Here is a 60,948-nt window from a genome sequence, read left to right as displayed (position 1 = left end):
TAGCAAAATGTTTCTAAGGCATAATCACACATTTAGGGGGGAAAAAAAAACCTGACAGCAAAATGACTGTTAGCTAGCCAACTCAGCCCAGGGTAGAAATCGCTGAGACGCTGGGGAACAGACCGGATCCTTCCGCAGACACCCCAATTCCTGGGCCAAGGGGGTCTGAGCCCCCTCCCCGTTCAGCCAATATCCCAGGCCTTTTATTGGCCTTGCTTTTAGTGAGTCATTCTGGGCATCCAGTAGGTTTAACTCCGATGGCCACCAACGTTAGGGATCTAACTGCAACCCCGTTCATCTGCCGCCTCCATCCCCTGCCCCCACCGCTTTCCTGAATGGGGCCCGCCCCGCTCCCAGGCGCAGCTTTCGCCTTTTACTCCATATGGCTGTATCCATACACAATATAGAGTGTGGTTTTGCATGTTTTTAAACCTTTATGTTAATGGCAGAGTGCCCTACGGAGCCTTCTGCAACATGTCTTTTTTTTTTTTTTTTTCTTCCCTTGTTAGCGTTATGTTCGTGAGTCTCATCCACCGGGGAAAGTTTGCTGAAGTCATCTGAAGCCAGTCCTGGGCTTTCCTGAGGATCCCAGCCCGCCTGTCGCGGTGAGGGGCTGGTCTTGATTCCTGGGGATCTTGTGTGATGAGAGCAAGGGCTCCGAGCATCAGGAACATCACGACGGTAATGAGGTTCCGTGAGTTCCTACCAAATCCTTTAACGAACCACCTGCGGCCCAGATCTTTCCCAAGATTTTTCCAGAAAGCGACCCTGACCTGAAGGCCTGAATGTTTGAGCCGAGATGTGGAGAAATGAGCGGGAAGCAGATGTGGAAGTGGGAACTGTACAGCTTGGACGGGGACCGTTCACCCACAAGCCGGAGGGAGCAGGAGCTCACGCCTCCTACCTGGGGCGGTCAGATAAACTCTACATGCAGATTTAACCGTGATTGGGTGGGGGAGCGAGGAACGGCGGGCGTCGCCGATATTTATTAATGACCCTAAGCCCAGACTGATTTTGTTCCACGCATGCAACATTAAAAAAAAAAAAAAAAGCCCTCATAGGAGAAATGAGGACTCTAGATTTCCCCAGACCTCTTCACCATTTTTTGGATTTTCCTCATTCGGATTTTTTTTTTTTTTGTGGGGGGGGATGCACCCCGCCCTCTTCAGCTTCTTTAGAGGGTCTACACAAGCCTCCCAGGGCTGTATGTGTATACGTGTGTTGGGGGGGGGGCGTCCAAGCTTAGAGCATTCACGAATTCCCTGGGGAGTTTATTTTAAAAGCTGCTCCTGGGAGGGAAAGGCCGCTAAGGCCGGTTTCTCTAATACCCAGGACAATCCGCCCGGCGCAAACAAGATGCTGGAGTTAGGGCGGCCTTGGGGGCGGGGCTTTGGTCTTTAAATGAAAGGATCCTCTGGATGGCGGTTCTCTATCCTGATGCTGGAAACACCCGGGGAGCTTTAAAAACTACTGATGCCCAAGCCCCACCCCCAGGGGTTCCGGCTGGATCGGCCCGGGTGAGGCCCGGCTTCCGGGCTTTTGAAAGCTCCCCGGGGCAGTCTAAAGTGCCATGGGGGCTGGGAACCGTGGCTCCGCCCGGATTCCAGGGGAAAGGGGTGGTCTCTACGCGCGGTTCTCAAACTCGGCTGTGTGTTGGAATCATCCGGCGAACTTCAATAAACACTGGTGCCCTGGTCCCAACCCCAGAGACTGTGTGTGGCCGGGACTTTGGAAGTTCTAAGGGTCCCAGGTGATGGCAATGGGCAGGCGAGTTTGAGAAGCTTTGCTTTACCAGGTGGTGCGAGGGCCGGGCGCAGTGAGCACCGCGCGCCACTGGGTGGCGCTGCCCACTCGGCCCGGCGCTCGGGGAGGCGCGTGGGGGCCGAGGCCCGGTGCGCACCTGCCCCGCCTCCTCCAGGCGGGCCACGGGGCATGCAGCCGGTCGGGGGCGGGGCTCCGAGGCCGGGACACGGCCACCGGCTCCCCCGCAGCCTCCTCCAGCTGGACCCCTTCGCGCTCCTGATGCTGCTGGTGGACGCCGACCCGCCGGAGCCCGTGCGCAGCGGGGCGCGCGAGCTCGCGCTCTTCCTGACCCCCGAGCCCGGGGCCGAGGTAGGGGACAGGGGATGGCGGTGGGGGAGGCGCGTCTCGGGGTTGAGGGTCTGGGCTCTTGCACGCCGCGGCAGGAAAGGGTGGGTGCGGCCTCCGGAGCGCCGGGACCCGAACCCTTGGTGTCCCCGCCGCATCCTCTCACAGCCGGCACAGGGGCCGGAGGCGCCGCCCAGAGATACGCGGCAGGTCGCACCGCTCCCTCCTCCAGCGGATAAAGGCCCCCGGGGTCGCAGACTCGCGTCGCTTCCCGGTCAGGGCTCCCAGCATCGGCGGGGACTGTGGAGCAAGGCGCGCAGGCAGCCGCTGCCCTTTGCCAGGCGGGGCCCTGGGGAGGCCGCCCCCGGGTCCTGCCCCCCGCCGGGCGCTCAGCCCAGTTCGCTGCGAGCCAGGGGCCCCGGGCCTGGAGGAGGCGGGCGGGCTGCGTCTGTGCGGGGAAGCCCTGGGCCTTGGTCCTGCTGTTGCTAAGAGGGAAAATACCTCGTCTCTATCTGTACTTTCTATTTTAAAAGCACAGAATAAAAAGTAGATCTGAAACTAGGCCCTTCATCTTCCAGCTGAAGCCAGTCTGTTAACAGTGCCGTGAAAAAGTTATTTATCCAAGTCGGCCAGGAGTTATTTAAGGCTTGAATTCAACTCATTCTCTTTTTAAATCTCAAAAGCAGGACAGAACTATAGCAAATAAAGGGTGAGCACCCTCTCCTTTTTCTCTGGGTCCCTAACTCCAGTCCCCAGAGATAACCATCACCAACAGTGTGGTGTGCCTCATTCCAGATGCTTAAAAAATGCATTTTCAAATGTGGGTATGCATACATATTAGTAATGCTACGTGTTAGTTTTTATAAAACCTTACTTGATACTGTAATGCTGTTCTGCAGGTTGCTTTTTTCCACTCAAAATCGCATGAACAAATAGGGAGTGACTGCTAATGATAAGGGACAGGGCTTTTCAGGCTGATGAAAATGTTCTGGAATTAGTAGTGATGGTTGCGCAACTTCGTGAATACACTGAAAACCACAGAATTGTACACTTTTAAGGGGTGAGTTTTATGGTATGTGAATCACATCTCAATTTCACAAAATAGCATGGACATATTTTCATGTCAGAATGTATCCATAAGAGCTGTCCAATAGAAATATAATCTGAGCCACGAATATGAGCCATTCATGTAATTTGAAATGTTCTGGGAGCCACATAAAAAAGGAAAAAGAAACAGGTGAAATTAGCCCCATTACACTTAAAATAACAGTGCCTCCAAAATGTCAATCATTTTAATATGTAATCAATGTAAAACAATTTAAATGAGATTTTTACTTTTTTATGTGCTAGGTTTTCAAAATCAGGCTTTTTATTTTTTTTTTATTTTTGAGAGAGGGGGAGAGAGGGGGGTGGGGGGAGGGGAAGGGCAGAGGGCCAGGGAGAGAGAATCTTAAGCAGAATCTTCTCCCAGCCTGGAGCCGGTCCTGGGGTTTCGATCTCATGATCCCAAGATCATGACCTAAGCCGAGATCAAGAGTTAACCAACTGAGCCACCCAGGCGCTCCTAAATCAGGCTTTCCTACTGAACTTACAACATATCTCCATTTGGACTAGCCGTATTCTAAGTGTTTAATAGTTATATGAGGCTGGTGGCTTCCGTGTTGGAGAGCACAGGTGCCAACATTCTTTGGCTTCCTAGTATCCCACAATGAAGTAATAATTACTCCCGTTTCCTGGGCACATACTATGTGCTAGCTGTGTGCTATGCCTTGTTCCCACCGACCCAGTGGCCAGGAGGTTTTTGGGTGGCTTGTATGGCTGAGAAAATAGAGGCCCTCGCAAAATCAGCACCGCCCATTGGAGGGGCCGTAATTTATGACCTCTGCCCCCAGGGATGGGCTTTTGGGGTGTCTACAGTTTTTCACTGGTTTAAGGAACGTGAGCGTGTTTCTCGTTCCTTCTCTGCCTTGCTCTCAGCAGAGAGATGTCATTGTGCCCAGCGGCTAAACCTCAGCTTCATTTTGTCTCTATTAGGGACAGTCTTCAAGACAAACTGTGTGTGTTAACTTCATTTTCTCACTCAGGGCTCTCTTTAACTCAGACACGGGCTGGCTCCCCCTCGTTTGTGAGGGACGTAATGAAGAGCCCTGCTCCCTGCAGCTCGGGGCGGCGATAAACCCACTTAGAGCGCTGGCTGAAGTTTATTTACCAGAAGCAGCAGAAACTGCGGGAGCAGAGTCCGTTGTAACCTCTACTTAAAGCTTAATTCATTAGCGGGTCCGCATGCTGAGGCTGTTTGCAGATGGGTCAGTGAGCTGGAAAAGGGAGATCTGGGCTGGGAACAGGCCTGGACAGCTGGGCCCTTCTCCTGGGGCCACTTTCGGCTTTTAAATGGGTCCCAGACCAGCCAGCTTCAGTCCTAGGGGTGTCCTGGGGTTCCTAGTGAAGTGGGCCCTGCTGTGTTCAACACCTTGAACCTCTGGTCTGTGCCAGGAGCTGGGGACAGCAGTGAAACACGCAGGGGCCCTGCTCTCAGGACACCATCAGACCATAGACACGTCACACACAAAAGCTCTAGATGTGTGTGTGGGGGGGTGCTGGGTGGCTCAGTAGGTTAAAGCCTCTGCCTTCGTCTCCGGTCATGATCTCAGGGTCCTGGAATCGAGCCCTGCATGAGGCTCTTTGCTTTGCGGGGAGCCTGCTTCCCCTCTCTCTCTGCCTGTCTCTCTGCCTGCTTGTGATCTCTCTCTCTCTCTCTCTCTGTGTCAAGTAAATAAATTAAAAAAAAAAAGTAAAAAAAAAAGCTCTAGATGGGGGACAGCGGCCCTGGGAGCAAACATGTGGTGGTGTGTTAGAGGGTATCTGTGTGAGTCAGCAAGACAGGGGGCAGGCAAGGTCTCTCCAGGGATGCGGAGACCTGAGTGGTACCCACTGAGGAATGTGTAAGAAAGAAGCAGCCCAGGGACCTGACTTGGTTGGGGTGCAGTCAGGGAGGGCTGCCTTGAGGCGGCAGCATTTTAGATTGAGCCCTAAAGTGTGAATGAGAGCTGGCCAGGCTACGAGGAGAAAAATCACCCAGGCAGAGGGACCAAAACCTGCAAAGGCCCTGGGGTGGAAGGAAGCAGGATGCCCTTCGGGAAGGGAGAGCAGCCGGTGGGAGGGGCAGCCGTGGGAGGTGTGGTCAGCCAGGAGGGCAGAAGGGCTGAGGCTGCAGCATGGCTGGCTGACATTGGCGGGCAGGTGAGTGTTTTACTGTTTTGGGTGCCTTTGGGGTATTCTGTTCAACCAGTTTTTTGTGTGTTTTACTTTCTCTCTTTTTCTGGTTTGAACTTCCTCTTTTGTGGGGGAGTTTCAGGCCAGTCTCGAGAAGCTGCTTCAAGATGGCAGAGAGAGAGACGTTTGCCTCTCGGGTGTGCTCTGATTTACGAGGACAGGTCGCTCAGGGCCCTCCCGAATGGCGGAGCGTCGGTACCCACGCATGGGTGAATCCTTGGCCAGGCTCTTTCAGAGTCCTCTTTGGTTCCTGTGCTGGGACACAGGACAGGCTTGTGAGGTTCGTGGCCCGGGTGGAAGGACATCAGGCCAGCACTTTCCGAGGCCCAGGGTCTCTGCTTGAGTGAGCAGAGGCTGAAGGCGGAGAAAACACCTGGTTCTGTTAACCGCACGTGGACTAGAGTGGGGGTTGCGAACTCCTGGCTCCAGTTCTGAGTCCCGCAGTCTGAAGTAACTGGATCTGGCAACATAGGGCTTCTTAAATGGAGCACTCCCGTGAAAAACTCCAAGTTTCTGGTTTATTTAAAATATTAGGCTCTGTTGTTGTGTTTTGTTTTGTTCTGAAGGAAGCTCTATGCCTAGTGGGGGGCTTGAACTCACAACCCTGAGATTAACAGTCACATGCTCCACGAGCCCAGCCAGCCCGGAGCAGGTGACCCTTGATCTCAGGGTCAGGAGTTCAAGCCCCACATGGAGCATAAAGCCTACTTACAAAAATGAAGTAAAATAAAACATTAGTTGTTCTGGTAGGTCTGGGTCCCTGTTTGCCACAGTCCCCACTCCTCCCTATTGTCTTCCCCGTACTGAAGCTTCCCCGTAGCATCAGTTACCATTTACCCTTGACCTTGAACTTTTGATTTTTCTGTCATCACATAGACATCCACATAGAAAGTGGAATGACTTTTCCAAACCATGTGTTTAGACTAAAGTAGGAAAACCTAAACTAGCCAAAGATGCTCTGGAGTTTCATGAAAAAAAGAAAAAAAAATCAAAGAGAGTATGTCCAACCTGCGAACACCATGTGCTTATGCCCCCCCTCCCCCGGTCATGTGTCCTTGTGACCTGCTGGTCCTCTTTTGGTGTTCAGGTGAGGGGATGTTCCGATGCCTCGTCTCAAAGTGCAGTTCCGTGTTCCTTTATTCCTCAGATCTTTATGGTGAGTCCCGTGTGCCAGGCTCTGTGCTGGGCAGGGGACCAGGGAGAGGCCCGCAAGGCCAAGGGGGTTTCTGGCCTGAAGGACTGGCACTGCGGAGAGGGAGATGAGCGCACTGGTCACGATCGAGCAGAACTAAATGGTGCCCAGTGCCGTGAAGGAGACAGCAGAGGGACGATGACGGACATGCAGGGAGGGTTGGAAGGAACCATCTGACAAAGCTCCAGCAGTATGTGCATGGCCCAAGGGGCAAACATGAGGCACAGGGTGTGGGGGGACCTCGGCAGCCAAGGGCAAGAGTGGGCGGGGTGAGACCAGGGCACAGGGCCATGGGGAGGGATCTGGATTCGATCCTAGGGTGCTGGCCGTGAGCAGGGGTGCACTGGCCATCGGCAGGGGAAAGCCATGATCAGGTTCCTGGCCTCACGGCTGCAGTTCTCGAATGTGTTGCAGGGGCTGGAGCGGGAGCAGGGGGACCACAGACGTGGCCATCTGAGGGGATGTGGCCTGAGCTGGCCATGTTCCCTGAATCAGAACCTTTAGGATGTGAGGGGCCAAGGTGGGTGCTTGAAGGGGGCAGCCTCTCTCAGAAGGAAGTTCCTGTCTTTCTGCCCCGTGTTAGGAGCCACACCTGGGTCTGAACGACCTCTTCTCATAGGACGTCCCTGCTTTGTGGGAGGGTCAGGCTGGCTGACTGTCAGGACCGACTGAGAAGCTTTAAAACAGAGGTTCCGAAAGATCGGAAGGACGTCAGTGCCCGGCAGCCAGGCCAGTTAACAGCAATGCATCCACACAGTGGACAGTTGACGGCTGCAGGGGGAGTCAGCTCTGGGTGGCCCTTCATGGCCTGCGGCGCCCAGCTCCAGGGCAGAAGGACAAGGGGCACGGAGATGTGTGCGGTGTATACAGCAACTTACACGGCAGAAAACCCCACACCTATTTCATGCACCTATAAATAGAAGATAAAAGGGAAGCCGTCTCCAGGGGTGGGGCGGGGCATAGCCAAGGTCAAGAGCACTGATGTAAGGCATGGTACCCAAACTTTGCTGAAGGTTGGAGTCATCTGGGGATTTTCAAAAAAATCTTTTTGGGGGATGCCTGAATGGCTCAGAGGTTGAGTCTCTGCCTTCAGCTCAGGTCATGATCTCAGGGTCCTGGGTTCAAGCCCCGCATCGGGCTTTCTGCTCAGCGGGGCGCCTCTTCTCCCTTTCTCTCTCTGTCTGCCTCTCTGCCTACTGTGATCTCTCTCTCTGTCAAATAAATAAATAAATAAATAAAATCTTAAAAAAAAATCTTTTTGGGGCCTGCTGTGTGTACCACCCCGAACACCCCCCCCCCAGCCTTGGGTAGTCTAATTTCACTGGTGTGGGTGCCACGTGGACACTGGCCCTCTGAAAGCTCTCTATTCTGATGGGTGTGCTGGGAAGTCAGTGTGGTTGCTGATCGTGGGGGCCCCCTGTGAACAAGGTGCAGGGCTGGGCTGGTGAACTCTCCCATGGGGATTCTGATGGCCAGCCTGCCCGTCTCATACAGCGGTTAGCGGGGTTGGATGAGCAAATCTGCAGGAAACACGTGGCGTGGGGCCTGGCCCGTGGTTAGCAGGCTGGGAACATCCGCGGCCGTGGATCATTCCCTCATTCTGCAGGTGTGTCTCGAGCACACCCCTTGCTGGGTGCTGGGAGGGTGAACACGTGAGAGACACTTCTGTCCTTAGGGACAGAGCAGGTGTGGGGGTTGATGCACAGTAATTGTTCGGGACAGTGTTGGGCAGTGGGGATTCCGGCCCTTTTAGGCCCTTCGTTGGTGCTGAAGATACGAGTTTTCACTCACCACGGCCTCATGGAGACCTTGAAACCCAGCGCTCACCCTGCCCTGCATGCACGAGGCCGGCTGCAGGTTCCAGCTCTCGGTTTGCAAAACCCAGTTGCTGAGCCTGCGTCCCCGTGAGCCACCAGTTCGCGTAAGTGGCCTTGGGTTCTGAACTCATTCCTTGCTGCAAGTGTGTTGGAAATGTGGCTTGGGGTTCTTTTATTTTTTATTTTCTTTTATTTTTTTAAAAGATTTTTTATGTATGTATTTGACAGAGGGACACCGCGAGAGAGGGGACACAAGCAGGGGGAGTGGGAGAGGGGGAAGCAGGCTCTCCACTGAGCAGAGAGATGGATACGTGGCTCGATCCCAGGACCCCAGGATCATGACCTGATCCAGAGGGAGACACTCAATGACTGAGCCACCCAGGCGCTGCCCTGGGGGTTCTTTTAAAGTAAACTGGGGTTGGTTTTGCTCTTAAGATAAGTTTTGTTTTAGGGGCACCTGGGTGGCTCAGTTAGTTAAGCCTCTGCCTTCAGCTCAGATCATGATCCCAGGGTCCTGGGATCAAGTCCTGCATGGGGCTCCCAGCTCAGTGGAGAGCCTGCTTCTCCCTTTGCCTCCTGCTTCTAGAGCTTGTGTGCACGCTTCCTCTCTCTCTCATACACAAATATATGAATAAATATAATCTTAAAAAAAAAGTTTTGTTTCAGAAAATAAGTATACGCACTTGTCACAAAATTCCAAGGTCCCAGTGGCCAAGGAGTGGTGAGGAAGCTTCCTCCCACCCAGGTCCCCAGCTTCTTGCTGCCCAAGCGGAGGCCACCACTGTTCCTGATCGTGTCCCCTTCCCGCAGGCGTGACAGGTCCTTCCCCATCCCCACCTGTAGCCTTCCGTTGGTGGATCCTGCTTCCTCCACTCAGTTTGTCTTGGAGATGTTCCCGATGAGCACACACAGGGCTGCCCGATTATTTTTAGCTGCTCAGCAGAATTACATCGTCTGGACTGCGGGTCTGACAGCCATTTCTCTGCTGATGGGCATTTAGGTTACGTGGCTTCTTTACTCCCACAAAGCCTGTTGCAGGAGGAGCTCTGCACACACACTGTTGCATTTGTGCAAGTATATCTGCCAGATAAATACCTAGCAGGGGATTTCCTGGGCCCAAGGGTACCTGTGTTTTAAATTTTGGTTCCTGTTGCCAAGTAAACCCTTTTTGAAACCAGGGTGAAGGCAAGCAGAGTGGAGTGGCTGAAACCTCAAAGTCAAGGGTCCTTTGAGGCCTGGATGGGCACTCTTGTTTGCTCCGTTTTGGGGCTGGAGAGGAAGGAGTTCCTATGTCCCCTCTTTGGGAAGTGGGTTTCTCTGAGCATGTCAGGTCCTTCCTGGGTTCGGCTCCCAGGGGCTTTCGAACATCCCTCGGGCCTTTCCGTCCTGCGCACAGAGAGGAGGCTGCTGTTTCTGTCTTCTGTCAGGCTGGTGGAAAAGTGGACACTGACTTCGCTGTCCTCTGAAGGGACCACCACAGCTGCTGCGGGAGAAGAGGTGACAGTCCTGCTGGCGTGCCCAGGTTGAGGGCAGGCCCCACGGTCCTCCGGTCGCTTCCGTTCCACCCAGGTCATGTCCTTGGGAACCCCTGGCCCCGCCTGGATGGAGGAAGCCCCGGGGCAGGGGCAGGCAGCGGGTGTGGCATCAGAAAAAGCTGAAAAACCCGCCCTGGAACTCAAAGTGGCTATAGGTGGGTGTCCTCTGGCTGGCACCGTGATTCGATTTGAAAAAGGCTAAGTGGTTGCCAAATTCTATAAAGGGGGAGTTTTCTCATAAAAAATCCGATGTCTGGCTTCTCTGAAAGTGTTACCCTGTTCCTGGCCTGGCTGGATGCACCTTGTGGTTGCCTAGGAGGATTCTCGAACATGCGTGCGTGCGTGTGTGTGTGTTTGTGTGTAAATGGCGTTATAAAAATGTAATACATACACTACACAATGAAAGTGTACAATTTAATGGCTTTTTGTTTATTCACAGAGTTGTGCAACCATCTACCTGAATCTATTTTAGAACATTATCGTTACCGTGGGGATTAACCCTGTACCCCCCGCTCCTGCTCCCCGGTCCTCCTCGTTGGTCTGCTTTCTGTCTCTATAGAGTTGCCTCTTCTGGACAATTCATATATGCTTACGTTTTATTGATTTATTTTTTTTAAGATTTATTTATTTATTTGAGAGAGAGAGACAGCGCATGCGCACACTAGCCGGGGGAGGGGCAGAGGGAGAGAGAGAAGCAGCCTCCCCGCTGAGCACAAAGCCCCGTGCCATGCAGGGCTCAATCCTACAACCCTGAGAGCATGACCTGAGCTGAAACCAAGAGTCAGATGCTCAACCAACTGAGCCACACAGGTGCCCTATATATCCTTGTGTTTTAAAGACACGGGTCCGTGATCGAGCCCTGCATGGGGCTCTCTGCTCAGCGGGGGGACTGCTTCCCACCCTCCACCCCCCACTTGCCTCTCTGCCTACTTGTGACTTCTCTCTCTGTCAAATAAATAAATAAAATCTTAAAAAGAAAGACACGGGCCCGTGGTTCAAAGGCCACATTCAGCCAGTAGACAGGTTTGTTTGGCTGTCATACTGTGTTTTAAGTTGGGGGGTTTTGAATTCTCAAACCTGGAAAGTTTGCCTACATTCCTGGGTCACTGTCTGCCTTGAACAAAACAAGTTTGGCGCCTCACCCCCTGGTTCACTCTGCTGGGGTCAAGGAGCAGCTGCCCTCTTTAGAGGGGGACGGGCTCTCCTGTGAGCCCCAGTCCCCACCCCTCCCTGTTGTCTCTCTGCCTGGAAACTGAGTATTAGCGGCCATTCACTGTCCTGCATGTGCTGCTGTGTTTCCTAGAGAAAAGTAGAAGGTCTCTTCAAAAAGTGAAAAACTGAAAGTAAGCAGTGCGCAGAAAGCATACTCCCTTGTATTCCTTTCCTAGCTGGCTTTCGTGTCCGTGGCCTTCGAATGCAGAGACTCTGGTAGGTCCCAGTCACACCTGTCTTTTGCATGGGTTTGGCAACTTGCCGAGAGTGACCCAAAGAAGTTACTTCATTGATCCTTCTCGGCTTCCATCTCAAGACGGACTCTGAGGATTGTTTTCCCACAACTTTCAAATGGGAAACCAAGGCACACAGATGTCAGAGTGTAGTTAAGCCCACACAGCCCAACACACAGGGGTGGGACTGGAAAGCGGTCTGGGCCGCTGTCCTCAGGCTGTAGCCCGGTTTCTTCCTCCTTCCCTTTTGCTCATTTTCTTTCCTTCCCCACTCCCTCCTCCTCCCCTTTCCTGCAACAGGTGTTCTCTGGGCACTGTATTGGTTTCCAGTCGCCTGGTACCAAACTACCCCAAGTCTTCATGGCTGAAAACAACCACCATATTATGGCACATGGTTTTGCAGGTCTGTGGGGCTCCCCTGAGCAGTTCTGCCCCCAGAGTGCGGGCTGGGCTTAGTCGGGGGGCTGCCTTCCGCTGGGTCCTGCAACACGGCCTCACTCAAGCCAGGCGGTGGGTGCCGGCTGGGCGTCTCAGTCCTCCACGCAGCCACTCTTGTCCTGTGGGGTCTCCGGCAGCATCGCCAGGACTAGTCAACATGGCTGTTGTCTTCCAGGAGGGTGAGTCAGATGCTGTAAGGTCTCTTGATGATGTCACAAAATATTCTTGCATCCGTTTTATTGGTCAGAGCAAGTCATGGGCCAGGCTGGATTCGGGGAGGGAAGAGTGGATTCCCCCTCTTCCTGGGCAGGGTGGCAGAGTCAGTTGCACAAAGGTATACAGATGGGAGGGAGTCAGAGGGACATCTCCGGAAGCCTGAGCCCCAGCTAGGTGTCAGATGTTGCTCTAGGCCCTGGGAATGCAGAGGTGAGTGAGAGGCACTAAGAACCCTGCCCTGTAGGGGCTTTCTTTCTGATGGAGGAAGATGACACAAAACAGGCAAAATAGACAAGATGTTAGACAGTGATGGAGGCTGAAGAGAGAGATAAATTGGTGTAGGACAGGGAGTGGTAGGGACTGTAAGGCCAGGGAAGGAGGACAGTTGAGCAAAGGCTGAAAGAAATGTGCAGTGAGCTCTGTTGCTAATGGGAACAGCAGGTGCAAAGGCCCTGGGGTGAGGATGTGGTTGGTGTAGTTGGTGGGGAGTGAGCTGTGGGCACAGAGGTCGGAGAACAGATAGAGGGTCCAGATGGTGTAGGGCTGGCAAGGCGTCTATTTGGTGATTGCTGAGGGAGGTCTTGGACAGGGGAGGACTTCCTTTTTTTCTAATTAAGATATAATTCATGGAACAAAACATTTACCATTTTAAAGTATACAATTCCATAGTTATGAGTATATTCACTGTTTGTGCAAACATCACCATGACCTTGTTCCCGTGCATTTCCATCCCCCGAGAAAGGAAGACCATGGCCATTAGCAGTCTGTCCCTCATTCTCCCGCTGCCTGTTAACCTCCAACCGGCGATCTGCTTTCTGTCTCTGTGCCTTTGCCTCTTCTGAACCTTGCCCCTCAAAGGAATCATGTGATGCTTGGCCTTTTGTGTCTGGCGGCTTTCACTCAGCCTCATGTGGAGCGTTACCCATGATCCAACAAGTAGCAGGTCGACATTCCTCTTGATTGCCACGTAATATTTCTTTTCTTCTTTTTCTTAAGATTTTATTTATTTATTTGACAGAGAGAGGGAGCACAAGCAGAGGGAGAGGGAGAAGCAGGCTCCCCGCTGAGCAGGGAGCCCGGTGCAGGGCTCGATCCCAGGACCCTGGGATCGTGACCCGAGCTGAAAGCAGATGCTTTGCCAAATGAGCTACCCAGGTGCCCGCCACATAGTATTTCCATAGTGTGGACATGGCATATTTTGTTTGTTTGTTCATCACTTGGTGAACCTGAGTTAGGTCCACATCTCGACTCTCATGGATAACGCACACCTTTCCTGTAAGAACAGTGTGTTTTGGGGCGCCTGGGTGACTCAGTGGGTTAAGCCTCTGCCTTCATCTTAGGTCATGATCTCAGGGTCCTGGGATCGAGCCCTGCATTGGGCTCTCTGCTTAGCGAGGAGTCTGCTTCCTTCTCTCTCTGCCTATTTGTGATCTCTCTCTATCAACAAACAAACAAACAAACAAAAACAGCCTGTTTCCCGCTCCCTGGGCTCTGTGGCTGGGTCATAGGGTAACTCTGTGTTTCACCTTCTGAAAGAGTGACGGACTGGTTTCCGCATCAGCAGCACTGGGTCCCAGCCCTCCCCGCCACCCCGCCAGCAGTGCACGGGGATTCCAGTGGCTCCCGATGCTTGGTGGCGTTTGTCATTGTCTAGTTTTGCAGCTGTAGCCTCTGCGGTGGCCGGAGATGGTGGGGTGGGAGATCTCCAGCTGACAAGGGCTGTGGTTGTGATGGGGTCTTTCAGAGGAGTAGACGGTCGCAGGGGCCAGCAAGCGAGGACTGTGCCCGGTGCCCGGGAGGCGGCAAGGGGGGCGGACGGAAGCCGTGGGCTTCGGGCTACGTTCCGAAGGCGGCACAGAGAGGATTTGCGAACCCCCGGGTGGGGCGGCCTGCGGACAAGTGCACGGAGGCTGCCCCCATCGCCTGAGCAATGGACAACGGAGTTTCCACTTGTTGAGCTGCAGAAGCCCACGGTGGAGGGCCTGCTTGTGGGCTTTTGGGTGCCTGTCACTTGTGGGCAGGGACCAGTCGCATTTCAGTTTCCTGGCATCCCTGGCTGGGAAGCTTGGACTGGCACTGTGGGAGACTGATGTAAGAAGGTAGGTGCCGTGACTCCCGTGTGTTAGCAGTGCCCCTGCCGTCCCCACTGGCCGAGCCCCAAATGTCGCGCTAGTCGAGCCATTTGCTTTTTTCCCCTCAGAGTGCGACCGTTTATGCCCGGGGAGTTGCACAGGAGGACGAGGGCATTCATTTTGCTGATGGGCTGGTGGACAAGGCATGTGGACTGCAGCCGGCAGACTCTCATTTCTGAGGCCACTTAGGGGATTATCTCGAGAGAAAATTGTCCTATGAGTGATTTGTGGGCATGGCGGGTTGGCTAATCCTGAGCTCCTTCCTGTTGGGTGGGAATGTCTCCGGCCCGTTCCTCCTCAGCTGGCCAGTCAGCAAATGCCTTCTGGGCTCTCTCCTGCTTTGGGGCCCTGCCCCAGGAGGTGGGGGGAGTGGTGAGGGACGGAGACCGTAGCTGACAGGCAGCCATAAAGGGGACACTTTTCCCAGTCTCCAAAGAGCCTCTGGTAGTGACAGACCTCAGCTCTGCACTCGGAGTGCTCAGGGTCAAATGTGGCTTCAGACATTATTAGCTGTGTGACCTTGAGTGAGTGACTTAAGCTCTCCGGTCCTGTGTTTCCCAGTCCATCAACAGGGGGAAGGTATAGCCCCTGCTGTACAGAGTTCTTGTGAGAATCAAGTAAAAGAATCCACATAGAGCACTTAGCCGTTGTTTTTATTATCTAGGGAGAGAGAGACGTAAAGCAGCCAGCTAATAGCACCTACCGTGTGCTTTAGGTGAGGTTAACCTCCTAACAACCCTGCCCGACGGGTGTGGCAGTTGCTGTCACAGGGGATCCCCCCGAAAGACAGAAGTCAAACCCTTGAATTCAGGTCCCACGGTTGGCCCAAGAGAAGATGGGATTTGAACCCGGGACGGACTGACCTCCTCTCGGAACACAGCGGGGTAGGGTGAGACGTGCTGCCTTTGAGCAAAAATCTTCGGGCCCCGCCGGGGAAGGAGGCGGCCCCTCCAGCTGGGGCGGGGGCACCCACATCCCTCTGCTGGTGTTGCCTTCCTCAGTGGGTCTGGGGTCTGGGGCGTCTGCACCTGCTCTCTGGAGGGAGCCTCCCCCGCCCGTCTGTGCCCTTCTCGCGTCTCATCCCTCCCCCTGCAAGCAGAAGGAAGCGCCCAACCCTCCTGTCTCCCATGTCTGTGGCCTCTTGCCTCCTTAGCACAATAAGGGCTCCTTTTCCTATGGTCTTACCTTTAGGGGGATGGAGAGAACTTCCTTTTGCCTCTCAGTTCTCCCTCCGCTGCGGTCCCCTTCCCTGTCGAGCCTCCCCCGTGCAGGCACAGAAATAGTCCCAGCTGTGAGACGAAGGTGCCAGAGTTTAAAATTGCAACTTGGTACTATTTTTACTCCAGCCGGAAAGATGTTGTGTGTTTTTTTTTTGTTGTTGTTTTTTGCACAGCCGTTTATTTTGTTGTGGTAGCGACAGCTCCTGCCACAAGCAGCGGGCCCTGGTGGGGCGTCAGCCTCTCTGCCAGGACGAGTGGGCGATGAGGGGAGCCTTCAGGTGTCAGGGTGCTGGGACCAGGCCTGCCCAGAAGTGTCTGGGGTCGCCTTCCTGGAGCAGAAGGGTCCGGCCCGGTGAGCCGAGCAGGTGGCTTATGTTCTCGGCGCACTTTCTTCCCAAAGGCCTCGTCGTTACAGAAACAAAACAAAACCAAAAAACTGGTATTTTAAAAGTCGTGAACACGGTACATACTTGAGGAGGGATAAAAAAGGTTCGGGCTGATTTTTGCACAACTGATTTAACGGGGTGTAGACCGGAAGACCCTTCCACAGTCCTGTTCAAATTGGCCCATGCTTGGCAGGACATGAACCTATGCTACCATTTAAAAATTGGGACATATGGGGCGCCTGAGTGGCTCAGTCATTAAGCATCTGCCTTCGGCTCAGGTCATGATATCAGGGTCCTGGGATCCAGCCCCACATCAGGCTCTCTGCTCAGCGGGGAGCCTGCTTCCCTTCCTCTCTCTCTGCCTGCCTCTCTGCCTACTTGTGATCTCTGCCTGTCAAATAAATAAATAAAATCTTTTTTTAAAAAAATGGGACATTTTCCATAACATTAAGATTCCTGGCTTCTCTTGAAAAACACAGCCCCAAGTTTGTGTTTACTGATGGCTGCTGGCTGTTCTAGATTTGGGCAAGCACTTTTCAGATCACTGCAAAGCCCCAGAGGCCTGCTTTACTCTTTGATGTTATTCATGATGTAATTCCCCATCCCCGGTACCTCAAGGTTTGAACCCTTCGGATAACATAAAGCACTCGAGTCTCCCTTGTCAGACCCTGTTCCCCAATTCTACTCCCCAGGGCCAAGGACGAGCCATTAACAGGTTGCCAAATAAAGTAGGGGACGCCCAGTTCAATTTGAATTTCAGATTGAATGATCGTTTAGTGCAAGTCCATCTCCTAATTATTAGCAGTTTGGTCTGTATGGTTCCAGGCCTCTCTGGTAAACCACGTATGTCCTTCGCGCGTTGTTACGAGGATGGGTTTCTATTTCCATCTCTTCTGCATCTTTTGTGAGCGTTCCGTGGTGTTTGTTAGGGGGTGTTTCTCACGATGTGTAAGAGCTCTGAGGCTGTGGACTCAAGCCCAGTGGGAATCCTGAGCTCCCCACCTGCTACCTGTGTGACCTCTAGCAGACTTCCCTCGCCCCTGAGGCTCAGTTTCCTCATCCGAACAATGGGGTGATGCAGGTAGCTCTGTCCTGCTTCCTGCTAGTTTTCACTCATCTCCTCCCTGTGACATCTGCACGGAGTGGATGGTCGGTGGTGGCTTTAACCAGGCCTCTGTCCACGGGCATCAAGATCGCCGTCAGCTTATCACGATTTTAAATGAGGCTAGGAGAGATTTTGAAAAGGGAAAGGAGGTCTGAAGGGAACTGGGCAGATAATCCCAAGATTTAGTTTGCTTTAAAAAAAAAAAAAAAAATTGAAGGGCGTTTGTCTCCGTGGAAACCACTTGCTAATCTCCAGGATATTGTCTCTCTTCAGGCGAAGGAGGTGGAGGAGACCATCGAGGGGATGCTCCTCAGGCTGGAAGAGTTCTGCAGCCTGACTGACATGGTGAGTGCCTGCCTGCCTTAGAGGCGTGGATTTAGGCCCAGGCCAGACTCCAGGCCCTTCCTGGGGTTTTCTGGGGAAGCCATTTTGGTGGTGATTTAGCAACCAGAAGGAATGGGGCAGCAGCCAGCGGTGAGAGGAAAGCCACACACACACTCTCTCACACTCTCTCGCTCTCTCTCAACACCAAGGCTTCCTGAGGCGGCCATCTTGATAACGCCCATCCCCCCCCCCCCCCCATGGCTCTTATTCCACCGAGGAGCCTGGAGTGGGCCACCAGGTGGCACTCTCGGGCACCGATGCGGGGAGCCGTTCAGCGGGGATGCTAAGACTATATTTAACTTTCCTAGGCTCTGCGCCGGTCTGCCAGGCAAACATGGAGACAGCCAGGAAATGGCTTCAGGCCTGCAGGGCCTAGAGGAGCCTCCAGCCCAGGCTGTAGCCCGAGGCAGGGGTGGGCATCAGGTTCCTTCCCGAATCCCTTGGCTGGTGAAGAAGGTGGAAGATGGTGCCTTAGGCCCAGAAGACAAGGTCTCCACTCCAAATTCTGTAAAAATCTCTAGATCCTTGGGTCCTCAGGATGGTAGCCAGCCAGGTGTGACCCTGAGGAGCAATGATAGAATTTTCTAGAAACTTTCAGCACCCTGTGTTGAAGGCTTCTGCCCAAAGGCCCAAAGGGTAGAGTTCCATATTGTGGTGAGGCCCTGCCTGTCCCCGGAGCGGAGGAAGCCCGGCTGGGCCCAGTGGGGTAGATTTGTGCCCCTGTGAAGCAGGTGTCTGGGGAAGTGTTTGTGAGAGCCCAAGGGTGTAACAGTAACAGCAGCCTCGGACGTACTTGGTGCCGGGCACGATGCGAAGCGTTTTTCCGTGTCACCCCATTTCTCCTTGAAGCATTGTGAGACGATGGGCGCCATGTCATCCCCATTCATTCAGCAGACCTACCTCATGCCGCCCTTTGGGGACACAGCAGTGAACAAGACAAAAACATCCCCAAGAGGACCTGTATGTGCTTCTCTCTTGAGAACCAATTTTCTAGTTTGGGTGTGGGTCCATGTGGGAGCCAGGTAATGAGAAAGACTTTATTGACTGATTGATTTAGATTTTATTTATTTATTAGGGAGAGAAAGAGAGAGAGCACACGGGCAGGGGGAGAGGCAGGGGGAGAGGGAGAAGCAGACTTCCTGCTGGGCAGGGAGCCTGACCTGGGACTTGATCCCAGGACCCTGAGATCACTACCTGAGCCAAAGGCAGATGATTAACCCACTGAGTCACCCAGGCGCCCTGAGACAGACTTTAAACAGCCCGGACAGTCCTTCCTTCATCACCAGCCATTGGACACCTTCCCTGACTGGATGCCTTGGTGAGCCTGAGGGTAAAGAGAGATTCAGCTCTGTCTCCAGTCCCCCCTCCTGTAGGAGTCCCCCGTGTGACCAGGGCTGTCACCTAGAGTTGAGGCTCCAGCCTGAAGTTGTGTTCAAGGTGCAAAGGGAGACTGCAGAGGTTTTGAAGAGGGAGAAGAGGGTCTAGAAGAAACTGGGCACATGATCCTAAGACTTAATTTGCTTTTTTTTTTTTAAAAAAAAAAAAAAGAAGAAGAAGAAGAAGTAGAAGAGCAGAGGCGTTAAATTCTGCCTGGAAAATTGGGAAAGCTTTGCCGAACAGGTGGTGATTAATTTGGGGCTTGAAGAAGGAACAGAAAGAATTCAGCCGCTGGGGAGGGCGAATGTCCAGGCAGAGGCACTGACCCATGGGTATGCTGTGCTGGCACAGTGTGGACCATGGGGGCCCACAGGCAGGGGGTGGATTTGGAAGATGGGTGGACTGGTGACCTAGGGACACTTTGTTCTCAAGTTCAGCCATCCTGCCCCTTGAAAGGAGACCCACTCCCTGCCTGAGGGGAGAGCTTGGAGCAGGAGTCAACCTGGATGGGCAGAGGTGCTCGGCCACCCCCCCTTAGGGACTGTCCAGGCTTCCTGGCGTGGCAGGAGGGAGCCTGTGTGTGTGTCACTTGGAGGCCAAGGTGTTGGGCAGCGCTGACAAGGCCCACCCCTAACCAGAAGCCTGGAGATACATTTATGCAAAGATTTTAAGACTGAGATCGCACATGACCCATGGACCCAGTCCCACCTGCAGATATGTTGGATGTTTCTGGAAGGAAAAGAAAAAGGAATTTGCTGCTGACATTTATAGAATGTCATGCAAAAAAATGAGGATTTCTGGCTTCTTGTGGAAGAGCAAAGATCTGGCTCCCTTGGGGTGTGCTTGGTCCCACCTGCCCAGCATCAGCAAGGGTGGCTTAGGGTCCTTCCCACTGTGGACAGCATGTGAGCTCTCCAGCTGGTCACCGTCCATGGTTCCTGTGGGGGCTCCCCGACTCCATGGCCACCTGCCAGGTACATCCGTCACGTGCTTGTGCGTTTTATGGCAGAGTATGTTTCTCTGTACTTTGGGCCCTACTGAAAGCAGGAAAATGAAACCAGACCAAGAGGGTCCTGTGTTTCAAGAAAGGGAAGAGAGTGGGTTTCCCATGGGAGGGAAGACCATTTCATGAGTTTATATGTAAACAAGTGTGCATGCGTTAAGAGAACATGTCAGGTACGATGATTTTTTTGGCCCCTGCCACAATGCTCAGTGCTGACGCCATTTCGATTATGGAAATCCTCCTGCCCCAATGGGTGAGGCTCAATTTACCTTGAGTGTCTGTCCACATGGCACAGAGAGAGGGGTCCAGTTCTCAGCCTTGGCTTGGGACCTCCTTCTCTCTTTTGATCCAAGCTAGGAATAAGTGGGGACCTCAGGGGAGCAGGTGATGTCACAACACAGACACTGTCCCCTGGGTCCCTGCGTTGGCCTTTGGAAACACTGATCACATTAGAAATCTGAGAGACGCCAGGCTCCCTGCACAGTCCAGAGAGAAGCAGCTCTGTTTCTGATCAAATCAGACTCTCAGAAGCAAGAGTCTGGCTTCTGTTGGATGCATTAGCTCCACGGTCAGCCTGTCCCTGACCACTCTGTGTGGCTGGAATTCATGACCCTGTGCCTGCCACCTGTTTAGACCTTAGATATAATGCTAGTCACTGCCACTTTGAGCTCTGACTCTTCCTGCTCTGGGGCCTTAGGCATAGCATGTCCCCTCTTGGTACCTTTCTTTTCCCTTCTGTAAAATGGACATAATGGTCCATAATGCATCACACTACCCCAAAACTTAGAGGTGTCAATCAACAACCAATGTATTATGCGGGCCAGGGCAGGGCACAGAGGGGATGGTTCATCCAAGCCACATGCCACCTGCTGGGGCAGGGATTTCCAAGGTGGCTCCTTCTTTTGCTTGTGACGTCTGGGCTAGGAATGCTGGGTGGCTGGGGACGGGCTGGTGTCATTTGTCCCTGTGCAGCCTCTCCTCGGGGCTAGCTCGGGCTCCTGCAGTGGGGCATCCCGCCTCCCGCAGCAAGCGTTCCGACAGATGGGAAGTAGAAGCTGCCAGTTCTCTGGAGGGCTCGGGATGGAAAGTGACACAGTCTCACTTCTGTCCTGTTTTACTGGTCGAAACTGTCAGGTAGCACACCCAGATCCAGGGGGAGAGGTCCCAGACCCCTGTGTCTATGGAAGGAATGGAAAGGATTTGTAGTCCTCTTTAATCTGCAAACCAAGTCCTTCTCCTAAGTGTTACGGGGTGGACTCAATGAGGCGGGGACGTGCCCGTTACATCCTCTAGACTGACCACAACAACAAAGACCGACAGTACCAAGTGTGGGCGAGCACGGAGCCCAGAGACACCTGCTCACACATCGGTGGAAGCACAAAACGCCCGGCCCCTTGGGAAACGGTCCAGCAGATTCTTACCAAGTCACACGTGCGCTGACCCTACTCCATTCCAGCAGCTGCCGTGCGAGGTGATTACCCGAGAGACGAAAATGAGAGTCTGCGAAGACCCGAACACAAGTGTTCCGAGCCGCCTTGTTCATGATGCCCCAAACCGGAAGCAACCTTTTTTTTTTTTAAGACTTTATTTGTTTATTTGACAGACAGAGATCACAAGTAGGCAGAGAGGCAGGCAGAGAGAGAGGAAGGAAAGCAGGCTCCCTACTGAGCAGAGAGCCCGATGCAGGGCTCGATCCCAGGACCCTGAGATCACGACCTGAGCCGAAGGCAGAGGCTTAACCCACTGAGGCACCCAGGCGCCCTCAGAAGCAACCTTAATGCAGAAGAGTGAAGTGGCCCGAACGCCGTGGGTACCTCTCCTGAACGTGAAGCCGTAGAAGGAGTCAGACACGGAACACCTGGTGTCGGAATCTGGTTCATGGTTTGCCCCGGGAGGGCGGTCATGACCGGAAACTCTTTGGTGATGGGACGTCCTACACGTTGGCTGGGGTGGGGCTGACACAGATGTGGACACACGCACTCGTTCACCCCGCCGTCCGCTTGAGGCCGGGGCCCTTCGCCGGCTGTCATTTCCTATGTTCAGTTAAAAATAACTGCTTAGGGGCGCCTGGGTGGCTCAGTGGGTTAAAGCCTCTGCCTTCAGCTCAGGTCATGATCCCAGGGTCCTGGGATCGAGCCCCACATTGGGCTCTCTGCTCAGCAGGGAGCCTGCTTCCTCCTTTCTCTCTGCCTGCCTCTCTGCCTACTTGTGATCTCTGTCTGTCAAATAAATAAATAAAATCTTTTAAAAAATAAATAAATAACTGCTTAGCCAGGTGCCAGGTCTGTAGGAGGTGACCCACGGGTGGTGGCTCCCAAGGTCACCGTCATCATCACCAGAGCAGCAGAAGGCCGTGACACCCAAGAGGATTTGTAGGGCCTTCAGCTCAGTGCCCTCTGGAGCTTGGGCCCCTTGTTCGGGCCCTCCCTCCCTGGCAGGGAGCAGGCTCTTACTTTGCTCACATGGATGGAGAAAATTCCTTGTTGGCCTTGGGCCAGCACTTGCATTTGGCATTGGTGGGAGTGCTTGGGTCAAGTGCACTTGGCTGTCCTTCCTGGAGGCCCTGAATCATCCTGGACAGCGTCTTTGCTCAGCGAGAACCCCCGCGTCTGCTGTCCAGCTCCGGGGAGTTGGGAGACCAGGCTGGAGAAGGGTCTGCTGGGTGCTCAGGCAGGTAAACCTGGCTGGGGGTTCATCCTGGCAGAGTCTCAACCTGCATTGGCTCTTCGCTGACCTCTCTTTGCTCAGATGCATGTGAAGTGGGCATGAGGACAGAAACGTCTTGCTTTCCTTTGACTCCCCTATAAGAAGAGAGCACATGGGGTGGCCACAGACACCGGGGAGACTCTAGGGAGTGGTGGGGATTGTGGTTAACCAAAGGAGACAGCTGTCACCCAGCTCCAGGTGATTGCTGTCACATGGGACATGGACCCAGGATGGCCAGGTCCTCTGCTTTTTCACAAGAAGCTAGAAATCTGAGCTTCTAAGGGAAATATGCCTCATTTTAAGATTGTGGCGCCAAAAGGTGTGGGTGCGCTTTGGTTTTTTCAGACGTGACATGGGCTGTCTCCCCAAGGCCCTGCAGAACATTCGTGTGGACCTCTGATGTCACCGGTAGCCTCAGACCAACCAGGATAGGAACCTGCCATCTCCTGCATGGTAGCTTGTGACCTTGGGCCGGCTCATTTTGTCTTCCTGTCTTTGCTTTGTCCTCAGCCAGGAAAGGTTGAAGATAAAATCGGTTCTGAGTCACAGGACCCGTTCTTAGCATGTGGTGAAAGTTTGTGGCGCGCTGGCGTGGTGCCCCTCCAACCTTATTTTCGCCTTCCAGTTCCCAGCTCACAGGGGAGCCACAAGAAACGTTTGGGGGCCGTTGAGACCCCGAGGATTACTCTCTACTCCCCCCCCCACACACGCAGCCTGCCATCCGGGCGTGTGTAGATGGCTCCCCATTGCCCACGATCCCCGTGAACAGGTGTCTTCAGAGAGAGGCCTTGGCTGGCCCAGACCCTCTCTTCCTTGGCTCCCTTCAGAGCCGGAGGAGGGGACGGACGAGCTCCGTGAATCTTCTCTTGTACCAACCCTTCTCTCCGGTGGGGGCGTCACTAGGACCAGACCCTCCTGATTTGCTTCGTTCTCACCCTACTCGTTTCTCTAGAAATGAGCAGAAAGAAAAGATTTGCGTTTGGTCCACCACGTTCTGACCCAGCACAGCCGTGAGTTATCTGCTCTTTGTTGCCTCACCGAACCTTGGTGATTTCTCCAGAGTTTAGCCTTGCTGGCGGGGCAGGGGGAAATGGGTGTGTCTCTAGAGATTTGGCCTTGGGGGAAGAAAAGGAAGATAGTGAGGGCTTCCCCCCAACCAGCCTAAAAAATGCAGGTGCCCGTGGGAGCCAGGCAGGATCTGGGCCCGAGTGAAGGGGGTTGGGGGTGAGGCATTAGGGAAGCATGGTGACTGTGTCCCAGAGAGCTCGTGCCCTGCCTTTGGGGGAGCAGCCCCTGCTCAGCCCAGCCCTCCGTGCCTGGGAGACGCAGGCCCGGTGTTGCCACAGGGGCAGACTTTTAAGACACCTTGTAAAGCCCTGCTTAATCACGGGAGCATTTTAAAGCCATGTTTATATGTTTTGTTTTGCAATAGTTTTAGATTTATAGGAAGCGTGCAAGGATGGTACAGAGGGTTCCCACGCGCCCGCTGCCCCTGCCGCTCCCCCCCCCCCACCCCGCCCCAGGGCTAACAACTCGCATGGCCATAGCTCCATTGCTGGAACTGAGAAACCGGCAGGGGCGTCTTGATTTTCCTTTTGCAGGCTCCCCACGAACGCCCTCTTTCTTGTCCAGGATCCCACACTGCTTTTAGTCGTCCCCTCCACGCGGTCTCCTCCTCCGTGACTTTTCTGTCTTCTCCAGCCTCTCATGACCTTGGCCATTTTGCGGAGCTCTGCTCAGATATTTCATAGAAGACCCTTAGCTTGGCTTTGTCTGTTATTTTACCAGTGGTTGGATGGGGGCGGCGGGTTTCTGGAGAGAATCCGCTGAGCTAAGGGGCCTTCTTGTGGCATCATGAGGGGCACATGGCCCCCGTGGTCCCCTTCCTGTAGCCTGTGTCCCATCGTTTCTTCCTGACAGACTCGCATGGGTTCCTCTTGTCCTTCGGGTTCTAATCCCATATGGCCTTACATTTTCTATTGTCCTGATTATTCCAGCTTCGGTCATTTGGTCTTTCCGGTTGGCTCCTGTGATCCTTTGACAAGCCCTGTCCTTTATCTTTGCAGACGCTTCCTTACAGAGCACCTGGCTGGCCCCAGTTGCCTGTGGACCACCGACCGACTCTAGAGCTCAGGGGCATGAGTTTGAGCCCCACACTGGGTGTAGATAGAACCTAAGGAAAAAAAAGTTTAAAAACAAACAACAATCACATACATTCTGGCACTAGAAGGTTCTCCAGGGGCTTGTCTTGCCTGCCCCAGCTCTAGAATCAGCCATTTCTCCTAAGAGCCCCTCTTGACTCTTCAAGTCAGAAATTAAGTCAAATTAAAAAATACTCAGACACTTTGCAAGCCACACAAGGTGCATGTGTGGGCTCCACCCAGTCAGAGATGGTCTCGTTTAACCTCCAGAGCATTCTTTCAAGAGAAGTACTTGTATGGTCCCCATCTTATAGACTAGGAAACCGAGGCACAGGGAGGTCAGGGCAGAGACAGGCCAGGTGGCGTGACGCTGGATGCCAGCCTCTCAGGACCTGTCTGTGCCCTTGGGGGACCAGGGCATGGGACAGGGGTGTACCAGGACAGTGACTTGGAGCCAGGTGCCCAGGGAGATGGCAGCTCCGTGACCAGAGGAGGGGAACCAGGAGGGGAGAGTTTGGTTTTGGACACTCGGGGGATGGGGGAGTGTCATCCCACAGGGTGACAGGAGCAGACTCTAGGACCACAAGAAGCTTCATACATTTGGGCAGGAAAAGGAGGGAAAACAGAAAGTTTTCCAATCATTTCTGAAATTAATTTCTGAAATTAAAAAAAAAATGTATTGAGTTATTGCTGCGTTTGTTATTTCCTGCTGGTTAACACACTTTCCCAAAACTCTTGGTCCTCACTACCTGGCAGTGCCTGGGGCTCAGGAGTCCAAGCGGCCGTGCCGGGTGGTCCGTGGGGTCCTGCTCACGCGGGCTCCTGGCAAGGCGTCGGTTTACCCGGGGCAGGACCGCGGGTAGCTGCGGCAGCGGTTCTGTGGCCTCCATTCTGCACGGGCAGGTGGCTGGAGGCTGCCCTCTGTCCCCAGCCACGTAGCCTCTCTGCCATGGCAATTGGCTGGTGACAGGGAGGCCAGGTGAGAAAGAAGATGAGGGATAGAGGGAGCACACATGAGCGAGCGAGCGAGAGAGAGAAGACCAGCAAGCTAGAGGGACAATCTTCTGGAACCTTGTCTCCAGAGTGACCTCTCTTCCTTTTGGCTGAGTCCTCTCTGTTAGAGGTCAATCTCCAGGGCTGATTCCTGGTCCAGGGGAGGGGACCCCACAGGAGGCAGGAGTCACTGGGGACCGTGTCGGGCGCCGCCTGCACGAGCCGCACCAGGCACTCCTGCCAGATTATGGCTCCTCACTGCACGCCAAGAAAGCAAGGACCACCACGACTGCTTCCCCGTCCAGGGAAGCAAAGCAGGGCTCAGAGGGGTGCGGTGACTTGCCAGGGTCGCACAGCTCACGGTGGGTAGACCCGAACTCACACACCAGGCTGAGCCCTGCGTCTGGCTCCTAGTGTCCCCACTGGTGTTCTCCGATGGTCCCCGCCGCACCCCGACTCCAGCGCAGCTTTGGAACTTGCCTGAAAACACATTCCCAGCTGACCCCAGAGGGGAAGGGGCCTGGGAATCCGCACCGGGTGGGTCTCCCTCGGGGGATCCCGATGCTCCCTAGTATCCGAGAGCGAGCATCGCTGCCTCCCTGCTCCAAAGGAGATGCTAACGTGGAGACAGTCTCTCTCTCTCGCTCTCTCAAGCCGAGGGGCTAGGCTTGGTCCTTTGGCTCTTGAAGAAAATCGAGGCCTAGGTGTCCGATTTCGGAGATCAAGGGAAACATGTGGCTTTGTAAAGGTCATAGGCACTTTTGGAGCCCTTCCAAGCAGAAGCAACATGAGATGCCGTGTGTGGGGGACACTCGGTGCGGCGTGGACAGACACGGCGCCCTTGGAGCCACGAGAGCTGCAGTTTCCATTCTCGTTGTTCACAGACGTCAGTAATCGCAATCGACTTAGTACCATTAATTTCAGTGCAGTGACAACTCTCAGCTTGGGTTTCGAGGAGAGACTCGGCTTCTCTCCGTTGGCTCCGGCTGAGTGGTTCAGAAAACGGGGCCCTTCCGTCGGGCACTAGTATTGTCAGGTGTTTGTGGGGGAACCAATTGGTGGTTCAGTAAGTAACAGCTGGGTAGGTCTGTTAGAGGCAGTGGGCTTGGCCCCCACCTGGGATTCTGGGCTATTCCTGGGCCCATCCCTGTACAGGATGCCGCCAGGTCTCGGCAGACCTCGGCGGACCGAGAGGCAGGCAGGAGCCTGGGGTACCCAGGCAGGGGGCCTGATGAGCTGTCTTGTTCCTTGCAGATCAGGAGCGACACTTCACAGATCTTGGAGGAAAACATCCCGCTCCTTCAGGCCAAAGTGACAGAAATGCGTGGCATCTATGCCAAAGTGAACCAGCTAGAGGTGGGTTCGGGACCGTGAGCTTTCTTTGTGAGATCCGTGGGCTCATTCTGGGTCTTTTGTCCTGTCTTCCGAAATGCTGATCTGGCCTCGAGAGTGCCGGGCATGAGACCCAGTGCAGGGGCTTGGTGGCAAAAGAGGGTCTGCATTTACCTGGAATTTTTAAAAATACAACAAACACAAATTTATATAAAGTACCCCACTTAAAAATCAGGGTACTTTTTAAAATAAAAATCTGACTTTTAAGCTGCTTTTGTGAAGTCAAAACTTGGATAGCACTTAGCCCACATTTTTAAAATACTTTAAATACTTTAATCTCGAGGTTTATTTCTTGAGGTATAAATACATAAAGTCTACACATCATAAGTGTATGGCTCAGTGAATTTTTACACACATAAACTCCCCTATGAGGATGATCCACATTGAGAAGCAGAATGTTTCCAAGCCGTGGGCTGTGTTTTTGTGGAGCCAATGGCAGCCGCCCCTCAGGTGGGGCCCGTGTCCCGCAGCTGACTGCAGTCCCCACCATGCCCTGTTGCCTCACTGCTGACTTACCTCATCCGCATCCTTTTTGTGGAAGCCCCAGGCTACGCCTCAGGGTATCTCCTTTTTCTCCTTGCTGCATTACAAAGTCGGCACCCTCCCTGTCCCATCTCCCAGAGGAGGAGCATCAACTCCAAGAGGGAAGCCACTTTCCTGGTGTCCCCCCACCACTGATGCCTCGAAGCTGAGACTTTCGCTGGCATCTGCTGGAGCCCAAGCTCTCCATCGTCCTGGGCCGCTCCGCCTGGGGTCCTGGATCCTTACACAGGGAAGAACCCGGGAGGCTGGGAGGAGGTTGCCATTTGCTCGTGGTCACCCGGACAGAGGGGATGGGCGCCCCCCCCACCCCCCGAACCATGGAGGAAAGGAACGTGGCAGTCCACCCTGGGGTTAGCAGAGAGTTAAACTTCTTGTCAGCAGAGGATGAGGCAGGAATATAATTAAAACTTTGCCCTTGGAATAGCTGATTCATTTGAATTTTATTCCACACGTTTGACAGAGGAAAGAAAATGTGAAGATTTGAAGCCCTCCCTGGTTCTCTCCTCCTCAGGCTGGCCCGGCTCTTCCCGTGGCAGTCAGTCCACTAATACTGAGGACCTACTGTGTGCCACTGAGGGGCTCTCCCAGTGAGACAGACAGGTGCTGTCTGTGGCCCTGCTCCAGCAGGAGAGACCCGACCTCAAAGCACTGCTGTAACAGTAACAGATAACCACAAACCTAAGGACTTAACACAACACGTATTTGTAGCTTACCATCCTCCCGAGGCTGGAAACCCAAAATGGGTCTTACAGGCTAACACTGGGCTGTCAGCAGGGCTGGTTCCTCTTGGAGGCTCCCCAGAGCCTTCTCCCCAGAGCCTCCATGTCCTGGCCCCGTCCACCGTCCAGAGGCAGCCTGCTTTCCTCGGCCCACAGCCTCTGCCTCTCCCTCCGCCCCACGCCTAGCTCCTTCCAGACTCTCTTTTACTCCGCCGCTCCTGCTTCCCTCTGACAAGGACCCTGTGACCACATGGGGCCCACCCAGACAAGCCAGCATCGCCTCTGCATTTCAGGATCTTTCATCCCTCCGCAAAGTGCCTCTTGCCCTGTAAGGTGATCTAGTCATAGGTTCAGGGGATGAGGACGTGGACCTCTCTGGGGGGACATTCCGGTGCTCAGTGAGGACCACCGCTGTTCTGCTGGTTATTGGCACCGGCCGAGAGCAGAGGGTCTGGGTCGGCTGCTCGCTGCTCTGCCCAGCTGGCCACGGACCCTCGGCTGTCTGGGGTGCAGGGGAGGGGCAGTCAGGGCCTTCCAGGGAGCTCAGGACCACCCTCAGATCAGTGCCACCTACCAGGAGGGGCTTGGGGACCGCAGGGTGACCCCTCAGGCAGGCACTAGGGCCTTTCTCAGGTTTAGTATTAAAAACGAGTCCATACAGGGCACCTGCTGCGAATCAGGAACCCCAAGTGCTTTCCCGGGGAGAAGGCACTCTATCGGCCAGCAGCCCGGGGAGCCAAGCCCTGTTATCGGTCCCATTTGGGAGAGGAAGCAGGGGAGGCACAGAGAGGGGAGGTGGTTTGCCCAGGGTCACACAGCTGGGAGGTGGTAGAGTTGGGGGGCGCAGACATCTCCCGACTGCTCCCCGGCGCCCAGTGTTGGCTCTCCCGGCTGGCCAGTGCCCTGGTCTGAAGCCGGGGCCTTTTGTCAGAAGTCTTTACGCCCATCAGCACTTACCAGTATGTTCAGAAACAAGGGGGAGTTTCCTGTCCTCCCTTTTTCCCTCCTTCCTGAGAATGAAAGTTGCACATTTTCATCCTAGAAAAGATGAGGTAGGTGTCCCCCCGACTCCCAAGGTGCAGCCCCCAGACCGACGTCACGAAGAGGTCGCCCTCCTGCTGCCCCTGCCCCGCCTGTGCCGGAGCCTCCCTGAGTCGGGCCTCTCCCTGGCCGGCGGGTCCTTCAGCCTCAGGAACATGCACCCCCGGTGTCCCCTCACGCTCCCCACCAGATTGACGTCACCACGGGGAGGATTGGGGGACGGATACCACGGGACTCTGTGCTGGGTTTCACAAGCTGATGCCTCTTGGCTGGGGGGCAGCTCCCTGGCCCCGGGACCCCTTGTCTCCCATCCCCCCCCCCCCGAGATCTCATGAGGCTCATTGGACCTTCCAGCTCTGGCCCCACCAGCAGCCTGGGGTGGCAGCCGTGCCACACCTTCTTTTCAGTCAGGACGCCCTCATTTGCACGTGCTCCGCTCCACGTCCCCACCATCCAGCGGAGCCCCTGCAGGCCGACCGGCCTCCCGGGTTGGCCTTGTGAACAGCATGGACTCCACACCTGACTTTTCGGGACCCACATACTAGAGGCAGACGGGTTATGAATCAGCAGACACGGAAGAGCTCAAGAGGGCTAAGAAGACAGGGACATTGGGGGTCTCCCGAGTACCAGGGGGCTGTGGTAGATGAGGCAGTGAGGGCAGGCCTCTCTGTGGGGGGGACGGTCAGGCCAGGGCCTGAGAGAGGGGCTGTGTTCGCCCCACCAAGGACAGGGAGCAGGGCCCAGCCTGGAGAGAGCAGGTGGAAGGGCCCTGTGGCGAGTGGGGCCTGCGTTTTTGGGGAAGCCATGGGGGACCTGTGTGCCTCGTGTGTGGGAGGAGGAGAGGGCAGGGCTGGGCATGGTGGCCCCGGTAGGCCTTGGGGGCCATGAGCTTCCTTCTCCTGAAGGGAAGCTCCCTCCTAGGGCCCAGCCCTGAGATGTCCTTCTTCCTGGTGAAACTCTCTTCCAGTCCACTGTGGTTCAAGGGAGGCCCACAGAGGTGAGGCTCTTCTGACGCAGCTCTAGCTACCTTTGGTGGCCTTAGCCATGTATGCACGCGACACACAAACACATTCACACACATGAATACGTGCACACGCAAACACAGGCACACACACGAACACACTTAGATGCACACACATGAACATGCACACACGTGAACACAGACACACACGTGTGCTCAGTGTAGAGAGAGGCATGCAGAGAGACCCAAAAAAAGGAGGCAGATGAGTGGGTTGAATTTTTCTGGGCCTACACAGTGTTATTTTTTTTTAATTGTGAACTTATTATTAGCATGGATTAAAACGGGAGACTTTTCATGAAATCAACAATTTTTTTTCAAAACGAACCCGGACATTTGGTTTTTTTTCCTTTTTCTTTTTTTTTTAAAGATTTTATTTATTTATTTAACAGACAGAGATCACAAGTAGGCAGAGCAGCAGGCAAAGAGAGGAAGGGAAGCAGGCTCCCTGCTGAGCAGAGAGCCCGATGCGGGGCTCGATCCCAGGACCCTGAGATCATGACCTGAGCCGAAGGCAGAGGCTTAACCCACTGAGCCACCCAGGCACCCCGACCCCGGACATTCCTTGAGCTCAGTGTTGCTGATCACCTAACTGCTTAGCAAGGTTGTTACTGTTCGTAGTCAGGACGGCGATATCAGCACCGTCTCAGGGATAAGGAAATTGAGGCTTGTAGAAATTAAGTTGCCAGAAGGCGCACAATTAGTAAGTGGCGGAACCTGGATTCTGATCCGTCAGGTCTGACCCCAGACTTCTCTCCCTCCCTCTCCATCTTTCTCTCTCTTTTTTGCAACTGGGAATTTTGTGTCAGAGGCCCTGCGAGGAGGGGCCCCCGGGGGCCTGGACCCAGCCTTCTGGGCCGCCCTGGCCTCCCCTCCGCCCTCCGCCACCTGCTCGTCTCCTGCCTGCCCCGCGCGGCCTCTGACGGTGACTCTGAAAGCCATCCACTATGAAAGGGAGCATTTTGGCAATTTCTAAAAAACTCGTTTCTAATACAGAAGGCTTTGCGGTCTGGTGGCTGTGCCCCGAGTCCCCTCTCGGCCGCTTGTTGGCCAGGCGACCCGACCTCTCTGAGCCTCAGTGTCCCTCTGCTGTGAAACAGAGGCTGAAACTAGGGTCCCCATGGGGAGAAGGTAAGAGGGACACAGCAGAGGTGGCCGGGCCTCCCGCGGAGCCGTGACTGCTACAGTCAGGGTGTCTGAGGATGTCCCCCGCCGAGCGGGCCCTGGCTGACCTCCTCAGGAGCCCACAGGCCACCGCGAGGGAGGTCCTGGCCTCTCCACGGGCTGGGACCGCGTGGCTAGGACCGTGCCCCAGTCCGTGGCAGCGGGGGCATCCCGGGCTCTCCCTTCTCTCTGCCAGGCCTTCGTCAAGATGGTTGGGCACCACGTCTCCTTCCTGGAGGCCCACGTGCTTCGGGCCGAGCGGGACCACGGGGCCTTCTCGCAGGCTCTGCGGAGATGGCTGGGCTCCGCCGGGCTTCCCTCCTTCAGGAGCGTGAGTATCTCCCCACCGCCTGCCTCCTCCCCGGCCCCAGAGTGGGGAGAGGGGCTCAGGAAGTGAGAGTTCAAAGGGCACATCTCACTTCCACAGACAGGAAACGGGCGTCTGGAAGGCTGGCTGAGGGAGCACTGACCCAGGGTCCGTGGGGGGTGGTGGGGGGGCAGCTGGAGTGTCTCTGTCCCTCCCTTGAGTAGCTCTTCTTGCCCTGAAGTTTGAGCTTCAGTGCTGTGACCACTCGCTTATTCATCCAACCATTGAGCGCCTGCTGTATGCTGAGCACTGTGGTCCTTCAGGGATTACCGCAGTGAGCAGGGACAACCCCTGCCCTCCTGTCCTGTCTTTATACCCCTAAGGACAGGCTCAGGGTGACATTCGGAGCTCAGGGTGGGTCCTTCTCCTGAAAGGCACAAGTTAGCCTCCAGCAGACCAGAGGGGCCGAGGTGGTAGAGGGCTGTGGACGCGGAGGGCTGGGGGATGGAGGGCCAGCCTGCTCGTGGCCCTTCCTACCTTGCAAAGGTCTCTTCCCTCCACATCTCTGCTTCCCTGGGATCCTCCCTACAACCCCAAAGAAATTATCGTTGTGTCCCTTTTACCCATGGGAAAACTGAGGCCAGACTGATTCTGCAGTGGAGATCTTCAGTGTTTAAGACACATCTGTCTTTGCCACTTGTTATCTGCTGGCCTCCCAGTCCAGGGGACACTGGGCAGTGTCTGGAGATATTTTGGTTTTGAGCTGGATGTGGGGTGGAGGGGCTGCTGGCATCTACTGGGTAAAAACCAGGGGCGGTGGGACGCCTCAGTGGCTGAGTCTGTTAAGCGTCTGCCTTCGGCTCAGGTCATGATCCCAGTGTCTCGGGACTGAGCCCCGCATCAGGCTCCCTGCATACATGCTCTCATTCTCTCTCAAATAAGTAAGTAAATCCCCAGGGGTGCCGTTAAACACTCTGCACCGTCCAGGAAGCCCCCCCCCCCCCCCCACGTCAGAGGATTCTCTAGCTGCGCACCTGAGTAGTGCCTAGTCTGAGAAACCCCGCCCAAAGCCGCCTCTGGTCATTGTCACCATGGTTCCTGTCAGGTCTCTTCCAAGCGCTCCGTCGGCTGGTTTCTGGGGCGCCTCTCCTCAGACCAGTCTCTGGAGAAAGGAACTTTATCATCACCCCCTGCTTTTCAGATGAGGAGTCTGAGGTTCTGGGAGGGGAAGGGACTTGTGGGAGGCCACACAGCCCGGTGTGGCAAGGCAGGATTGGACCCTGGTTGACCTGTCTCTGGGGCCTTGCCCTTCACAGCTCAGGCAGCTGCCCTGTCCTGCCCCTCAGCAGGGTCTCTCACTGTTCCTGGGCTCTGCCTGGGGGGACCCCCCTAGCAGGGTCTCTCACTGTTCCTGGGCTCTGCCGGGGGGACCCCCCTCCCCTCCTCCGGCCCTCTGCCTGCCCGCACATCTCCACTTTGTTGACCGTGTTCCAGGCACTGCTCTAGGCATTTCGTGGGTGTGGATTCGTTTACCTTTCCCAGCCGTCACGTGCACTGGCCGTGACCGTGATTCCGACGGGATAGGAGGTGCAGTGGAAGTTCGGAAGGTTTCAGCGGCTACGCTCTCACAGCCCACCAACAGCGTTTAGCTGGTGTACTCCGTTCTCTTTGGCCAGGCAATGTTATTTCAATGGTGTGAATTGGGATACCTGACTGGGCTTCCCTTTCTAGTCCCTGCCGGGACCCCATTGCTCCATTTGTCTTACACCTGCCTGAGGCATGTGCTGCTCACTTGCCCGTCTCCAGGTAAGTCACTCGCCCAAGGCCAGTAACAGCCAGACAGTGGCCTCGCAGAACTCAGGGTCTTGAAACTCCTATTAATCCTTTAGAGCCCAAGTTAACACCACCTCCTCTGAGAAGCCCTCTGGGATTGCCCCATCTCCAGGCAAAGGCTACCTTCTGTCATCCAACAATGATGAAGTCTGGAGCTGCTTCTCTGTCCCCCTCTCCCTTGAGCTGTGGTGACTGCTGGTAGACAGGAACCCACCAGTCACGCAGTGCTCTGTCCTCCGATGTTCAGAAGCACATCGGGGGAAAATCAGAGGACTGCCCATGGCCTCCAGCAAGTCTTCTAACAGTGGGTTCTATTGGGCCCTTGGTCTTTGCACTTTCCAGTCTTTTGTTGTGATATGCTGTTGTCCCCATGTGGTTGGCAGTAGTGTTTCCCTTTAGAAGTGGAGACTAAGGCTCAGAGACAGAGAGTCATATATCTGAACTCAGTGCTGGGGTTGGAACTCAGGCCCGCAGGCCTCTGAAACGGGGGTTCCCCTGCCCACTCCAGCAGGATCCCACGTGGGTGTGGCTGGGCATGCTGGGACCTGTGCCCTCTCATGTCTACCAGCCGGCAGAGAGGGGGGCCCCCAGGCTTACCTGCGGTGACTTGTTCCAGGAAGTGCATTCCAGCCAGGGGTGGTGAGTCATTCAGCAACCCAGTGTGTTCAGCTTGGCCCCAGGAGGGCTTTATCTGGGGCAGGTGGTGCCCATTGGTGTGTGCACGTGAGTGTGTGCAGACCCAAGGAGGTCCAGGGCTGCACCTGCATCGAGGGTGTGAGCCAGAGGAGCCCTTCTAGCACAGTGGTCGTCACAGCTCGTGTTGAGGCCCTGACTCTGCAGGCACCAGATGTTCCCCTCGGGAGGTAGGTCTGTCACTGTCCCAATTTTATGGAGGAGGAAACTGAGGCAGAAAGACTCACATAGCTTGTCCACCCAGAAAGTTGGGAAGCCAGGATTCAGATCCGTGAGTGCAGCCTGGGCTCCGGGCAGGTCACCTGCTCTGCTCGGCCCTGCACCCTCGCTGTGCCCAGTTCTGGACCTGGGACCGCCGTCTGGGAGATGGGGGCTCTCACAGAGTACGGGGTGGGTTCCCCCGAAGCTGGGATTCCACACGGGGCTCAAGCCGCTTCCTCTCAGTGAGTCCACACAGGCCTTCCTCCCCTGCACAGTGGGAAGCTGCCCCTCACAGCCCCAGATTCCATCTCCTGCCCTCACTCGCCCTCTTTAGACTCCCTCCAAGGGTCCCCACGGGTCCCCGAGGGCCCTGTGGAGGGAGTGAAGGACAAGACAGGGGCTCTCAGTCTCCCTTGGCCCTGGGGGAGAGCTGGCAAGGGGTCCCGTCCCTCTAAGATGAGCCATAGCCAAAATCCCACCAACCGTCACTGCCCCCTGTGACCCTTCTGGAGTCGGGAGGGGTGGGGACACTCTCATGGGGCCCAGGAGGGAGGGCTCTCAGCCTTCTCCTCTAGAGCCGGGCAGGGGCCTATTCCTGCCAGTCCATGAGCTGGAGCAGAAGCTCCTGGGAAGGCGGTGGGTGGGGGGCGCAGAGAGAAACCAGGTCCTTGTTTTTATGAACTTGGCCAGCCCGCCCCCGCTCCTTCCCACCTTCCTCCTCTCCCTCCTCACTTTGCAGACGTAGCTGGGGGCCCAGGGAGGGTGCAGGGTAGCTGGGCCGGCGTCTCCCTGCACCCCAGGAACAGGGCGGGGAAGTGGTCCCTCCACCCCCCGAGCCCAGCGCCGGGGACCCAGAACAGGGTGCCGGCTGCGGCCTGGGCTGGCCTGAGGACAGCACCTCATCGCCGGCTCGCCTGAAACCCAGGCCTTTTACCTCTGACCCGAGCTGCCCGAGAAGCGGGCCATCTGTCCTCAGGCTGAGATGAGGGCAGGCTGGCACCCCAGGCCACCCCCGGCCACCCCCGGCCCAAGAACGTGCGTGGTTCATGGTAGGATTTCCCGGCCGACGCACGTGTGTGTGCTTATGGGACGATGGTCTAGCTTCATGCTGTGCTGCGTTTCCCGTTACACTTTTACACTGATTCTTATAACGCCCCAAGATTTTTACCTTCTAGCCTTTGGCTAAGCATGGCACTTCTCTCCTGCGGTAGCCAGACCGCATCTCCGGCGAATTGCAGCTGCGTGTCCGTGGGCAGGTCCCTCGGCCTCCGGGAGCCTCAGACCGCTCAGCTGCTGGCTCACTGACTAGAGCACGACCAGGGACGTTCAGCCTGCCAGGGACCTGGCTCGGTGTTTGATGCGAGGGGTTGAGGGCCTCCACCCAGGCAGTGGGAACAGAAAGGAAGAGAAAGACTCCAGCACTCTCCGAAGGGCGGTTCTGAGTCTGAGCATCAGTAGACCCGAAAAGCCAGCTCTGCCTGGACATGAACGGAGTGACCCAGGACAGAGTGTCCAATTGTTCAGCGGGACGTGGGTATCATGGCGATGGAGACACAGAGCCAGGCCTGTGGCGGCACGCGCTGTCCTCGGCTGGTCAGTGCCCCAGAAGTGGGGGTGGGGTTGCTGCTTTTATCCCCATTGCGCGGGTGCGTGAGTTAAGGCACAGAGAGGTTCAGTAACTTACCCAAGATTACACAGCGGGGCATCTGGATATGAACGCACTTTCTTTTTTTTTTTTTTTTTTTTTTTTTTAAGATTTTATTTATTTGTCAGAGAGAGAGAGGGAGAGAGCGAGCACAGGCAGATGGAATGGCAGGCAGAGGCAGAGGGAGAAGCAGGCTCCCTGCTGAGCAAGGAGCCCGATGCGGGACTCGATCCCAGGACGCTGGGATCATGACCTGAGCCGAAGGCAGCTGCTCAACCAACTGAGCCACCCAGGCGTCCCTGAACGCACTTTCTTAACTCTGTCCTGCCTTGCCTTGGCCATCTCTTCCCTCAGAGAGCCTGTGTCTTGTGGGAAAGAATACAGGCAGTGACCAAATCCTAAGAAAATTCAGTATATAGTCATTTCGAAAGGGGGCCCTGGCTTGCTCTGAGGGAGCCAAGGACAGCCTCCGAGGAAGGGCCACGGTCGCTGGGACCGAATGATGAGGAAGTCTGGGTGAAGTTGGGAGGGGAGGGCCCGTGGGGCAGGACCACGGCAGGAAGTGCTGTGTGGCTTGGCCGAGAGGGAACAAAAGGGACAGTTAGGGGACATGAGGTCACAGCCAGGTTAGGCAGTGTCTCAGGCCACATGGAGATGTTTTATACTATTCTGAGGGCAATGGGGAGCCATGGACAGGTTCATAGCAGGCGAGGGACATGGTAAGACTGTTTCACTGGAGGGCCACCAGGCTCCTTTCCCCTTAGCTCGGGCTGGCGTCCGGGCTGGCTGTGTTGTGTTGAGTCCTGAGCAGTGTCCTGTGAGAACCGAGTGGGGCGAGTGGGACCATCTGAGCTCCCGGGCTCAGTTGGTAGGAGCGAGAGTCCTCAGCCTAGAAAGGTCGCAGGCCGTGCCCTGAGCTCGCCAGAGTCCCCACCTCCCTGGGCATCAGGGCCCCTGTCCAGTCGAAAGTGAGAACAGAGGCTCCAGGTGGGGGACCCAGGTCTCCTGGACGAGTGTCTGGTTCCAGGGACCCCACCTGAGCAGACGCTGTCAACCCAGGTCAACGCAGAGGGCCCCTCGCTCCTGGAGATCTTCCTAGATGTGTGCAGGACTGGAAGTGTGAGACGGAGCTGGAGCCACGGGGCCTCGGAAGGGCCTTGGAAGGGCCTGGGAGACAATGTCAGGTGTCCCCGGGGCCCAGGCCCTGCACGGCCCCGTGGCCATCCCCGGCGTCCTGTGGACCACACCAGGCCTCCTTCTCTGCGCCGGTGCCTGGAGGCCCGGAGGGAGCAGCCCCGCTAATTTGTTTGTTTTGTTTTCCATTGAGCCAAAACATCTTGTTCAGGAGGTGTCATTTTGATTCATTTTCTGGTGGATCAGAGTGTGATGCTTTCCAAGGAAATTTCTTTGGCTAATAGCAAAACCACTGGGGGCCAAGTCGCGACACCCACACAGAACCAGGCTGCCCAGGGGCTGCCCAGGGGCTGCCCAGACTGCAGCCCAGCCTGGCCCCTTCCTCAGCCGCCAGATGCCCAGGGGCAGCCCGGCTGTGTGTGGGAGCATGTCCACCGCCCTGACGCAGCAAGGAGTAGTGAGTGGGACCCGCAGGGGACTGCAGAGCCCACACCCCACCTAAAGGGGGACGGATTGTCTGGCTGCTCAACTACATTCTCCCTGGGATGACCCAATTTTCCTGTTTCGGAGAGAAAGCTAGACCTCGAAAGTCTTCTAAGAACCTTCTTCTTCTTCTTCTTCTTTTTTTTTTTTTTTTAAGATTTTATTTATTCATTTGACAGAGAGAGAGAGATCACGAGTAGGCAGAGACAGAGGGGGGAAGCAGGCTCCCCGCTGAGCAGAGAACCGGATGCAGATGTGGGGCTCGATCCCAGAACCCTGAGATCATGACCTGAGCCGAAGGCAGAGGCTTAACCCACTGAGCCACCCAGGCACCCTAAACCTTCTGATGTCTAAAGTCAGCAGCAAATGTTTCTAAATGGTAAGCACAGTGGGGAAAACCTATGGCGCCTTGTGTCTAGCATCCTCCCCTGCTCTGGATGTCAGGCTGATGGCTTGTAACTCCTTAGAGGCTTTTGGAGACAGGGAGAGCGAAGAGGCATCTTCTCGCCTCCTCTGTGCCGGCGCCGGCAGGCGACCCCCAGCCTGCAGTTTCCGTGAGCATCTACTATAGCCCCAACTATGAGAGCTCTAGCGAGCACATACACGAAGGGCCTTCTGCGCCCTGAGTCCGCTTCCCACAACCAGCCCAGAGCGAGCTGTTGTTATTCCCTGTTCGTGGGGAAGGAACCTGAGGTTCAGAGGGGTCTATATACTCCCCCACGGTCACCGAGCGTCAGTGGCAAAGCCAGGATTTGATCCAACTTTGACTCTGTTCCGTGCGTCTTCCCCTTTCTCTTTCTAAGGCCCCAGACCCCTGCCTCAGTAGCCATGGTGGTGCACGCAAGATCCTTAGATCCAATCGGCCCTACCGAAGTATGCTCTTTGCCCAGCTTGGGGGATGTGTGTGTGTGTGTGTGTGTGTGTGTGTGTGTGTGTGTGTGTGTAATTGGAATGAGTTGCCAGCATTTAAAAACCACATTTCACAGAAGCATCTGTACTTGTCTTCTGTTGACAAAGCAGAGGTCTGGGCTCCTGAGCAGTATCCCTGCTGAGCCACCATCGAGCCCAAGCCACCACTGCTGGGTACCTGCCCCAGGGCCTTTGAGTTTCCTACCCCAGTGGAGCACATAGTAGGTGTTCAGTAACTATTAATCAGCAGATGCTCTTCAGGCTTCCGTGGCCCTTGATGGCCTCCCTGCTGATTTCCTGGGAGGCGGTCCCAGGCTGTGCTGAGCTGGGATGAGTGTCTGAGCCTGTCCTTCTCCCCTGCAGCTTGGGGCCGCCTCTTGGGTTTTCCTGGAGGTAATGGAGGCTGTGGGCGGAGCAGCCCTGCCCAGGCTGGCCTGTAGGAGTCAGCAGTGCCAGGCTCGGTGTCTCCTCCCCTCCAGCTCGCTTGCTCTGTGCACCCCCAGCTCCCTCCCCACCCAGTCCAGCAGAGGGAGGGAGGGAGGCTCTGGCTGGCCAGGGCGCCTCCCCCTCCCTCTGCCCAATCCCCCTGGAGGGGTGACTCCCGGAAGGAGGCAGGCTTGGCTGGGGCTTTATCTGGCGGTGGAGGCTGAGCCAGGCACCAACACAAAGAAGGCAGAGGAGGCTCCAAGGCTCCTTCTCCCGGGCCCTGAACTGGCCTCTTCTTCTCCTTCTGTCCCGTCATCCCTCGCGGTGGAAATGCAACACGAGCAGATGGCAAATATTAACGCAACAATGGAGGGCTGCGTGGCGCTCGGTCCCCAGCCCCCCTACTCACCAGCCCCCCCGCCCTCCCCACCACACCGGCCCTCCGTCAGCTACATACTCACAGGTTCATGGATCTGCTTGACTCCGGATGTTTGGTGGCATGTGTGCTGGGGAGGGACAGAGGGCTCCCGGCAGGCTGGTTTGAGAACCAGATTTTTTTTTTTAAAGCATTACATTCTTGTTGAGATTTTTGAGGGCGCCTGAGAAGAAAGTTCCTTTCAATGAGAAGGGGTTTCTATCTCATGGGGGGCCCTTCATTGAAGCCCATGTGGGAGCTTTCCAACTTCTCCCTGGGGGGGTGCGCACAGCGCACCCTCTCCAGCACCGCCACCACCAGCCTCGGTGCCCACCCCCAGCATCTCTGTGACCGCAGCATCCCTGGGGCTGGTAGACACCCTGCCCTTTGCACATGCTGTTCCCCTGCCTCGAATACCCTCCCTGGTAATGCTGATTCATTGCTCAAGGCCAAGTTGAACGTTACCACACCTGGGAAGCTGCCCTTGCCCCGGCCACCCCAGGCAGCGTTCCTCTGGGCTCCCCGTTTCCTGTCCATCCCCTGGTGTCCTAGCGGGGTGTCCTCTGTGTCTTCCCCTGTCGTTCCCCCAGACTGAGAGTTTCTCAAGGGGAGGGACTGACTTGTCTTTGACTTAGTGGTAAGCAGCCGGAAGGGCCAGTGGGAGCCAGTACCCTACCTGCCATGGCTGGGTTCCCCCCATGCCCACCTGTCACTCAGGTACTCTTACCGTGTCCGCTGTACGGATGAGGAGACAGACTTGGGAGTTAGAACGCTGGACTTCGTTCCTTTGACTCTAGAGCCCTATGTTCTTCGTGCTTCAGGGGTTGAAATTCAGACACTGGGGTCTGGTGGCCCTAAGTGCAGCACTGGGTGCCAGGCAGGTGCCGTCAATGCCAGCCCAGAGCTACTGCTCAGAGTGGCCTGACCTTGGCCTTCTTTTAAAAAGGAAAGGTTGGGAATGCAGATTTTTATGTGCAGTCAGTTGATTCGGAAAACAAATCTGAGGCTCCGAGAAATCTCTGGGAACCTATTGGCCCCCGGGCCTCCTACAGAGCCTGCCCAGGTGTGGGGTCAATGCCTGTTGGCTGAGGGAGTGGGAGTGTCCCCCTCATCCTTCCTAGATCCCCCCCTCCCTGTTTCTGGTTATAAGGCACTGCCCCCGCCCCTCCCCAAGTGTAGACCAAACACCTGTGGTACTGAGAGGCGGGTGGTGGAAAGCACGGGTTCAGACCAGGGTTCCACAACCTTGAAACTACTGTCATTTGGGGCCAGATCGTTCTCTGCTGCGGGGCCGTCCTGTGCGTTGTATGATTTCAGCAGCGTCCCTGGTCTCTGCCCACCAGATGCCCCCATTTATGACCATCATAGAAGTCCAGAAATTGCAAAAGTCCCTGAAGGCAAAATTGCCCTGGGTTAGGAACCTTCTGCTGGCCCAGATGAAGGACAGTTCTCAGAGCCAGACGGTGGTATGTGGGGCTCATCATCATCGCCTCTTTGCTTTCTTGTGTTTCCTGTAAATACAGAAAATTTCCAAGATAATTTTTTAAAATATTATCATTTAATACTATTTATTTATTAAATCACATATTTATTTATTTATATAATGTAAATATATTTATTATATAAAATTATATCTAATATAAATTTATTAACATATATTTAATAAATATAATAAATATTAATATTATTATGTAATGTTATTTATTATTTTTAAAAATAAAATTTAAGAAATATTATTTATTTATTTATTGGAGACAGAGCGAGAGAGAGCACAGATGAACCAGGCGGAAGGGCAGAGGCAGAGGGAGAAGCAGACTCCCCGCTAGCAGGGAGCCCGGTTCCCGGGACCCTAGGATCATGACCTGAGCCGAAGGCACTTAACTGACTGAGCCACCCCAGCACCCCCCAAAATAGGAGTTTAAAAATGTGAAAGCATGGGTTCTAGCGCCCAACAAGTTGCTCATCAGCTCCGTAGCCTTGGAACAGGTTCTTACCTTTCCCTTCTATGAAATAGGGGAGCAGTGCTCAAACCTGGAATCGGGGTGAGGGTTTCAGTGTGCAGGATTCCCTCTTCACTCAGTAAGCTTTTGTCGGGCCCTTGCTCTGGCGGGAGCCCTGTTTGGGTCATAACTCGTAACTCACTAGGGGAGGAGCCAGGGAGGACCCCCGCAGGGCAGGTGCTGTGCTGGGTGCTTCCTACTGAACTCCAGCCTCAGTTCCTGCTTGCTGTAGAGAGGTGGGCGGCCATCCCTGGCCCATTTTATAGAGCAGCAACTGAGGCAGGGAGAGGTAGAGCTGCTCACCCAGAATCAGGCAGAGGAAGAGGCAAGAGAAGCAGCCAGATGCCCCCGGCCATCCTGCCCCAGAGCACCCGCGGGCTTGCACACCACCTCTGGGAATGGGGATCCACGTGTATGGCCCTCAGCTGCCCTGTGAGTCTGTGCTGCTGGGGCCCATTTTGTAGAAACTTCCTTTTGAACGACTGGTGGTTCCACAGCCCCCTCTTCCCCGGGGCCGGACACCCTCACTCATGCCAGGACCGCAGCTCACCTGGCCGAGGTGGCAACTCAGAGGGGGACAGGCACCAGGAGCATGTGGGGTCCCCCTCTGAGTCCCCACCACTTTGAACACACCGGTGGCCATACTGGCCACACGTGGAGAGGTCAGCCCCTGTCAGGCTCCGTGTCCCTCTGGATCCCCGTGTCAGGAGCGTTCATCTGCCTGTCTCTGCCTCTTTCCATGAGTCTCTGGGCTTCTCTCTGTCTCCTTGTGTCACACGCACCACACAAAACTCCACCAAGCCCCCTACCCTCCCTCCCTCTCACCTCATCCTCCCCTCAGGGGTCTCACAAGGACCCCTCCCTCCTCAGATGGAAAGAGGGGTGGAGTGGAGGGACCCCAGGGCTGAGTCTGGTTCTGCGTCCACTGACTGGGCTGCACCGCGGACACCACCGCCCCCTCAGAGCCCCGGCATCCTTGGGGACATAGGTGTACCAGGAGAGGGGGGTCCCACGGTGACGCATGCTACAGGGAGCCCTAGTGAGTACAGCTGTGACTTGAGTGCCCATGGGCGATGGAATGACCAGACTGGGTCCCCACCTAGGCTCAAGTTCTCCCCAGAAAGTGAAGCTTCCCGGGCAGGTGCTCTTAGCAGATAGAGCTCAAGAGGGCTGCCTGCCCCCGACCCGTGCATGTGACAGAGAAAGAGCGAGCGGTCAGCAGAGTGGCTGCCAAGGAGAGGGTGGACTGGCTTGGCGCTGGGTTGCTCGGCGCCCCCAGGCAAGGTCGGGCTGGCAGAGGGCGGGCAGCCGCCACAGGCCATCCTGGTTCCGAGGGAACGCGACGCATAGGGAACGCGACGCATAGGCCAGCCCTCGGTGAGCGCAGAAACGTGTGTGATGCCTGCAGCTGGGGTTGGGGCTTCTGGAGGAAGTGTGATCCCTTTGATGCCCAAGGAGCCTGGGAAGCTCTTGAACTTGCCTGTGTTCATGGTCAGCTTTCTTCTGGGAAAATAAACCACGTCTCATTAAGCAGTAAATTTGTCCAGGTGCCTGTTTCGGCTGATACCATCACACCTGGTCTTGCTGCCAGACCTAAAGTCAAGGCCAAAGTTCCCGTTACTTGGAGAGTCCTAATAATTAACCTAGAACCTCAGTCAGAAGTGGGTAATGCTGGCTTTTAGATGTAGTGAGGAGCTGGAGCAGGGAGGGCTGTTTCCAGGCCTGGTTGTTGCTGACCGCTGGTGGGGAGGTGCCCCCTGGGGCCTGGGTTGGGGGGTCTCAGCGCTCACTCTCTCTTCCCCTCCTGTGATTGGCAGCTCTTCTCTGGCTTGCATCTGGCTCCAGAGGCCTCAGGCGATTCCCCAGGGTTGGGGGGAGTGGCCAGGAGCGACTCAGATAGCATCAGTCATTGGTTTGAAAGAAATGGGAGGCCACGGCCAGGGGCAGCTCTTGGGGCTGGCTGCCAGCGTGTCCGTACCTGGTGTGGCCTCCGGTAACTTGTCAGTGACCAGCAGGCGTTTATTGAGTATCTACTGTGAGCCAGCTGCCGTGATTGATAAATGAGCCCTGCCTTTCAGTGGCCGGGAGAGGCCCCCACGCTTATTAATTTTTGAGGCCCCTTTTTATTAAAAATCAGAGCAGTTGACCAGCATGGGTTCCCACCACCGTGATTTAGTTTAAATGTTCATGTTTTGAAACTGAATGCATTTAATACCCAAAATGCAATGTTATGAAATTGTCCACTTGGGCTCTTTCTAAGCTACTGACGGTATTTAAAAAGAATATGAATTCCGGGGCCATAGTAATAATGACATTAGTCGGGAACCATTGGGCACTTACTGCTTTCTGAGCACTTCACGGTTACGTGGGCCTAACACCCTGCGAAGGAGAAACCATTATTAACCCTGTTACCAGGTGAGAAAACTGAGGCACAGAGAGGGTAACTTGGCCAAGATCACACAGCTAGGCCGGGGGGGCCACTGCTGTCCGAAGGATGTGGGAGTGGGACAGTTTCCTGTGCTGGGGCTGGCTGTGAGGGACTGGCTCTTGGCACTGGTACGTCCATGGGGGGGCTTTGGAGACCACTTCAGAGCAAATCCAAGGCCCTCTGTGACCCCCGCCCCCCATCCCCGCCTTCACGCACATCCTTGCGCCCCAAGCAGTGAGCCACTTGGGAGGAACTGGACATATGGTAGACTTGACCCCTGTATCCCCAGGAGACCCCAGAAAGTGAGCTCAGCCTCCACCTAAACCCAGTTTCTGGTTTTCTTGAAAGCGTGTTGGGATGGGTGCTGGGGGGTGGGCACATGGTATTCTCTGTCCCCTGGATTTTTGCTCTGGAGCTGGCCCTGCCCATCCCCCCTCTGTGCTGAGGCACACACAGGCCTCTTCCTGCCCCCACATTCCCCTGTTAGCCGTCCTGGGCTGCTCCAGAACCCCAGCCCCTGGGCCAGACTTAACTCCTTTGAGGCCAGAGCTCCACGGACCTCCCCTTGGTTCTTCTGTTCTCACACATTCCTTTCCTCATTCAGCAAGTACTTAGCCACCCACCTGTGCGAGCTTTCGGTCTTTCAGATCCTCAGGCCCCAAGGAGGACAGAGAATATTCCTGCCCTCCAGCAGCTGACCCCCTAGGGCGCCAGGGGACAGAGAAGATCAGGAAGCAGTAGGTAGGGAGTGGGCCAAGGGTAGGCGGTGGTCAGGGAAGGCCTCCCTGAGAGGGTGACTGGAGCAGGGGCTGCATTGGAGGAGGTAGGAAAGGGGGGGTGCGCCGGTGCCTCGGGCAGCTGCGGGAGCTGTGAGATCTGAGAAGGCGGCCCTCGGGAGCCAGAGGCAAAGGTGGAGCGAGCAAGGAGATCGGACCTGGGCCCGGGGCTGTGACTCAGCTCTAGAGGGTTCCAGATGGCTGGCCTGGGGGCCAGAGTGGAAGCTGGGAGGTCTGAGCCGCTGGGATGGTCCAGGAGAGATGCGGATGGTCTGGACCAGGGTGGAGCAGGGTGGGGTTGAGGAAACAGGGTCCATTCCTCCTGTGTGTGTGTGTGTGTGTGTGTGCGCGCGCATGGTTGGGCAGGGGGCACGGTGTTTAATTGCAGATTAAATTGTAAATTGTAGATTCACAGGCAGTTAAGAAATAATACAGAGAAATCCCTTAGGCACTTGGCCCATTTCTCCCCAGTGGTAACACTTTGCAAAACTGTAGTAAAGTATCCTGGCCAGGTCTTAACATTGAAACAGTTGGTTCTCTACAGTTGTATTGGTTCTGTACGTTTTTACATTATTATCTGGGTGCCTGTCTCTGCCTCTGCGGTCAGGCTGGGGAATATCTCCAACATGACAGGGGTCCCGCGCTGTCCTTTCTGACCGCCTTCCCCTCTGCTCTGTCCCCGGCAACCACGGATCTGCCCTCCGTTTCTCAAATTTTGCGATTTGAAAAACGTCCTATACACGGAATCCTGCACCGGGGGAGCTCCCTTCCAGGACTGGCTTCTCTCGCTCAGCATCATTCCCCGGAGATTCGTCCAAGTTGCTGTGTGGTTCGCGAGTCTGTGTGGCTGTGTTTGCCGGTGGAGACCCGGTTGGAGATGCGAGTGTGGGGTTCAAGCCTCGAGGTGTCCCGCTGTGGAGCCGTGGCCTTGACCCCGAGGCTGAATGAGGCCACCCAGGGAGGCAGAGGGGCTCCAGGCTGAGGACTGAGCGTGAACTGATTCAGCCTCGAAATGCACCAGGCACAGGGATGCGGCCAGCCCCGCACAGACAGATGGACAGACAGACCGATAAAGTCCCTGCAGGTGGGGAAGGGCTGTCTCAGGGCTGGGTGGCAGGGGGCGGCGTGGCAGAGGGCGCGCGCTTAGGAACTCTCCCTTAGCCCACTCTGTCCCTTCGCCACCAGAATGCCGGGCCCCACTGGCTGGGCTCTTCGGCCCAGAGTTTTAGACCAGAGTTTCCACGAGTCCTGAACCACGTGGGGAAACAGCGACGCGTTGCCTCTCAGATGAGGCGGCGTCCCTTGCACAGTGACTGACCTCTCACTGCCTCTGTCCTCCGGGAATATGATCTCTTTGACCAAGGGCTGGGGCTGGGGGTGGTGGGCGAGTGTTTGCTCGTGGTCTCTGGCGCAGCGACCCGGCTGGGGTTTGCAGAGACCCCGAACGCACTCCTGTCACCATCTTCTCCCCTCCGGGTCCTTGTCCCCAACCTTCCTGGTGTGCCTCCCTCTCGGCCCGGGCCCGTCTTTCCCTCTCCTCTTCCGTCTTCCTTCCGTGCGTCTCCCCCGCCTCCCCCTTTCCCTCACGTCCCCTCCTGCTCTTGCCCTCCGTCCATTTCTGCTTTTCCTCAGGCTCCCCTGTCTCGTTTCCACGTCTCTCTCTCGCGGGTGTGTCTCTGTCCCCCTCCTGCTCTCCCCGTCGCGAACCGTCCTTTCTCTCTCTCACTTCCAGATGTTATTTTCCAGGCCTTAAAAATCATCCCTTGTCACTCTCAGGGGGCCCAGTGGGTAAAATGTCTTAATCAGACCAGGAAAGCACAGGGGCTGGCGGAGGGCGGTGGCGGGGGGCGGAGTGGTGTAAAAGCTCCTGGAAAAGGGCTTCCTGAGGCGAGCGCTGGGGCCTCAGGAATAGCAACATTGATGTGGTGGCCGCAGCCCAGGCTGCCTGCTCGGAGGAGGCAGGCCCAGCCGAGAATAAAACTCTGAGAGCCCCTGGGTCTGAAGGAAGGGTGGCTCGAGAGGAGGGTCGCAAGGCTGCCCGGGTGCGCGGGACAGGGGACGGTCTGGGCGGTGGCTGTGAGGCAGGCTCCTTCAGCTGGCAGGAGGTGGCCGCCTAGCCCTCGGGGAAGAGTCTTTCTCCCCGCTGGGCAGGGGCATGGGGCAGGCATGGAGGCGGCTTCCTGACACCTGCTGCTTCAGGTGGATGCCTCTGTTCTTGCCCTCATGGCTTGATTATTTGATGGAGAACAGCTCCCCCCGTTAGGGACCCTGACCCAATGCTTGCTCCTGTCTGTTAGTGTTCTGCTTCCCGGAGCTGTTGGTGCTATTTTCAACATTCTTTTATGGACCAACCACCTTTGAGGCCGGCTGACAAAACCTCCAAGGAGTCTATTGGTGACCAGCATCAGAGTGAGAGCTGTACGGCGCCCTCACGACAGTGGCCAGCTGGGGCCTCGGCCAGATGTTGACCAAGGCCGTGGACGCTCGTCAGGAGCTGGGCCACCGCTGGCTGGCATCCGGGCATGACTGGGCCTCGGGGCATGGCCGGGCCTCTGGTGGGGAGTCAAGAACCTGACAAAGCGGCGGCAGGACTGAGCAGACCCCTGGGAGGGGGCGGCTGGTCTGATGCTCTGGGCTGGGAAGGAAACTTCTTTCCTTGCTCTCTGCCAAGAGTGGGTCAGTCCTGGCTCCGCCCAAATCCAACCGCCGCTGTCCCCGCCCCCCTCAAATTCACCACCGCTTCTGCTGTCACCCTCTGCCCCCCCGGGGGGGTCTCCCCAGCCAAGGGTGCTGACCCCAGGCTCCCCATGGAGTCATCCGTGAGTGACCCTGCTGAGGTGTGAACACCCACCTGGGAGCCCAGAGATCCTGGGACTGGCTGCAGCAGTTTGTTAAAGGTTTTTCAGAATTTCCAGGCAGGGACAACAGAGCATTCGACAGAGTATGACTGCACGGGCAGGGGGAGGTGGAGGGGGGGTGACCCAGCCACGAGGCTGTCCCCGTGTGTCTGTCACCTGCAGACGTCACACCCTGAGTGAGGTCCCAAGTCGGCTGGGTCTCACTTCCCACACCTGCGCAACGGCATTGAGAGTTCGAGCCTCTGCAAGGGGTCGTCGTGAGCCGTGATTTCAAGTCGCGGAAGGTGTAGCGGCTTTTACGGTTCCTGGTGACACTGGGGTCATTATTTAACAGCTCTTCTCTGGGTCGTTGGCTCTGTGTTTTGCAGATGCTGCCATGGACACGCCTTATTTATTTATTTTTAAATGACCTTTCTGTATCGGATGATTTTAGACCTGCAGAAAGCTCGTAAAGACAATACAGAGTTCCCGTCGGCTCCTTAATCACTTTCCTTCACTGTCCTCTCACGGCACGAAGGCGGCGGCAGTGGCCCCAACCCACCGACGGGGGTCCCTTACTGTTCACGAAAATTCTGGCCTGGCCTTGATTTCACCAGAATTTTCGTAGATGACCGTTCTCCGTCCCAGGCTCCCGTCCAGACCAGGGCACAGTGTTGCGTGTGTTTTATCTTTTGCACGACCTGGTGTCTCCAGCAGCAGGGCACAGACCTGGCAGGGCAGGGAGGCCAGCCTCAGGCCACCTGGCGACTCCAGAACGGGGCCCCTTCAGGTGTCCCTCTCTGCCGATGTCACCATTGGTCTCAGGCTTCTGAGCCCTGACTTGGCAAGAGGCCAGCCCTTCCTGCCCCTCTGTCTCGGGTTTTGGGCACATTCTAATTCATTCGCTTCTCGCCTGCTCTGCGGCTCTGAGGACTGACATGGGTCCCATCCCTGTGGAGCTCAGCAAAGTGGGGAGACTGAGGAAAGAGGCAGACAGGATACGCTCCTTCGTGGTGCAGTGGGGGAAGAAAGGTGACCGGTGAAGTTGGGGGTCCCTTAGGAGGGTCGGAAGGAAAACACCAAGCATGAGAAGACCCTTTTTCACTCAAGGTGACAAAGTCTTGAGCAGGCAGTAGCAGGTGTAAGGGTCCAATTCAGGAAAGACCCCGGGGAAGTCCTGGAAGGGATTTCCAGGCTGGAGGGTTATGAGTACTGGCAGGGGGCAGACCAAGTTTACGGCCAGCCAGGATCACAAGGTTCTGGGGTGGCAAACACCATCTCCCAGGGCCAGGCCAGTGGCTGAGGTGGGAGCGCGTGTCCCCTTTGAAAGGGTGTGACCAGAGCTCAGTACCAGCTCGTCATCATCACTCCGTGCCCCAGAGCTCTGGAGTTTTTAAACAAGAAGCTGGAGACTCGTCTTTTCTAGAGAAGTGGCATTTCATTCAAAAACAGGACACCAGTGACCAAACAGAAGCAACAACATGGGTGCAGACACTCCGCCCTGTGGAGGCAAAGCGGGACACAGCTCTGGTCTGGGTTTGGCCAGATGAGCACCCACCGGTGACCTCACTGGCAGGGCCTGATGGTGACGGTGGAGACTCGCATTTTCTTCTAAGCCCTGTACTTACCAGAGGATCTGATCTGTTTCTTAGGACCGTCCCTCGGGCTGCCAGGTGGAGAGTGGGTTAAGGGCAAGGGGAGCAGCTCGGAGGTGGCCCCGATGAGATGACAGTGGTGATGGCGAGAGGGCTCCGGGACGAGTTAGCAGAAGGGACGGAGAACAGGTGGGATGCGGGTGTCTCGTCTGGGCAGGGGCGGGCCTCCCAGTGAGTCACATAACCCCAGAGCCTCAGTCTGCTCATCTGTAGAAGGGCTTTGTGACACCTGCGCAGATTCGGGCCTCTGGAAGGTGGCAGGTGCTCAATAACACACACGCAGGGATGCCTGGTACCCAGTTCAGTCGGTTAAGCCTCTGCCTTCAGCTCAATTCACGATCTCAGGGTCCTGGGATCGAGCCCCACTTGAGGCTCCCAGCTCAGCCGGGAACCTGCTTCTCCCTCTCCCTCTCCCTCTCTCTCTGCTCATGCTCTCTCTGTCTCTCTTGCCTTTTTCCTCAAATAAACTCTTTAAAAATAAATAAAAGAATATTTTAGAAAGCATACATAGAAATATGTGGCAGTCAGACATTTCTGTGAGTGGCCGTGGGATGAGAAGCAAGGCCCAGGGCCCTTGGTGACAATGAAAGCACCAGCCAGCGGGGGAGCCCGGACCCCCAGAAGAGGGGCCCTGATGGAGGAGGGGCCAGGCTTGCAGCAGCAGAGCCCAGGTCCAGGATGGAGGGATCAGACTCCGGGTTGGGAGCTGGGGCCCCCAGGAAGGTCTAAGTCTGGAAGAGGCCGTGACATGGCCATGGCCCCGCCCTCCTGGCCGTCCTGTCTTCCCTCCCAGACTGCCTGTGACTTTGCATTTAGCAGCCATATCTTGGCAGGACTTCCAGGGGCTCCTCCTCTGCTAGTTTCCATGTTAACGCTTTTCCTCCAGCTCAGAGCAGAATCCTTGGGGATCCTCGAACCTTCTAGAGCTGCTGCCCAGGGTCGGCATCACCTATAGCGAGACAGCACCAGCTCGTCCCTGCTGCTAGGGTCCTTCAGGGCAGGGGCTGCCCACTGTGGGAGCCCCCAGCCCTGTTCCTCTGTCACCAGAGCTTCAGCAGCCTCCCCCTGCCACCAGCTGCTCTGGCCACTGGGCTGGCGGAGGTTGGGGCCGGGGGCCCAGCTGGGTGGGAGCATTCGGAGGGGAAGGGGCGCGGCGAGGCTGGCGGGTGCAGCCCTTCAGGCAGGATTGGACACACAGGGGCTGCTTACAGAGAAGTGGGAGGAGCTTTGCTCACAGCTGTCAGAGCCTTCTGGAAGACTTGGGGCCCTGGAGCAGACACAGAACATTGCAGGCAGAATTGCCAGGCGTGGCCTGAGGTGCAGAAAGCCCTTGGCCAGGACGGAACAGGGAGGCTGGGACTGAGGGGAAGGTCCTGTGGGCCGGCTGTGGCAGGGACCAGGTCCAAAGCTCAGGAGAGCCCACTGGGATTCCTAGCTTTCACCAGCTGGGTGACCCTGGGCATGTGACCTCCCCTCCCCTCTCCAAGCCTGCTTTGTCCCGCACAAAATAGGCCCCGTCTCAGTGCCTGCCTCCCGGGCTCTGGTGAGCAGTGGGGGAGCCGGGAAGGGCAGCAGCCGCTGGGGTTGGCAGTAGCCCCAGGCTGGCGGTTCCCAGCCCGTGGGGCCCAGGGCAAGGGGCGGGAAGCAAGGCCTTCTCCATCCAGCTCCTCGACAGCCCCGTGTCTGAGCGATGGGACATGCGCCTGGAGCCCCTGCCAGCTCCGATGCCCACGGGGCTCGGCAGGACCTGCAGACGAGCAAGTCAGGCCGGGCGGGGACGGCGGCGAGCCCAGCAGCACATGCCCTGTCTCGAGGGGCCAGATCCCTGCACCCTGCTGGAATGCAGACTCAGCGTGGCCCAATCACTCCTTGCAGGAGAAATAGGAACTCGGTATTTATTTGAAACATCCCAGTTCTTCCATGTTGGCAGTTTACTCGTGTTTAAATTTGCATGAGCCAAACCAGTCACGTCTGCGGGCCAGATGCTAACCAAAGGCCACCAGTTCGTGATCTCTGAGTCGGCTGAAAAGTGGTGGGGGGTGGGGTCTAGGGCTGCCGATGTCCCAATGGTTGGAAAGCAGGTGATGAAGCGACGTGCTGAGCCCTGTACCGAGAGTGCACCCCCAGCCCCACTCAGCCCCGGGGCTTCCTGCGTCCAGGCTCGGGCTAGGGCTGGGTGGCCCCTGGGTTGCTGTCCAGCTCTGCCAGTTCGCACCTGGCTGAGCTTGGGCAAGTACCTCTCTCATCCTGAGTTTCCTCTTCTGCAAAATGGGATTAAGGATACTTGCCTCTCTTCGCAGTTGTGGGCGCAGACGGGCTGTGAACCTTCAGGGCCCATCCTGGGCTGGGTGCTGAGAATGTGCTTGGTACTTGGTCATGGCCGTTGTGGAGAGGCTGGGGTCCAGTCTGTGTGGATAGAGCTGTTTCTTCCACCTGTTGCTCCCCCCCCCCCAGCTATGTTTTTGAAATTTGAGAATTAGGAACAGGTTGCTGTGATAATAACAGAGAGTTCCTGTACCCCTCACCTGGTTTCTCTCCTTGTTATGACAGTATTTACTGCAGTGCCTTGTCCCAGCCCGGGGACCAACCCCGATGGATTGCTAATGACTAAACTCCACAGTTTATTCGGATTCTGCTAGTTTTTCCCTGATGTCCTTTTCTGTTCCAGGTTGGTATCTAAGCTACCAACCGCATTCTGTTTAGTTCATGCCTCCTTAGCTGCCTCTGGTCTAGGACAGCTTCTCAGACTCCCCTGGATTTTGATGACCTTTACAGCTTTGAGGAATATCGGTTAGGTATTTCATACAGTACCCCTTGATTAGGGCTGATCTGTTGTTTTTCTCATGGTTGGATCGGGGCTACGGGTTTTGGGAGGAAGACCACAGAGGTGAAGTGCCTTTGTCCCACCCCAGGGCACAGGCTGCCAACAAGATTGTCACTGATGCTGTTGACCTTGACCACCAGGCTTGGGCAGTGTTCGCCAGGTCCCTCCTGAGCAGTTCCTTTTCCTTTTCATAGTCTGCTATTTGGAAGCCATGCCAAGTGTAGCCCCATCAAGGGGAGGGACAGCTAAGCTCCGGTGAGGTTCAAAGGGCAGAGAAAACCCTACATTGAAGAGGCCTGGGAGGGTCACAGACACTGCATGGGGCATGGCAGGTGTGGTGGGGCATAGCAGGTGTGGTGGGGCATGGCAGGTGTAGTGACTGTAGTCGGGGGAGCCTCTCCCAAGCCCTGGAGAGCTGGGAGTGCCTGGTGACCTAGGGGAGGACTGTGGGCCTCTGGGCACCCGAGCTCCCCTGCACAAGGTCAGCCTGGGGCCTCTGTCCACCAAGGGGCTGACCAGGCTCTGGGGCTGACCCCGTGGACCTCAGAAGCCAGGCCACGAGTGGTGCTGCCGCGTGGCCTGCTGCTTCTGGCAGGGAGGATGCGGGGTGAGGAAGGACAGGCTAGAGCCAGAGTGATGGCCAAGGGCAGCCAGCCACACAGCACCCAGGCCCAGGACAGTCAGCGCAGTGGGCCTGGCCGGGAATCGTCTGGTGCAGGTCAGGTGACCTGTCACCCAGTGCCCATGGTATGGGGGATATGGGGAAGGAATTTTGTCCTGACCTCTTCAGGAAGACAGATTTCGTTCGGGGGCAGACCGTGGCCGGGGGTCCCCATCTGGCCTGCCACTGTTCAGGAAAGTCTTCCTGGCGCCCGGCCGAGCTGCCGGTTTGCACATTTCTCTGCAGCTGCTGTGGGGCTTCAAGGGCAGAGTTGAGTCGTTGCGACAGAGACCTGCGGCTTGCAAAGCCTGACATGTTTACTGTCTGGCCCTTCACAGAGCAAGTGTACAGACCCTGGCCCGAGCAGAAAGCAGACCAGAATTCGGGATGTGCTGTTAGGGCATCCCAAAACAGAGACACGAGGTGGGCCGGGACTTCCAAGGAGGGGGTGGGGATTTCTGGAAACAACTGGGCAGGTAGCAAGGGCGAGCCAAGACCCTGAGGTGGGTGAGCTTCGCTTTAGGAGACAGTGATCCACCCAAGACAAGCGGCAGTCTGGTGCTCGTGAGAAATCTCCTGATTGGTTACATGTTTGCAATTATTCACTTTTTAGACATCATGAAGCCCACCAAGCACATCTGTCTGGCGTGTGGGCTGCAGGTTTGAGAACTCGGGTGTCCAGGGTGGGAGAGAGAACGTGTGGTTGGATGTGGGTAGACAGGGGGAGAGCAGGCCAGGCCCGGCACAGTAAGCTGGCAGGCGAGCTCTGGGCTGGGGGCAGAGGGGACAGTGAAGGGAGAGTCCGAGAGGGGGCGTGGCAGAGTCCGAGACCTGCCACCCAACCAGTCCCAGGCTGGTGGAACATTCCTGCCGGCAGCCTGGGAGCTGGGGAGCGGTAGGACACTCCTCCTTGCTTACCTGGCAGCCCCCCACCCCACCCCCGCCCTGGGAATCTGTAGAAGGGGAGGTGGGAGGTGGAGATCTCTGAAGTGCCCTCTGAGAGTCCCAAGGATTTGGATTTGCTGCTCTGTCCCCCAAGCCTTGGGCCCTATATGGGGATGGGCAGAGGCTGGGCTTCGAGCTGGACAGGCCTGGAGGACCCCATGCCCCGGTCCCCTGGTTCCTGTCACTTCTGAGACACAGGGAAGACCCCTGTTTGGCAGGCTGCCAGGAGAATCCGGGAGAAAATGGGCGCGGAGGGTTTCCATGGGTTTCCATGGCACCCTGACGTGCCTGTGATTGGGGCCTGGCCTCCAGGATGCGGTCTGTTCCTCCTGACGCAGCAGGGCATCTGGCTCCTTTTAGCCTCGCGCACCAGCCCTTACCTGCGGGTTCAAGCTGCTGGTTGGCAAGTACTCATCAGCTTTGCTGTGGGTTTATTGCTTTAGGATGCCTGGGGGCAAGTGACAGCGACACAGGTTAACGTGGCTGAAGCAAACGAAAGAAGTGCATGGCTCATGGACAGGAGACAGCCCAGGGTGACTCCCGCCTCAGGCAGTAATGGATTCCGCTGCTCAGATGATACTGTTCGGACTTTATCTCACTCTGTCCCCAGCTCTGCTTCCCTGTGTTGGCTTCAATCCTATGCAGGCCCTGTCTTGTGGCGGCCGAGGTGGCCTTCAGGTTCATGGCCCATTACCCAACACCCCCAGCCTGGGGGCGGCATCCTTGTCTCAGTAGTGAGAGCCCCAAGACTGATTCCCATTGGCCCAGCTTGGGTCACAGGCTCAGCCCCGGGACCAGCCACAGCTTGGGTGGGTCAGGCCTTCGCCACCCTCCCCCACCCCTGCTCCCCCACCCCCAGGGTCCCCACTTGAGCCATAGGGGGTGCGAAGGGAGGCGGGGTCCAGCACAGGCCCAGGTGATCTTGCAAGAAGATCAGGAGGTTGATCCCAGGCGGCAGTGCAGGCTGGACGGGCCCCACACTCACTCTCCAAGTGCAGCACCTGTACCCTGGAGGCCCCGTCTGGAGCCCCCTGGCTCATCAGGGGTCACCCCTGCCTGGCTGACTTCAGGCTCAGTTCTCCAGTCAGCCCTGAGTCACAGCCCACATTTCCCCACATGCTCTAAGATGTTGGCAGGGGTTTGGTCCAGGGCTGCTAGGAGGCTCTTAGGATGACTTTTCTTTAGTTCTGTTATAATTATATCAATTTTCTCCCTGTTTTGGAAGTCTCTCTCCTTGAGGGAGGGGGCAGAAGCCCCGCCCCTGGGAGGGGTGTCTTACCCATTCAGAGGCACCCCCTTTTGAATGGTGGCACTATTTCAAAAAGAACAGGGGGTCAGGATGAGGCCACACTGGCCCCTCATGGGCCCCCTTCCCTTTCCTGGGACCCGAGGGTTGGCAGAAGGGACCTAGCTTTTCAGGATCACAAAATGTTCTTTGACCTCCGTGTGTCAGGACCAGGGAGCTGGTCTTTGCGCTGGCATTACTCGCTTGAAAGTTGCATTTTCTAGATTAATGCAATGACCAGTTTTCAGGAGAAATGGGGTGAAGAGATCCTAAGCCCATGGGTTACCCACAGATTACATCCCCGAGGCTGGGAGATCGCCGTTGTAGCTCACTTCTCAGTTGTGCCCTGGTCATGCAGCTACTGGAGGCCTTGCATCCCATCCAGTGGTGGCGGGGGCAGCCCAGGAAGGTTCTAGAAAGAGGGGCAGATGGGAGGCTTGGGCCTCAAGTGCCTCCAAGTCGGCTGAGCCAAGCATGGCTGATACAGGGTTGATGGATGGAATGTTCTGTTGCCCTTCGTGAGGCTGGCCCTTGGCCAAGGAGATTGGCTCATCCTGGTTTTCCAGCTGTGGGATGGGGACACAGGGAGGTACGTGGTCAGACACCTGAGCACATTCTGTCTTACCTGAAATAGTTTGATGGTTTCCTTCTGTGCGGGGAAGTTCTAGGGCTTTGAGCTCAGACATGAGGATCTGTCCACTCTTGCCCTAAACTTGGCTGCTCCCCTTTAGGCGATCCTGGCCACAGCCTCCTTCCTGCTTCCGCCTCTCCCCGCAGTTCTCTTTCTAAAACACCTAATTCCATATCCGGACTCCCCATTAGTGACTTCAGTGGCTCCCTGGTCCCTAGGGATGAAGTTCTTAGCACGGCTTCCGAGAGCCCGTGTGATCTGGCCCTGGTTTTAGAGCCTCCTCTCCGCACAGTGACCCGGCCCCACTCCAGACTGAGCCGCTGGAGTCCCCAAGTGCCCCTCCCTCCCCGCCACGCACTGTGACACCCCATCCCTCAGTCTGGAAGTCCCCGGCTTGCTCAAGCCCCTGGAAACCTCCCTGCCCCCTCCCCCACGGGGAGGAGGGCCTCTTCCAGTTTCCACAGGTCCCTGCGCCTCCCTGCACCATTAGCCCTCACATGGCCGTGTTGTTCTGTTGGTTCCTTTGTCTCCCCGCCAGCGAGCCTGGGATGGCTGAGGCTGCCGTCTTGTGTGCAGATGGGCCCTGGCTGCTGCAGGCACTCAGGACCTGGGGTGGAGCGGGTAGACACTTGGAGGTCACGGGTCAGGCACCCCCTAAGCCTTGGTTTCCCCGCCTCCACGATGGGGATGATGGTCAGGGCGTCGCTGGGGGAACAGGTGTGCGGGGAGGCCCAGGATGCTCGCGGCATGGCGCTGGGCATATGGAGGTGTTGGGCTTTGGGGGAGCTGCTGCTGGCCATGGGCCAGAGCCCCCCCCCCCCCCCGCCAGCCCAAGCACCTGTAGGTGGTCTCAGCTGGAGGGGGCAGGAGGCTGCACAGTTGAGGGAGAGGAGTCGGGGAACAGAGGGAAACGGGAGGGGCAGTGAGAGGGATGCCCAGTGGAGACGCGCAGAAGAACCTCGCCATACCTGCCCATCTCCCGGCAGGGCCCCGTCTCCCTCCTCCAGGGGGGCCGCCATTGTCATGGGGATCAGGTCTGGCTCTGCATGAGAACTGTCTGGAGACTTTGAAGTACCCCCAAGGCAGGCCATACCCCCAAACAGTGTCCTCAGATGCAAGGTGGGGCCCTGAGGCGTTTCCTTGCTCTGCCAGGGGGGTCACAGTGCGGCCACAGTCGAGAAGCCCTGTTTGACATGGTCCTCTGTGAAGCCAGTTTCTCCCCTAGAAAGGGTCTCAGCAGCCCGAACTAGGGGAGGGCTGCTTGATGGAAAAGCTCTTCCTCCAGCCTTCTCAACAGAGACCCATACCAGATATAAGTGAGCACTTCTTAAAATGGTTTGATTGTTTTTTTTTTAAAGTAACACATTGAGATGGCACCAGCTCTAGGCGGCGCAGATGGGGACCCGGTTAGCTCCCACCCCCCAGTTGCTCAGCAGCAGGCCCTGGGCCCAGTTCTGGGGCGCCCTGTGGAGCTCACATGGGTATGCACACACATATACACACACACACGCACACACCTGCCTTCTCGGTCACTATCAGAATGGCACATCCGCACGCCGGCAGCACTTCGCCCTGGACGGGGACCTGCACTGGTGGCCCGACACTGGTGGCCGGATGCCCTGGGCGGGGTGAGGGGGCCTTGGCTCTCCCGGACAGTGCCACCAAATGACCGTGGCCTCCTTGTCACAGGGGCCACACTGCCCATGGGCTGAGCTCGTTCCGACGACTGGAAATCTTGGGTCACAGAGCGAGGGAATTCCAGAGGCTCATGGGGCACCTCGTTTCTGTCGTTCCAGAAGCCGCTGGCGGCCCCGGCCTTTGAGCTGCCCGCGCTGTACCGCACGGAGGACTACTTCCCCCCGGCCACCGGCCCTGCTGCACTGCGGACCCCCCGCCCCCGGCGCGTGTGAGCCTCTGAACCGGGGGGCCTGTCTCATGCTGTCCCTTCATGCTGTGGTCCCCTCCCTTGCTGCGCATGGAACCATGGGGTTCGGAGACCCATCTGGGGCCCGTGCGGCTGGGTCCGAGCAGCCACCGTGGCTCTAGGCCCCTGGTGGCTGCTCGATGCCACCAGACACACGGCTTCAGGGTCACCTGCAGTGGCTCATCTGTCTGCGATCCCTGGTGCCCGCCGGCCTGTGAATCATCTCAATAAAGATGTCAAGAGGTCATGTGTGGTCTGGGTGCAAATGTTTTCTCGCAGGGAGCTCCTGCCACCGAGGCCAGGAATCTGCTCGTCGGGGAGCCCCTCCCTGGGCCTTTAGGTTCCCGGCGAGAACGGGGAGATCCTTAGGATTTCCAGGGGTCTTCAAAGGGGCCTTGGCCTTAATTTCGTTTCAGGCAGATGAATTTCCTGCTCTTGTCCTGGAATCCCAGATTTCTCACCTTGGTGATGAAGAATTCCGGCGTGTGTGGGTTTGGTTTTGGAATTCCTCAAAGAGCCAAGAGTATACATGCACACACAGCCCAGCTGCAGACCGGCGTTCAAATTTCAGGGAAATTTCACATAATGAACCGAGAGAGAGAGAGAGAGAGCAATAGAAAAACAAGGAATAAAGCTGGATCATGACAAGTTTAGGACCGTTTTGGTGGCTCCGTAGGTCAAGCATCCAACTCTTGGTTTCAGCTCAGGCTGTGGTCTCATGGGTCTGGGATTGAGCCCCACATCGGGCTCCTTGCTCAGCGGGAAGCCTGCTTGGGATCTCTCTCCCTCTGCCCCTCCCCTTGCTCTCACATTCTCTCTCTCTTTTTCCCTAAAATAAATAAATCTTAAAAAAAAAAAATGTGGGTGCCTTGTTTCAAAAAAGCCATCATTTTCCTGAGGAGATTATTTTTTTTAGTAAAAATCTTGTGTATGTTATTTTTTTAATTTATTTTTAAGATTACTCATTTATTTGAGAGAGAATGAGAAAGAGAAAGCACGAGGAGAGGGAGGGGCAGAGGGAGAAGCAGGCTCCCCGCTGAGCTGGGAGCCCAATGTGGGGCTCGATCCCAGGGCCCTGAGATCATGACCCGAGCCTAAGGCAGACGCTTAGCAGACTGAGCCTTCCAGGTGCCCCTTGTATATACATTATTTTAAATGACTGAGGTATAGTTTCCTCTAGGCGGAAGGTTCAAGGAATTCTCACAAACCACACCCCGGGCCATCAGCTGATGTCGGTGATGTACTTTGTGTGATGGGCGGATGGGTGGACGGGGCCCACGTGGTGTGGTCTGTGTGTCTGGCTTCCCTGTGGCTGACACCATACCTGTCGCTACATGTTCATCCCTGTGGCTGTGCTGTACTGATCAGGACTGTTTTTAATGAAGGAAGCCTGGGTATTTCCTGGGCCCCAATGCGTCCACTCGAGGAGAGCCAGGATCCGAGGGAAAGTTAATTTTTCAGACAAGTGGTGAGGACACCAGTTTCCGGAGGGCCAAGTATATGTGACTTGCTGGTGACGCCCAGGCCCTTCTCCTTTCCGGGCCTGGAGCAGGGGCCAGGGAGAGGTGAAAGGGAATGTCATGTGACCAAGCCACAGCATTGTGAGTGTCCTAAAATAGAGACCCACAGGACTGTGGCTTAGAGCTTCTAGGCTCTGAGGTCAGCCTGCCTGGGTGGTACCATCGTCTCCTGCTCACCTCAGCTGTGTGGCCCTGGGCTAGTTGCTTACCCTCTCTGAGCCCAGCTCCCTCCTCAGTGGGAATACGGCTAACAAGGGCACATGCCCCCTGGGGGGTGTTTGTGTGGATGGCAGCGGGGACCAGTGTGAGCCCTGGTCTCAGGCATGGCAACAGGCGCTAAGTGAACAGCATTGCTATGGTGATCAGCCTGGCCGGGAAAGGGCCAACTTTTGTGTGTCTCAGTTGATCGGTGGCATCCGGCAGGGTCAACAGCAAGTGACTTAGGGACTGCCCTTAAATTATGGAGTAAGAGCAGGTGGAAGTGTGCACCAGCCCTCTCTGTGTGGTTCACTGTTCTTGGATCCTTTCAGGGACACCCGCTCTCCCCCAGAGCAGCGAGGACAGGAGTGGTGGCCCGAGAACATCTGTGGGAAGCTGACTCATGAGCGAGGACTGGTCATTCCAAGTTTGCTGGGAGTCCTGATGCCAAACGGTGACTTTTGAGGGACATTTGGGGACAATTTGGTGGGAAGAGAAGGTGAGGACACGGAGCCTGCCAGCAGTTCTGACCCCAGTCCTTTGCTGGTGTTCTGGAGTCACTGTCCTGGTACTAGGTGAGCTATGTCCTGTCAGGTAGAGGAAAGCCTTGACCACTAGCTCGGGTGCAGCCTAGGAAAAGGTTCTTTTATGGGACCCCAGTAGAAAGGGGAGGGCAAATTTTCAGAAGAACCAGGCTCTTCTTCATTCAACTGCCTCCCTGCTTTGCCGTGGATGTGAACTTCATGTCTGTCAAAGCAAGAGGTTTCAAGAAGGTGGCCCACGCGTTGGCAGAAATGTGTGGTTTACCCTGAACTGTTTAAAAATGTTTTCGTGTTGAGACAACTGGGTAACCATCTGGAAAAAATAAAGCGAGTTCCATACCTCACTCTGTACGCCAGGAACATTTCCAAAATTCCAAATGGGTTAAGGACGAGTTAGATGTATAAAATGAATTCATGTAAGAAGGCAGAAACATTGGAGAATCATTCAACATCCAGAAGCTTTAAAGATACATTTGATTATATATTTAAAAAAAAAGTTAAATCCTCTGAATGGCAAAAACAAACCAAAAACTCAAAAAAAAAATCCAAACAAATAAAAAACCCTAAGCAAATTCAAAAGACAAATGATCAAAAAGACAAGTAACAAATTGGGAAAAATCTATGTGCAGCTCATTTTACAAAAGGAAAATCTCCTTAATATATAAACAGCTTCTACAAATAAATAAGAGGCAAGGTAGAAAAATGGGAAAGAATATGAACAGGCATCTCACAGAAAAGAAAATGTAAAAGGCATTTTAAAACATGAAAAAATACTCAATCTCTACCAGTAAGTATGAAATAATATTGAAATTCCTCCATTTTTAGTATGTTAGGCTGGCAAACGTGAAAAGTCTTTGCTGACACTGTCAGTGAAATTTTGAAAAAAATGAGTGTTCTCCTGCATTGCTAGTGAGATATGCTCATGAGGGCCGTGGGCATCACCGATCCACATGAGAAATGTTTATGCCCTTGGACCTGTTATTCTACCTCTAGGGATTTTGCCTCCTAATAGACACACACGAGAGAAATGATAAACCCAAACAGTGATTGTCCATGTGTTGAAATAACCCAAGACTGGAAGGCACCTAAGTGTTTATCAGTAGTGGGATTGGTTCAGTCCTAGTACATCCACATGCACAGATGGATGGAATCCTATGAAGCTGTAAAAATGAGTTAGGAGTTCCTTATGAGCCAGTTTGGAAATGTCACCAACACATGAAAGCAAAGGTGCAGAGAAGTTGCACACGATATGCTACCGTCTGTGTGAGAAAGGCATTGACATTCCCTGGAAGGGTGCATAGAAATCTGAGAACAGTGAGTCCCTCATAGTGAGAGAGAAGTAGACTTT

General features: G+C 55.7%; 1 protein-coding gene across 2 annotated transcripts; it reads left to right on the top strand.

The window, feature by feature from the left end:
* The first annotated feature begins 1,616 nt into the window (after positions 1–1,616).
* BCAS4 (breast carcinoma amplified sequence 4) lies at positions 1,617–57,587 on the top strand. 2 transcript variants are annotated; one of them, XM_032350355.1, is made up of 5 exons: positions 1,626–2,112; positions 17,121–17,192; positions 26,706–26,807; positions 31,525–31,659; positions 57,213–57,587. In XM_032350355.1, the coding sequence occupies exons 1-5, from the start codon at positions 1,933–1,935 to the stop codon at positions 57,324–57,326; spliced, it is 603 nt and encodes a 200-aa protein (XP_032206246.1). In that variant the 5' UTR covers positions 1,626–1,932; the 3' UTR covers positions 57,327–57,587. The 2 variants fall into 2 exon arrangements, with proteins under 2 accessions (XP_032206248.1, XP_032206246.1); XM_032350357.1 differs by lacking the exon at positions 17,121–17,192 and having other exon boundaries at positions 1,617–2,112.
* The last annotated feature ends 3,361 nt before the right edge of the window (positions 57,588–60,948 follow it).

The sequence above is a fragment of the Mustela erminea genome, chromosome 7, assembly GCF_009829155.1.
Source record: "Mustela erminea isolate mMusErm1 chromosome 7, mMusErm1.Pri, whole genome shotgun sequence".
In the NCBI taxonomy this organism is placed as follows: domain Eukaryota; kingdom Metazoa; phylum Chordata; class Mammalia; order Carnivora; family Mustelidae; genus Mustela; species Mustela erminea.
Note: the sequence above shows the minus strand (reverse complement) of the source record. Positions and strands in the feature narration are given on the sequence as shown.

Excerpts from the sequence above, each read along its gene's own strand:
- BCAS4 (XM_032350355.1), top strand. The coding sequence starts at position 1,933 with ATGCAGCCGGTCGGGGGCGGGGCTCCGAGGCCGGGACACGGCCACCGG. Across the intron at positions 17,193-26,705 it reads TCTGCAGCCTGACTGACATG|ATCAGGAGCGACACTTCACA; the intron begins GTGAGTGCCTGC and ends TGTTCCTTGCAG. Across the intron at positions 31,660-57,212 it reads GGCTTCCCTCCTTCAGGAGC|AAGCCGCTGGCGGCCCCGGC; the intron begins GTGAGTATCTCC and ends CTGTCGTTCCAG.